The sequence below is a fragment of the Ptychodera flava genome, chromosome 17, assembly GCF_041260155.1.
Source record: "Ptychodera flava strain L36383 chromosome 17, AS_Pfla_20210202, whole genome shotgun sequence".
In the NCBI taxonomy this organism is placed as follows: domain Eukaryota; kingdom Metazoa; phylum Hemichordata; class Enteropneusta; family Ptychoderidae; genus Ptychodera; species Ptychodera flava.
In genome coordinates this window covers 15,835,367-15,896,314 of record NC_091944.1, presented here as the reverse complement: position 1 = coordinate 15,896,314, position 60,948 = coordinate 15,835,367, and the positions used below count along the sequence as shown (strand labels likewise).

General features: G+C 37.6%; 2 protein-coding genes and 1 pseudogene across 5 annotated transcripts; all 3 read left to right on the top strand.

Moving 5' to 3' along the window:
• Positions 1-951: 951 nt before the first annotated feature.
• Positions 952-19,563, top strand: LOC139115598 (MFS-type transporter SLC18B1-like). 4 transcript variants are annotated; one of them, XM_070677841.1, is made up of 14 exons: positions 952-1,104; positions 2,745-2,972; positions 5,594-5,689; positions 6,145-6,218; positions 7,074-7,221; positions 7,584-7,652; positions 8,091-8,181; positions 8,809-8,948; positions 9,769-9,867; positions 14,228-14,319; positions 14,926-15,021; positions 15,368-15,442; positions 16,533-16,676; positions 16,936-19,561. In XM_070677841.1, exons 2-14 carry the CDS (start codon positions 2,784-2,786, stop codon positions 17,024-17,026), a joined length of 1,404 nt encoding a protein of 467 aa, XP_070533942.1. In that variant the 5' UTR covers positions 952-1,104; positions 2,745-2,783; the 3' UTR covers positions 17,027-19,561. The 4 variants fall into 4 exon arrangements, with proteins under 4 accessions (XP_070533942.1, XP_070533945.1, XP_070533944.1 ...); XM_070677844.1 differs by lacking the exon at positions 5,594-5,689 and having other exon boundaries at positions 16,936-19,563; XM_070677843.1 differs by lacking the exon at positions 7,584-7,652 and having other exon boundaries at positions 16,936-19,563.
• A 4,083-nt stretch (positions 19,564-23,646) lies between these two features.
• LOC139116630 (MFS-type transporter SLC18B1-like) lies at positions 23,647-46,737 on the top strand (annotated as a pseudogene).
• Positions 46,738-50,022: 3,285 nt separating this feature from the next.
• LOC139115596 (MFS-type transporter SLC18B1-like) lies at positions 50,023-59,321 on the top strand. The gene is made up of 13 exons (XM_070677840.1): positions 50,023-50,755; positions 51,279-51,374; positions 51,695-51,768; positions 52,670-52,817; positions 53,266-53,334; positions 54,175-54,265; positions 54,664-54,800; positions 55,315-55,413; positions 56,012-56,103; positions 56,597-56,692; positions 57,156-57,230; positions 58,189-58,332; positions 58,750-59,321. The coding sequence occupies exons 1-13, from the start codon at positions 50,537-50,539 to the stop codon at positions 58,853-58,855; spliced, it is 1,446 nt and encodes a 481-aa protein (XP_070533941.1). The 5' UTR covers positions 50,023-50,536; the 3' UTR covers positions 58,856-59,321.
• Positions 59,322-60,948: the final 1,627 nt, after the last annotated feature.

The window sequence follows — 60,948 nt, the reverse complement described above, 5'->3', positions numbered from 1 at the left end:
CTCGGCAAGCCTAGCCAATTATATTATCAACGAGCCCCCCAAAACCGTCAAAATTTACGAACATTTCCCGTGCAAACGACAACGGGGCCCCAGAACCTGTCAGTGAGTAGGTGCGCGCGCTGCAAAAATTTTGCAAATCCGGAGATTTTATTTTTAAAAAAAGCGTCCAAACTTGGCCCACAAATGCTCCATTTTATTTTGTGGTTGATTATGATATTTGTACAATTCACAATTTTCGTTTAGCCGTAAAGTTACTATGTTTACGACACTATTCATATTCACGGGCATGAAAACAAACCATTACTGTGTATTTGTGGGCAGTCACGTGATTCAGCTCGACCAATTAAAACGCAATGGACAGAGCATGGTAATATAATATCGGTTAATTCACAATCAGCCCCACTGCCCACGGGGTTGACCTTTTGATAACCCGCATAACGACGCACGCTACCCCGCCAACAGATAGCAGAGATAGCTGTGTTTCCACAGCTATTTCTCTTCCTGTACGTATTTTCCGGTACCCACTGGCAAAAATTTCCGGCTGACTCGCAGCGTGTTTGCAAGGTTATATCTGATTGGTCGATTGTCACTATTCACGGCAACTTAGGGAGTTTATTTGTATTATTTCATTATAACGGTACGATTCTGCCAACCAATTGGATAACAGCTTCGAAATCGCTGCGAGTCGGCCCAAAATTTCCACCAATCCACTGGAAAAAATTGAAATTTCTTACCCGCCCATCGTAAATATCGACTTTTTCTCCCCGCACACTGATTACATTTTAAATTTGCCCGCCCGCTGAAAAACTGAGTACGGACACCGTTTTGCACGAACAGCTTCGTTGGCGCCCAGAGGGCTCGACCTGGTGTTGTCATGCAAACGCAACAATGAATCTCCAATGAGTTAGGAGGCTTTTTATATCAGGAGCCTATGTTTAAACACATCTCAGTCAGTGAGTTGTGCCACTCCTAGGCCCTGGGATTGATTGATACCTATACAGGCAATAGTGACACAGGCTGAACCAATGTGATTGTTCATCATTTGGGCGAACTCTCAACGTCTTTGAACACTCTGTATCTCTTCAAGATCTCCGACCGAAACAGGTAAACTTTGCTACTTCTCTCAGTTTGACATTCTCGATATGCGTTTGTAGGCTATGGGTCAAAAAAGTTTGCACATGAACTAGGGAAACTTATTTCTGCAATTGTTACCGCATTAATTTCCCATTCGACGTTATACAGCCTAGACAGTGGCACTCCTTTATGTATACATAATGCTGAAGCATTGTCCCCAACGCAAACAGTTTGCACAAAGCAAAACAAATCACCACACCAACGTTAACATACACAAAGCATTGTATATATTCTGTTTGCCTTGAACTATTAAATCACGGTCCAAAATTCACAAGCTAAACAGGACCTTGGTTATATCGAGCTGTCAAAGGTCGTTCTGGCAGTGGCCTTTATACTTGATAACTCATCAACCTGTTGCTTTAGATGACCCTTGGTCTATATTTGACCGATTGACTCATGAGACTTATTTATCAGCTTGTTTAAAAATGTGACGTCAACAACTGATTGCCTTGTTTTATGAACGCAAGTGAATGACAAAATATCTGAAAATAGGCAATTAGTATCACTGATGTCAATTGCAAGGCCAACAGCAACAGCTGGTGAACCAAAAGACCCACAAAACTTCGAAATACTTCACCGACTTTGCTTTGATTTGCAATTATATAGTCGTTAAAATCTAATATGTGCGTTCGGTTGCCAATGTTTGAAAATGCATTCTGTGGCCACACTTCAGTAAGCGCTATTTACGTAAGTTGCGTTTTGATTTCTAACCATCTTACAACTGTATTGCAAAATTCAAAAAGATACACCTGGTTGGGCTTTAACGCATACAAAATAGATATTGCAGAAAACAGAGACTAACAGAGAGTATCTGCAAACATTCTAAAAGTCATCTACCTCAGTGTGTTATTCCGTGTGCCACATGTGTTGTATCTTCAATTGATTCTGGAAAAATCAACCCAGCTTTTACTTCAGGGCCGTCGCTTTCGACATCATGAAAAATAACACCGTTAGATAGCTTTAATTGCGTAGAACACCGTGACTGGACCGTGATGAAATATGCGAAACTGTATACAACTTAGTGACAGACATTATAGAAGCGAGACATTTACTGTCTACGGTACAGTTCATCAGTTTTCTTCCTCCATAAGGAACTTCGTAGATACCATACAATCGATTTTGGGATGAGGAATGCCGTTTTGAGACATGGGAATATTGTACTCCGCACAAGAGCAAAGCAATGACGTCTCTCGCGTAACATTCATTAAAGATCGCCCCTCCTTATACCATCGCCCGATGCGCGCGGTTCGGTGAGATCGGCATAGCAGTATTGTCTCCCTGACAAACGAAGGGTCCCTACGTGAACAAACACCCTTGGCGAGCTGAGTTACACTTAGCCTCTTACAGCCACGGAATTGTCCCATGCGATTTATGCAAGTTTTGTACAACAAAACAAAAGTTACCATGGTGATGAAAACTATGTCGTTATCGGGAATTCAAGCTATAATTCTGCATTTGGCTGATTTTTATAAGCTTTTGTTGACGGTGACATTGCCTAACAAACTGAAAAGAACAAACAATTCAATCTAAATTTTACTATTATGAGTTATGAACAGACTGTAGATAAATTTGATTTCTATTACACCCTTGTTTTGTTGTTCAACTCCAAGGCGTAGTGGTGGGGTTGTAATAATCGCCTGAGATGCTCGATGGCAACAAGTAAGGTCGATCGAGAATTTGGAGGTAATGGTGGCATACACTATGGCGCGAAATCAGAGAACACAAGCGAAGACGGTATACTGACCAGAAGTCAGAAGATGATGATAGTGACTTTTTCACTGGCAAATCTTGCCAACTCAGCAAGCTTCAGCATTCTTGCTCCGTTCTTTCCAACCAAGGTAGGCTGTCGTATTTAGCATCGACTTTCCTTTCGTAAGAAATCGCTTACAAAATTGCTTTTGAAGAAAACGCACAATTTTCTTACAATCATTGCATTTGAAATATTCTCAGTTGCTGTCCACATTCCTCAACATTTAAACTTTTTGTGTCGCTGTATTCGATATATTTACTATACAGACTTACATATAAGGATTAATATGGTCATTATCATGTCATTCCCGCGTTTTAATCTACACAGACATATTTACTAAAATGCTGTCATACCCAGCCAACACAACGGGTTGAACTTGGAATTTCCTATATTATAAGATACAACGATATAACATTTACGAAAGTCATTTAGCTTTTTGAGATCAACTAATTACTAATTTGCATGTTTAACAAACTTTCCTTTTTATTGATACTTAGAGGTTATTTAAGCAATAATCTACCACCTCCCGGCCTATAATAGGCGAAAGCAAACTTTGCACGACATAATGTACGAGGCGAAGCCGAGTGCATTATGCCGTGCAAAGTTTGCTTGAGTCTATTATTGGCCCGGAGGGGTACATTATTCCTATTATTTTATAGGTTTGGCAATGCTAGTGAATTTGTAGACATATAGAAAGCATCTGGGGCCATAATGCCGGATAATCATATACATTATCAGTAATAATCTGAGGGTTTGACGTCACAACATTTACTGGTATTGACAAAGGTACAAATAATACCCAATGCCGCCTTTTCCTGTATCCTTATGATCAGCATGAGTGCCATTGTGCTGCGTCAGACATGAGACGAACGAAACGAGGTCGAGTGTCTGACGCAGCACAAATGGCACTCATGCTGATACGACACAAGGAACGACCGCGGGCCATCCGGGTACTTTCGGGTTCCTACTTCATTTTTTGCGTAACAGTGCGATAAAAACAATTCTAAACTTGGGATTTTTTCAACCACCAAACCAATATTCAAAGTTTCAATATACATATCATTCGCTCTTCAGTATCGTCTAATCTCTCATTCACCTCGCTCACGTGCATTTCACCTACTGATGTCACTCCGCGGTCAAGAATTGGGTAACTACCGATTTATCATATACCCATGCCAAGAATTCTAAACAGGAAAGGAAAATCCCTATAATTTTAGGCTTTACTTTTATTCCGCCACGCGCATAAATATAGAAATATTTGTTGTCAAGGTAAAGTGGCTTCATTTCCTCTGCTTTAAAATTCTTCGATCATCGTCGTACAGAGCGGAGAATGGCGGCCATTTTGTTTGATACACTGAGAGTTGCCATGTCAACAGGTGTCGCGCCCTGGAGATGGCGTTCACGCCATGCGGAGGTTGACCTTGCCGTGCCGTGCGAAAGATAGAATATTTGCTAGAACTTGCCTAAAAAATCACAAAAACTTTAACGGAATAAGCACAGGATAATATTACAAGATTCAATGTATTACTCCCGTTTTTAGCCCCCCGAAATATCCTAGTTCCTCAGATCCGTTTAAATTTTATTGTCGGTAACATCGCATCGCAGGCGGAGAGCAGCAGCCATCTTGTTTGTTTACTTATGTAGTTTAGGAACACTCTCAAACTGATGACGTTTATCGTGCATTTCTCGACGGTTACTGTAAAACATCACGGCTGATATTTTACGATAAACGTCAACAGGATGAGGCGATATGGGCATGTGCGTATGATAAATATCGTGATTGACTTGATCATAGTTGACGAAACGTTCATTGAAGATTCTATAACATTTTGAAATTTGTTTTCGCATTTTAGATAGTCTAGATAATAATTTGCATATTTAATGAACTTTCCTAATTAGAAATATAAATCTTGATTGATGTAATCAGAGAAGCTACTATGTAGGCTTGCAGTGAAGATATTTTGATATAATTTTAATGAAAGTCTCTGAGTATATTTCATCAGCTAGCTACTAATTTGCATCAGCGATTCTATTTAGTATGGAAGGACTTTACCAAAGTTTATGAAACTATTAATTGTGGACATTGGTGAGACAATATCATTGTCTCACCAATATCATCTAGTTGATAATTTGCAATTTTAATGAATATTCCAAATTAGGCACATAAACTGGAGGGACGACCATTGCTTTGTCATCTGATTGGTAGTTTGTATATTTCATGAACTTTTCAAAATTTTTGATAACTTGAGGACTTGACCAAAATGATGAAAGTGCTATGTAAACTCTTGATGACATTAAATAATAGTAGAGTTTGAAGGATTTGGACAACGGCAATTTAACTTGCTTTGTAAAGTGAGGATACAATGACAGCAGTCAAAGAAAGTTAGTTTTTTCATTTCAGCTCATTACATAATATTTGTAAATTTATTGATGTTTAGAATTAATCCATGGTGAATATTGTTCATGATGTTGATCGCAACAATTTATTCAATGAAGCTGACAACTTGTGGCAAAAGTTTCAATTTACAAACAGCTGCAATATCTACTGGCGCATTTTCAGTTCATATCATGCTGGTTATTCTTACGTAGAACCATTGCACATCAATAAAATTACGCTGCCGTACAATATCTATATGTCTGTGAGAACGATGCTTTTCTCTTTAGAGTTGATTTATATCTTCAACAATGTCTTTTGCTTCTTGACCACAGGCTAAGACGATGGGTGCTTCGGACACCGCTATCGGTCTGATTTTTGGTTGTTATTCGTTGGTCAGGTTTGTCGTCTCACCGATTTTTGGAAAATTTGTAAGTGAAAACATGTCACCAGGCATATAGCAACTTAAACATTATGCTTGAATTTACTCTACACATGATTCACTTTATGGAAATGAGGTCTGAGCGTATGGTAAAATTGTGAAAATGTATTTATCTGACTGTTTATTATTTATGTTACTCTGCATAATCTGCAAAATTTGCATGATGTAAAACGAAGGAACATTATCGTACATCGAGACAGTCTCTGGATCTGATGAATGATTCAATATATTCTTAGCCATTGGAGTCTAAGCAGATTTCTTGACATACACGTGCATAGAAATGCACATACTTATCCTGACAGCTCTTTTGTTTCAGCCTTAATCTGTGGATATACTTCAATTTCACCAATCTCTGTGTAGTCATGTGTTCCTTTTTAGCTGACCAATTAGATAAGTATTAAATCATTTGTGAATAGAATCATTGACATATCTCGCCAATTTCAGCTCCAACAAATAGGAGCCAGGTTCATGTTCTTGTCCGGATCTTTCGCTTGCGGTTATTGTGCAATAATCTATGGGTAAGTATTCATAGTTAAGTGTTCATAATTCTGTATTTTAATCAACACTTGACATTAACTATCCTTAAAACCAAAAAGAGGAAATTACATCGTCGACAGGATAGACAATGATTTGTTAACATGATTTGTTGAACATGATGGGAATTTCGAATCGAGATCTCGTGCCTGTGCAGCTACAAATAAGCTTACTTTAAATGGACAGTATCCTCCAACCTTCTGATCTTTGATCGGCTTAAAAGAATTTCAGAGCAGGACTCGACACGAAAACTTTAACTGTAGACGCACCCACTTTGAATGACACGATACTTTCATGTTTCACAGAGCTTTACAAATGTGGGGTATTACAAACAGGAGACGGTCAAATCTAAATTCTAACATCTATAGGTCGTGCAAGTACCGATTACATTAATGACCACGTGATATATAATAACTGATTAAATGCTGACTACAGTTTGAGAGTAACGGTTTGTATTACGATTCAAAGTTTTAAGATGTAACGCATTTCGTATCTCATCTGGAATGTACCTTACCAAACTCTCTGTCAGTGCGTGTTATGTAATAAAGACTGATTGATTTAGTAATATTTAAGGGTCAGTTGACCAAATGGCAAACTATATCTGTAAGACATTCAAAGGTTACAAGCATTAATGACCCATGTACTATGACATAATGGATCTTTTGCAAAATAATGTGTATTCGTGTGTTCACTGTCAATAAAAAAACATACTGTATATACAACATTAAAAGGAACGTCTTATTAGTTACAAAACAACAAAAATAATAACTTTGACGACAACGTATTTTTTTTTTCATTTCAGCGAAAATTTGAATGCCATCCTTTTCCTTTTGTCATAGGTTTCTAGACAAACTGAATTATGGGACTGAATTTATCGTGTTTTGTTTTGTGGTCCGATCCATTGCGGCTGTAGGAGCAGCAGCATCCACCACTTCAACATTTGCTATAATTGCTAACACATTTCCAGATTACCAGATTACAATTTTTGTAAGTTCCAGTGAGAGATGATTGAGGATGAGTTCCATGTATGTCGCTATTTAATTCTCTTTATGACGTCATTTCCTCAGCCAATGTGAGTGTCACTGAGTAAATGCGTGAGTGTATTTGTGAGTTGCTTGCTGTTTATTGTTATAATGCAGAAAGAATGTATTCAAAGTGGTAATATGCAGCTATTGCAGTTAACGTTTGTCTGCAATCAGTCATACTCAGTGCGATTTTCCGTTCTAAAGGCGTGGAAATCGTGGTCTGTTTACTGGGACTTGCACTATCTGCACTCTTCTTTTAAACATGCATTGTTTTTAAACATGGGATTATTAACGCCCTTTGTCAATGCATCGTTTTCTCAAAAGGGAATACTCGAAATCTTCAATGGCTTTGGTTTTGTGATTGGACCACCAATAGGTGGTTACTTATATGAGGTATGTGTCAGAGCTAGTCTCTCCCATCTTTCCGCGTTTCTCTTCATGTTTTCTTCCCCTTGCCTGTGCCCCTTTCAGTCTTCCTGTCTGTCTGTCTGTCTGTCTGTCTGTCTGTCTGTCTGTCTGTCTTATTTTTATCTCCGTCTACGCCTGCATACCCATCATATCTATCTTCCCGTATTTCTCTGGATCTTTCTTTCTGTGTGTTTACGTGTCTTTCTGTGTACCCATTTTTCTTCTCGGTATAAGTCGTTATGAAATTACTATAATCGGTTTTGACCATCAGTTTAATGCCAAGAAGTACTGGAAAACAGCAATATGCCGGGAGTGCATCTATATCTTCTACCACATTGAACAGGAATGAGAGAAATTACGCATTTAGCAACGACAAGTTCCAGCTTCTCTGTTCATATTTACGTCCAATCTTTCACTTTGCAGGCTGGTGGTTTTGCCCTACCGTTCATTATCCTGGGTGCTTTCACGCTACTGGTGTTTGCTCTCAACTTCTTCATCCTCCCGCACGAAAGTGGTACGTACATAAAAATATTTCATTTTAGTTTTGAAAGGCAGCTGTGATATCAATGTGCATAAATGGACTGATGAAAATTTGAAGAAAACGTATTTGGATAGGGAATAAAATAGTAAGAAAGATTAGCAGATTCTTCATGTTGTATGTTAAATTACGGTTCGAACATGAGAAATATCATTAATATAATTATTATGAAATAAGGTAGGCCTTCAGTGATGCAGCAGGACCAGGTGTACTTTGCCCACTAAATTGTGCGTTCTCTTTTGCTGAAGAGTGAGCTGGGAAACTACATTATATTGAAAGGAATTGTGTGTAAAAAGTCGACTTCTCACCACAACAAGAAATTAAGATAGTGATTTCATGGACACTTTAACACAAATGTAATCGCTGCCATGGCAAAAATCTCTGTTTGTTCGTGAAACTAGCTAAACTCGATCAAATTTCCATCCGTTTTGGCATTTCTGGCGCAAAATTTTACTTTTGCTTCTGTAATTTTATGTCTTGCATCTGTAGAAATCCTCCACATTGTAAATGTGGCCCATAGCTCTCAACTTTTATGACTCGCTTAGGTGGTAAAATCGTACTTAAGGTACCGAGAATTAAGTGTGAGTTTTACACATTTTACAGACAATAGCAAACCAGAATCAGGGTCCATATTACAGTTACTCTCGATACCATCAGTGTGGGTAACTAGTGGAAGCCTAGTGGCTACAAGTATGGGAATAAGTTTTATAGATCCAACATTAGCAATACATCTTAAGAAGGAGGTAAGTGTATTAAACCTGGATGGAATGATAGAGTTTACCAGTTTGCGGTGTCGTGACGTAATATCGGCCTCCTAGTCATCGCCTACTTACAACCCATAGGGTCCACATCAAAATAGAATTAGACGGAATGTCTCACAGAGGTTGGTGTCTCAATCTTGTGTATGACAGAAATGGAATTTGTACTTTTAGAAATTCAATGTTGAAAAAATACTGGTATCGATTGCACTTCATTAATTGATATAATCCCACGGAGAAAATATATTTCACCTTCATTCCCATCGTATTTGAAACATGTCACCGGCTGTTTCTCACAGTCGTACCTTTCAAAACTTAATATGTATTTTGGGATTTGTAAGTGTATGCAACCATGGTAAAATTGTACTTGTTTCAATTTCAATTCAAAAGCCCTCAACATCCGTTTCGTTCAGTTTGCAATCCGTCGTCTGCCCGCACAACCGTCTTGTCTTTACAGTTACGCGAACTCCTATTCCATAGTACACAAAGTCCAATTCGTCACTGACAACATCTGTGATACGCCTGTTTAATACGCAGGGTCTAGGGATGGCCAATAAGCATTCGTCCGACGATAACTCTGAAAAAAGTAAACCCCTATTGTCGTTCTTTGACATAAGGAATTGCGAGTGACTCAAGTTATATGTTCATGTGTGAACACGTCATTCTCTAGTATGCAAAAGAAATTCAATGAGTTACCAAAGCTGGCATGACACAAGGTTGAAATGTGTTGTATTGTGGACAATTAAGCATGGATGTGTTGCAATCACGGCTTTCATTGTAGAACATTAAAACTTCTACCTCACAGTTTGATTTAGATCCAGGCGCCATTGGCTTGATGTACATTTGTATTGATGCGGCCTACGCGTTGTCGGCTTTCCTCTGGGGCTACATAACTGACAAAATGGTGAGTGCAAATCATGTATAATTAAAACACCTGTATGACGAACGAAATTCACAGCCCTAAGAGAGAGATTAGCTGTAGGCCTGCTTCGATTCTCGTGCACAAATTATCATCAGCAGCATGGTGTGGCTGCGCTATGGATACCGTGTGCACATTCTGTTTTCAAAAGTTTGTCGGCAGTTTAAATCCAATAACCTATTTCAGCAGTCTATCGCGTCAGGGTATTTTTCAGGTCATGTAGTCTGATACTCTATCTGTATTTTGTTTGCCAAGCGCGATATTTTGTTATCCACGGCCCCCAGTTTATTACACGATTATCAGTGTCCCGTACCAAAGGAATGTCACCTTCACTGTGATATGAACCACAGGGACGTGTAATCTTTCGAATGTAGCCAAATGAGACGCTATGCACCATGCGTATTGACGAATGTTTGTACTACGAATACTCACTTACGAACACTATGACGCGATCTTTTATAACTGTCGTTTTCAACGTTTGTTTGTTCATAATAGAATATTAATTATTAATAAATATTTATATTTCCATCCGGTGGCAAAAATAGCATTTTCAAGATTAAGTGTATTGCCGCTGTTCTTATGTAAGACACCAAGGGTGGACATGAAACTGGAGACTACGCTTCCCTGTGATATGAACACATTCCAGCCTTCTGTTTCTTGATTCAATAGCTGTGCTCGTCGTTTAGTAATCTCCTTTAACATTGAACATTCAGTTAACTGGGACAAATTGGTGCGAGCGGTGTCGCATGGCTATAAAAATGAACAGTGGGTAGGAAAGTCTTATCGGATGTTAAAACTTTAAACAAAATGGCTATTTTACACTAGAAACATCTATATGTACCATTTAAATGCATTATTTAAATAATTTTACCCTTTTTTGAATTTGTTTTTCTCATCAAATCCGCAGTAAAACGAATGTCGCATTCAGTATACTCTTTACGTTCACTCTGTTCTCCGAAAATTTGCAGAGGTATCGAAATATTTCGTTCCTTTTTTCTTTGTAGTAATATGTCACGCATTCAGTAAAGCAAATTCTATGCTGAAGAATTACTGCCTTCATCGTTTCCTTCATGAATTTTCGTTGTCGTATAATCAAGGTAATTTACGTTATCATTTATGAAGCAATTTTGTCCATTGTTGATGTACGCAATTAATTCGGATATATTTCCTTATTCTGTTATAAAAAGAAATGGTACATGGACATGATTTGTTCTAGTTTTGTTTCAGTAGTAAGTAATCAATGTTTTCCCTACAACATGAAGTTGCTCATTTGCCATATTCGCCCATTCTACCCGTATAGATAATCATGTAATAAACGTTACCGGAAATTTTCTGATTGCTCAAGTAGATAAGTTTTAGCAATTCACATAATTTATTTTTGAACAAGGTCATCTTTCATATTAAACAGATATTTGTTTTCAATAGGCTGAATTTATGTAGAAATTGTGTAAAAAGGTTATAAAATGTAATGAACGTTACGTAAACTACGTTACTAGTAAAAAACGTTACCAGCGTATTACCCTAAAGGAGGCCACCGCACACTGACTTGGTGTTAACCCCAACACTATTCACAACGAGGCCGACACGCTGTCCGGTAGCTGACAACAGTAGACTTCTCAAATCGCCATTCAGACAGACCAAAATGTGAGGAAATGATTCTAAAAGACAGACCCTGTGAATATTTTGCTCATGTACGGTGTAGCCTCATCTTGACGCGTCCAGGATACAGTACCGATACGTGTCATTATATGATTTGTTATATTGCTGTCTTGCTGTTCGGGTAAATTACAACTTGAGAATCAACTTCATTTGGCAAAACTGTATATAAATCTGGATCATATGACTGACCATGTTTGCAGCTGGGCATTGTAACGTAAATTACTTTAGTTTTAAAAAGCAAACTGTATAGGGCGAAATATGATTTTCAGTAAAACGTTTGGTATTTTGAAATAATATCCAAATTAACGAAGCAAACTAATAATCAGCAGAGGCAAAGAAATATATATAATCATATATCTATTGAAAATATTAACAAATTTCAAAGTAGCGGTAACGTAAGTTACATTTGCGAAGAAGCAGTCGTTATAAAATCACATTTGATATTTTAAAGTTTGTAAAAGTACTAAGTAGTAAACAACAAAGTTGTGACTTCCTCAAAACGTCATATTCAAACATACTGTAATTTTCTAATAGATAATATTTAGTTGCAATAACCGTAACGTAGATTACAATTATATGTGACAACAATATGTTCTTGTTTTTTTTTAAACATCGTCATGGGCAATATGTCTACTATTTGCAGAATGAGGAAAGCTAGAGTAGAAATTCATAGAGCCTAAGGAGAATGAAAAGTGACTTAAAGAGGGGAAAGCTTTTCAGAGGAAGGATAGGGAGCGTGTCAAGAAGTACGTATACTACAACCCAGTAAAATAGTTAAAGTAAGAGGGCAGCACAGCAAAGACAAAAGAAAATTCCAAAGTCAATGCAGTTGTTGTCGGCGAAGACAGAAAGTCAAAAAGCACTCAGTAATATGTCAGTCACAGAATACGACACGGGAAAAATGCCCAGGTCAAGGCTCTCATTGAAAGATGTATTGTGCTGTATTGAACAAAAGTAAAAATATAAAAGTGGAAGAGTTCTGCATGTAAGCTCATTAACAGATGAACTCGCATGAGAAGAGGTTTTGCGATGGAAAAGGATGAGACAGTTCGTTAAAATACCATCTAAGTTTCCTTAAGTCCAACTGATCAATATTTTAAACAAGGGTGACTTCTTAATGTAATGAAACTGCTACGATACTGACATTGTTAAGAGAATGATATTTCTGAATTCTCAGACAATTTACTTACCGCATGTTGCGTTTCAAAATGTGTTCGGTAGCATTTGCCTTTCTTGTTAATATGATGGACTATAGTCCTTTACTCTATATCTATATAAAAATGACGATTAAACTTTGTATTCCTACATTTATTTCCCCAAGCGAAGTCGGTGACTTTTCAACTTTACATTTCTATGAGGCAACCGGCATTAATATGTAATTTACGTTATTATCATTCAAGATCGACTTTATCGTGAATATCAATGTGGCAGATAGCTGAAAACTGCTGCAGAGGACTACAAAGATGTTTGTTCATCCAATATTTATGAATGTCATTTGAAACGCAAAGTGTTTTACAGAAATGTTGTTATTTCGATGGATGAAACATTCCATTTGATCGATAAAACATTCTATAGGCCTAATTCCTCCTAAGAGAGATTAGATAACATACAGTTTTGAATCAAAGTGACTCAGTTGTTAACAGAAAGATTGTTATCGATAAAGTCAATTTGTTCCTTTGATATTAATTATGACAAAAGAAAATGTTTAAAAGATGACAAGAACCATGTAACTTGTAATAGTTTCTTTAATTTACGTTACCACCGACAATATTGACGTAATCTACGTTACAACTTTCTAGGACCATATAATGTTTTTATTAACAGCGTAGCGGAGTTGTTAATCTCAGTGTTCCTATTTCTCACTCAACACAAGTAAACAAACAAACAATTTAAAGCGAAACTATAGTCACTTTTATATATCATAAAAGATGATATCAGAGTTCATGAAAATTTTGTTAAGATTGATGGTATCACCAACTTGGCAGTATTTTTTGTCTATCAACATTGTGTTGTAAGTGTTAATTACCTATTTCATAGAGGCTACGGGTAACTTGCTCTTAAATGAAAACATTACTTTCCGAAATATCTGTGTCTACTTTAATGGGTATTTTAATTTCAAAAACATTCCATGGTAACGTAAATTACTTGTTAAATTTGCATACTTATAATTAAATAGCACAAAAAATAAAAACTAAGTTGATTTATGTGTTGAAAATTTGCACATTAGCGCAAAGTCATGTCCCTAATACTCAGGATATAAAACTATACTGATTAGCCGACATCAAATACAAAACCATTTTAGCCTCCACTTTGTCCACTTTAACTGAGAATCAGTGATATGAAGTGTGGGCAACATAATATTCCCTACCCCGAAAAATAATGACGAATCATTGCAAACACTTATCAATGCTATCGAAAATAAGATGACAAAATTAATATCCCTCGACATAGAGGTGACAGGGACCTCTCACTTTTGTGGGTTGTAAGTAATGGCTAATTTCCTCCAGAGGAGACACTTAGCCAGACAATGTTGAGTGTTGTGAACATAGACACATATCATGCATGAGAATATGGACTTTCTCTTATCAATGATATCTTTCACTTTAAATGGAAGGGGAAACATGGGCAACAGCGATAAAAGTGCATATTTCAGATTTTCATGAAGAACAACTTGTTATTTTTTCAGAATATTCCAAAATTATTGATGATATTTGGTAATATCGGTGCATGTGCGGCATATCTCTACATAGGACCGTCGCCTCTACTTGATTTGCAAAGGTATTGACGGAATACCACTCTATACAGCTATTGCTGAACAGTAAAGTTTTCGCTTTCTAGACGTAATGATTGGAAATCATTTTCTCAACATAAGGAAGTATGTAATATTCAGTGAGAATGTGTATCGTGCTGCAATAAATGACATTATACAGTTCAATCCCTGTGAGGTCGTTTTCTCTCCATTACTTTGAGGAATTACAAAAGTCAAATGACACGAGTGGGATTGTTGGCTAATATTGTAGTGCACATGAAGGCTAACTTGTCAAAAAGCTTGGTATTACGCGTCTAGATTTTTATTTACGTGACTTGTACTGAGAAAGAATTCCACCGCAATAGAGACTTTGGGACCGAACACACGAAGATGGGACATACCCACAATCCGTCTAAAATGTATTTCTAAAAATACATCTAATAGACGGTGTTTTGACAAAAATGAATACATACTGGTTAACTGCACAAGCAGTATCACATAATATTAATACTATTCTAGATCTGCTAATCATACATAACGACGGACGCCATCTTGACCATAAATCGTTTCCTGGCCAGACAACAATTCTCTTCACCCCATGAAATAACGCAACGCTTTACAATTTCTCCCTCCAGCAAATTGCTCATCGAAATATCTGCGTTGGTCTTGCTCGGATTATCTCTTGCCTGTGCCATCGTTCCGGCTTTCCAGGATATGGCTACAACTGCTAAGTAAGGCAGATCGACAATGTATCACCCCTTTATCCAGGGATGGGGTGATTTTCATTTGTACCAGATATCATGTTTTTCTGTTGTTGCACTTGTTAGTCTCCCCTTTCTGTGACATTGCTGTCAAAAACATATAAAATCCGGTCAAGTTTAGTGTCTGTTATTTGAAATCATGGTGATTGAAGAAGGTTTGATGTCGAAGAACTTTCAAGCAAAGGAACTTATTGATACTCGTGACTTCATGATACAGTTAAAATAAAACAATGAAATGTTCATTTATTAATTGCACAATATACCATTTTCGTACACGTACCTTTTTGTAATCTTGGAATTTGCCTTTTTTGGCCAGATGGCATGGAATGCCAGATAATCTTGCGACATACGGTGTCGTTTCCGGTGTTTTTAACGCTCTGTTGTCATTGGGGTAAGTATTCACGTTGTTGGTTTTCCTTAAATTCAATTTTCTGCTGTAGAACACAAAGAGAGATTCATGGCAAATATATGGCTAAACTTGATAAGATGTGCCAGTGTAATGTTTATATGAACCTTCGATGTCAAGGTATAGCAGGTGAAGTCTTTTAACAATCCAAAAACTTTCTACCAACCGTGCACCATACCGCGCCGCTATGCCTCTAAGTTCGTTTATCACTACCGAATCGACGACTAAACTTTCCATCGTTTCCCAATTCATTACATACTTACAAAAATGATGTAGTGATCTCGGAGGCTTCCAAGCTCTTTATTTACAGTTAAACCTATGAGTTACAAAAAAAGGCAGACACATCGTAGCCCGGTTTCCAATATTTAGGTCCGCATAGCTTTCTCTTAAAGTTCCAGCTCCTATTCGTGACCGTAGGCTGGTAATGAATACTAGCCAGTTCCCCATTGGCAAGGGTGTTACTCAATGCCGAACTCCAATATGCGCCCAACAGCATCGACAAGTTACTTGTTAAGTCCGACACAGTTTTGCGGCAGTTGCCGTTATGTACCATATTTGCAGCACCACATTTGGCATCTTGTAATTAATTTTTAAGCAATAAACCACGCCAAACGACAGTATACCACGAGATTTTGACCAGTTAACGACATATGTGCACGAGCGATGGCGAGTGCATATATGAAGTTATCTAATCAAAACCAGTATACCCGTTGCTGGTGGGATTTTTTGCTATCATAACAGTATATTGAAATTCTGGCGGGAAATGTCAAAAGAGAATTTTTTCTACAAGTGTGTGCTATATCGCGAATATTGTATAGCACAGTTATTTTCAAGTCTCGACCAATCAGATCACTTTATTTGCAGCATCAACATACTGGTATGATATAATCCCAAGGCTGTACTTGAGAGTTTCTTCTACTTTACAGAAAGAATATACGGATTATGACTTTAGATCATTTAACCATCTGCATGGCATTCTGCTCGTATGGGAATAGTTGTAAAAACAGGGCTATTTTATTTTAAAGTTTTATAGGCAAATCTTTAGTGAAAACTTATGTTTTCTTTGTATGTTCAGTAACTTTATTGGACCAACTGCAGGCGGCGCTCTGTCAGAAGCACTGAATTTCAGTTGGGCTGCTACCATATTTGCAGCAATCTTTCTCTTGGTGGCGCTGTTGCTTATCGTTTGTTGCCTCTGGGAATACCAATGCGGAAAGGGGTATGGATCATTCTTGTTTTCTTTGATATCTGAACCTGTGTTGAAGAACGATGATCACGGTATCTCATGCATTTGTTGTGATTTCAGCTATAGCCAGCTGAAGACGTCTTCCTCAAAAATGAAAATGCTTGAACCTGCAGACAAAAATTATCAATTTTATAGTTTCACACGGCAATTTAATGCTCAAAGTGAACTGCGAATAAAGCGTCATGTTGAATTCTTTTACGGAAGTGTTAACTTGTTTATTTTCTCCCACTAGGCGAAGAATACCAAAGAGAGTGAGTGGAAATGAGGATTTAGTTGCTGTAAATTATGAGAGTGAAGAGAGATCACCCCTTTTGTCAAAATAAACCATACTCTTGAACATCATCACGTAAACGCTGAACAAGTGACATAACTGAAACTGGACATATTCCCGCTTGGCAAGCTATGGGAACTTGATTAACAAGACTGCCGTCAGGAAATAATAGCTCGCCTGTCATTGGATGATGTGCGAAGTAGCAGTGTAACGCCCCCCTTTTCCCTTCCTTTTTCCTTTCCCAGGATTTCATACGTTTAAACTTGAAGTAATGAACTTGACCGATAGTAACCTCACAGTGACCTCCAAGAATACACTGAGTTTCTGTGCTTATTTCCTTGACGATTGTAGTTTCCTATCACTCACTAAGACTGTTTACGTTCCCAACATTGAAGTAACCGTCACTGTCTTGTGTTGAGTGATGTACTGTTTAGCAGATGCTAAACTCATTAGAAATGACCGGAAGTTGACGTTGACCAAAGCTTCGTGTTGAAAGAACACTTCATCCTGTTTTGACAATATTTCCTGTCCTTTAATATTTTCCCACGTGATCTGTATTTAATTACAGTTGTAGGATAAGTCATTCATTATAATATGTAGATTTGGAAACTATTTAAGTTGTACACTTTCTAGAAGTAGATCAGAACGGAGATGAGATAAGAGAACGGAGATGAGCTCGGAGCACGGAGTTGTACTGGTGAGACTTTGTCGTCTTCGCTGTTGTTTTGTAATAAAGATTGAAGTTGTGCTTACAACCGAGTTACTGAAAGCATTACGACCCCAGACCGGTACTACAACCCAGAAATAGTGAAAGTAGAGACGTGACAGCAGCACATCTGCTCCGCTCCCAGGAGACAGAACTAGCAATGATCGATCAACTACCTCAACATTATGAGTAAGGGACTCTAGTCACCGCGAAATGCAAATATTCATATTGGATGATGAAGTTACAAGTTTGGATTGGCATTTCATTATATATGATTTCATTTAACGCAGCTTGACAGAAAGATTACGAATTATAATTCCTCTGTAAAAGGCATTGTTTTCAAAAATCAGGTTAACTATAGCAATTTTTATTTAAATTGTCAATATTGTGGTGCCCAGTCAGTGAAGAAGCTTGCGGTTTGATTCAATATCCATGACTTTTACTGTCCAGTTCGTAAGGTTGTTTAAGTGAATTGAGAATGTGATGCGTACGCAATCGTCTGTAATGAATGTGTCACTGTATTGGAAATGGAAATGCTTGATGACATGTATACTGAACCGACAAAAAGTATAAAGAATGTCATCTCTCGTTCTCGAAGACTCATATTGACGATGTCAAAGTAGTTGACTGTATATACAGTTACCCATTGGGTAACCTTTCTGTTAAACATTATGTCATTATGTCACTGTTGGCGTTCCACAGGGTTCAATTTTAGGCTCACTTTTATTCATGATTTTTATTAATGACTTGTCTCTATTCGTTGACTCGTCTACTTTGCATCTGTATACAGTTGATCAGACGCTATTGGCAAAGGGTAAATGCATTAGAGATGTCATTGATGTAATGAGCAGAGATATTTCTCCAGTGTCGAATTGGATTACTGCAAATCATATGAGTATTAATGCTAAAAAATCTAAGTGTCTTTTGATAACAACCTATCAAAGACAGAGTCGATCGTCTGAATGAAACAAATGCCTCATTATCTGTAGAGATAGCTGGCACTCCGATCTCACAATTACAACCAGGTGGAATCTTAGGGGTTACACTTGATGAAATCTTATCATGGAATCTTCATATAGATAATTTATGTTAAAAACTGAGTCAACGCATTTGTTTACGCCGGAGATTGCGTTCCTATAATCCCTTCTGATCATCGTATTGTTTTGTAACATGGTCTTATTCAGAGTGTTTTAGATTATTGTTGTATTGTTTTGGGTAATACTAATACAACGTCCAGTAAGCTTGATACATTGTAAGGGATACACTCTTCAAAAGAGAACGTTACGTACGCTGTTTGAACTAGGAATTGAATTTGCTTCAGATGCTGTATTTTCTACCTTTGATGTAATGTCAATTAGACAGAGAATTTTTTATTTCATAGCAATGTTAAGTTTTAAATGTATGAATGGTTCTGGACCAGTTTTTATCTCATTCATTCACTCCACAATTGGGAATGTCCATGATTATTATACGCGCTCTACTTCTCGTCAGGATTGTCATGTACCTATATGTGTCTTAAATGTTGGAAAACGCAGTTTTGATTTCCATACCACTTAAGTATGGAATTCATTAACGACTGAAATCGAGGAACTATCCACCCTGAGTACATTCAAATGCGAATTGAAAGAATATGTCAAAAGCAAAGTGCCTTTGTGATTTACTTTTGTTTTTATTTAATCTTTTCCTTTTCTTGATGTATTTATGAGCCCGATGAAAATTATTTAAATTACCAGTAATTCGGCCGCTCTGTAAAAGTGTAATAAATAAATAAATAAATAAATAAATAAAACACGATTGGAACTAATTTGGGATAATTGGATGGTCAAGTAAGGTCATTTTAACCTGCAAATGTAAGCTCGTCTGCTTTTCTTTTTAAGTTACACACTTGTTTTAAAGAGGCACTCCCATTTGGTAACATTTTAAAATACATTTTAATGCCAACGGTCGATATTTGACGTGGCGACTGCTCGCGGATCGCGAGATATCGATAAAAACATGTCCTCAACAAAAGTAAAAGTTTGACTTCCGGTGGCCCACCTAAATTCAGCTTCCGAACATTGAACGTTCGGCACTGGGGCCATTGTCAACTAAGCTATGGAGTACGAGTCTACGCTGACGCTGCTGTACGCCACAGTACCGCTCGCATCGGTGATCGGTCATGCCCCGTCCGGAGAAAGCTGAGTCTTACTGACAAGGCAAAAAAACGAAAAATTTTTTTTGCTGATTCCACCAGAATTCCCATAGGTGATTAGCACAGTTACGTGCGGTTGATATAGCGGCCGCCTCGTGGTATGCACACCACGCGGCGAACCACACGACGGTAACTGTGTGGCAGACGACAAAATGTAGTCATCAGAAGCGGCTAATATTTTACATGTAAAAACTGATATTTATGTGGTATTTGTTAAAAATATAATACAACTGATTGAGAATAATAAAAACGACAAAAACTAAGGAGAAGTTATAAAAAAACTTACCTGAGGTAAAGGCATAATGCTGTATATAAAGTCTTCGCAGTGGGAGGTAAATTAATTGCGTCGTTCGAACTTATTATGGACTCCCTAGAATATCGTCAATCAGCACAACAACAAACCTTCGGGGGATTTCGGGTCATAATCTGAAACGATCGTAAAACTTCGGGATGTGAAAAATACGCTCGGGAAATGACATGTTTTTATCGATATCTCGCGATCCGCGCGCAGTCGCCACGTCAAATATCGACCGTTGGCATCAAACAAATGTGTTTTAAAAATGTTACCATGTGGGAGTGCCTCTTTAAGGTAGAACGCGCCTCGGGGACAGATAGTCGGACTCTGAAATTTCTACGGCGATTCAAAATGGCGACACGACAGTGCGGCGACAGGCTCTCTTTGTTTTTCTTCATCAAAACATGTACAAAATAGGCCTAACGCGTCACTTTTTGGAGGATTCGTTTGCTCTGAATATGCACGGGAACATGAGTCGATTGCATCATTTGTCTCGTGCTCCAAGGAAATGATAGTTCTGTCAAAGGTCGACGTCCAACACAGCTACACTCAGACTGATAGTTTTCGGAAAGGGTACTGAATTTCGCCCAACCAAAGCCGTTTCATAAATGACGAGCACTACGAATTCTTATTACCATACCTTTTTTGTTTATCGTCAAAATTTCTGACCCCGTGTTGACTGCGTAGTAATCGGACTGCTATGATTGCAGTAATCGGACGTCGTATTTGGAAAGCGAGTAGGGGCTAAATGTTGATAAATTGAAACTTCAAAACCTCAATTTTCATTTCCGATGTGTTTGAAAAACTGAATGTAAATATTTCGTGATAATTAGTTACGTTTAATAGACGACATAACCATATTTCGACGTGTTTGGCGCTTATCTACCGGACATACGGGCTGTCTCAGTATATTGCTTTCGGCACCTTTTATCGTATGGTCTAGATAACTTCGCCAAATTTGTATAGCCCGAAATAGCTTCTACTAAACAAACTGTCCAAAACGGGACAGCAGTATCACTTCACTTAATATGAGGTCGCACAACTTGTTAAACGCTATCATTACGGAGCGAAGTGAGTCCGACGAACAGCATGTGATTGAATGTCCAAAAACTGAGGTCGTCTGAAAACTGCACACTGAGTGTACTGTACTGCAGCTACAACATGCAATGCATTGAATCGAAATACTAAGGCGCGGGATTGCTCCACTTTTTATAAAATAAATTCAACCGTGAAAAGTTCAAACTGAGACTGATACTCTCTTATTTCATACAAAGAAATGAAACGTAGCATCGCCGTACTTTCAAATCTGTCCCGAGCATTCCATTACTTTCAATGCACTCGCGCTTTGTCCTTCAGAGTCAGAGTCACGCTACTTCCCCTAAAAAATCACTTTCTGAATTCTGGTCAACCATAGACCCTCGAGGGTCCTCGCTGGAAGCAACTGCAGCTGGACCGCCGGTGTGGCTTCCTTGCCAGTGTTTACTGGGCATCTGTGAGCACTGTTTATATAGCTGACTTTGTTTGTGGTCTAATTTATGCAAGGACCGCTGAATACACTTTCGTGACAATAGAATGGAACAAATGACGTCAATTTTACCTGTTGGCCAATATGCAAATACAGCTACCTGGTTCGGGTGCGAAGAGGCCCCCTGATAACCAGGCATGAAAAAGGAGTCAAATTTCGCTCTTCGTGCACATCTTTCCGAACGGACACAATATGCAATCCATAGACAGGTCCCCTAGCTGAGTTTTTGGAGGGAAAAAATAAAAACTTTGGAAATCATGTCAGAGGCCCTTTAATGAGTAATTTGTTATCAGCTTGTGGCACCTAACACTTTTGAGAAATTTGAAAAATATGAAGATCCAATTATCCCAAATTAGTTCCAATCGTGTTATAAAATAAATAAATAAATAAAAGCCATGGCCGTAGGAATGAGCTGAACGATTGGTCACTGAAATTCAGGATTTGCAAGTTCACAACATCGCGTATTGGTCGAGCTCTTCCATGGCATGAATCAAATGTGTCATGGGATCTGTAACAGCGATCGCGGTTTGGCTACTCGGTTGCTTGGCAGGTACCTTTAAAAACTCACGAGTTCTCTCGGCAATGCTTTTTACGAAACGTTTATAAACTTAGACTTAAATTCATGACAAATCGGAAGCATCTTCTCCATCGAGGAATAAAATCGGCGTTCGTCGAAATGTTAAGTTAGTATGCGCCTCGAAAGTGAAAAGTTTAAAGTTTTGCTCAAACTTTACTCAAGGAATCTTTCAACCACTCTCTTTCAAAATCAAGAATAAAAATCGGGGGTCACCCTTCAAATTTTGGTACCACAGAAAAAAATAACCCAACATTTACCGATATTTAAAATTGAAAATGGCCGCTATCCCTGTATTAACTTTACGGAGAAAAATAAAATTTTCGAATTTCGAAAAACTAAGCCCGTAAAGTGTTTCCTTACACCAAGATCTTGAAATGAGCCCCCACAAGTGGTAGATCAGAAAAGAACTGTCAAAGTTTGAGAGTCTTAATATTTGTCCCGTGGCGCATTCTACCTAACTTAAGATGTAACCTGACTTCATGAGCCATCCTCCGACACAAGTTTGTCTTTAACAGATAGGGTGAAACTTGTCTAATAGTCCTATGTATATCCCCTACTTTGAAATGACAGAGGAAAAGTTTCAACATTGTAACAGATAGGGTGAAACTTGTCTAATAGTCCTATGTATATCCCCTACTTTGAAATGAGAGAGGAAAAGTTTCAACTGTTCAACTGTCTTTCAAACTTATCCTTGTTATCAATACAAAAAAGTTCCAATGTTATACTACTTTGCATAGACTGCAGTTCTATTTAAGCCCTCTAATACATGGCACAAACCATTGTGCCTTTTGCACAGCCATGCACAATATGTAAGATGAAAACCACTGCACTACACGTTCGACCATAGTTTTTATAGGGAAGTGTAAAAACGTTGCTTTCCTCAACGCAGTACAACAATGTTGGTGTTTTTAGTTGTTGTCGATGTCAATATTATAAACTAACTGGACCCTTCCCGCAGTTTTGTGAAACTGATACTATACTGAGTACCTGCCTTTCGCGAGAATACATTGTACATGTACTATTTTCCAATGGTCTCGCCATATACAATACTAGCTCACGTCCGACAAAGGTTAATTTTCATGGTGTAACTACACCATATACTCTGGGAAATAAAGGTGTACGACTACACTTAGAAGCGTATGTAAAAATTTGCGGATACCTGTATGTTCTAAGTGTTTATTAACTTATGTTCATCGTATGTCTTGCAGCTTTGCTTGAGACTCTTTTAGCAGGTGCCGCCAATTGGTAAATTTTGTCAAAATTACAAAATCATCACAAAGCATGTTTGAAGGCTGATACACTGATTTTGCATATTTTTGACCTTCACCTAAATATTTGGAGGGGAAAGTAGAGCTGTTCGTAACTACCCTCCCACTGGCATATGCTAAAAATATACCCTCACTGAATTATGGTGCCCTCTGCCCTCCAGCATCTAAGTCTGCCCGCTCCCCACTCCCCACAACAGTTCAAGCAGTTTAGGTCAATTTTCTCGGAGGGCTCGACCTGTTGTTGTAATGCAAACGCAATTATGAATATCCGATAAGTTAGGAGGCTTTTTATATCGGGAACCGATAATTTAAACACACCTCAGTCAGTGAGCTGTGCCACTCTATAGACACACAGTCTGAACCAACGTGATTGTTCATCATTTGGGCGAACTCTCAACGTTTTTGAACACTTTGCTATCTCTTCAAGATCTCCAACCAAAACAGGTAAAGTTTGCGACTTCACTCAGTTGGACATTCACGGTATGCGTTTGTAGGCTGTTGGTCAAAACACTTTGCACATGAACCAGGGGAACGTATTTCAGCAAGTTTACCACATAATATTTCTCATTCGACGTTATTCACAGCCTAGACAGTGACGCTCCTTTATCGATGTTCTCGCATGGTCCAAAAACACAAAACTGTTGCACAAAGCAAACCAAAATCACCGTACAGTTCATTGTTTATTTTCGGTTGACCTTGAATGGTTAAATCACGGTCCTTTTACAAACTAAACAGGGGCTTGGTCAAATCGACCTTTCAAAAGGTCGTTCTTGCAGTAGCCTTACACTTGATCGACCTGTTGCTTTAGATGACCGTTGGCCTATTTGACTGATTGACTTATTTATTGACTGTTTAAAACATGTGGCGTCAACATTTGGTTGACTTGCTTTATGAACGCAAGTGAAAAACAGACAAAATAGCTGTAAATATGCAATTGATATCACTGATGTAAATTACAACACCAACAGCAACAGTTGGTGAACCAGAAGACCCACAATACTTCGGATAAGTTTACCGGCTTTTGCCTTAAGTTGGAACTCGAAAACTATTTGAGTTGTTAAAATCAAAGATGTACGATCGTTGCCTATGTTTAAAAAGCACTGTGTGGCCACACTTCGGTAAGCACTATTTACATAAGTTGCATGATTTCAAACAATCTTATTGCAAAATTCAAAAACGATACACCTGGATAGGCTTCTAACGAATACAAAATAGATCGCAGAAAACAGAGACCAACAGAGAGTATCTCCAAACACTCTAAAATCATGCTACCTCAATGTGTTATTCATGTGTCACATGTGTTGTATCTTCCATTAATTCTGGGGAAAAAAACAACTTTTAGTTCAGAGCCGTCGCTTGCGACAGCAAGAAAAAATGACACCGTTAGATAGCTTTAATTGCGTAGAATACCGTGCCTGGACTGTGATGAAATATGCGAGACTGTGTACAATCTCAGCCGAGACTTTTTCTGTCTATGGTTAAATTCAAACACAGTTAGAATAGTTTGTGGGTCATGGGCAAGTTTTCTTCCTGCATAAGGAACATCGTAGATACCATACAATGTAGTCGCGCCAATGGAATAAGGAATGCGGTTTTGAGGCATGGGAAGATTGTACATGTAGTCTGCACCAAAAAAGAAGCATTAAGGTTTCCCATGCACCCATTCATTAAATATCGCCCCTCCTAATACCATCGCCCAATGCGCAGCAGTATTGTCTCCCTGACCAAGGAAGGGTCCCTGCCGGAACAAACACCCTTGGCGCGCGAGCGGAGTGTTAGCCTCTTAGGCTACAGCGACGGGATTCTTCCATGCGATTTATGAAGGTTTTGTACAAAAAAGCTACCATGGCGATTATAACTATACCGTTATCCAGAATTCCAGCTACAAATCTGCATTTGGCTGATAAAAAAATGAAAAGAACAAACTGATTTAATCTAAATTTTACCATTATGAGTTATGAACAGACTGTAGATAAATTTGTTTTTTATTGCAGCCTTATTTAGTTGAACTCCAAGGCGTAGTGGTGGTGTTGTCATAATCGCCCGAGAAGCTCCATGGCACAAAGCCAGGTCGATCGAGAATTTGAGGGTATTGGTGACATACACTATTATGGTGCGAAATCAGAGAACGAAAGCGAAGTCGGTATATTGACCAGAAGTCAGAAGATGATGATAGTGACTTTTTCACTGGCAAATCTTGCCAGCTCTACAAGCCTCAGCATTCTTGCTCCGTTCTTTCCAAGTAAGGTAGGCTGTCCTATTATACATCTGGGTCCTGTCGTGAGAAATCGCTTACAAAATCGCTGTTGATAAAAACACACAATTTTCTTATAATTATCGCATTCGAAATATTCACAGTTGCTGTCCACATTCCTAAACATTTGAACTTTTTGTGTCGCTGTGTTCGATATACTTACTGTATAGACTAAGAAAGAAGGATTAATACGGTCATTATCAGGTCATTTTTCGCGTTTTAATCTACACAGACAAATTCAAAATGTTGTCGTACCCAGACAACACAATTGGTTAAACCCAGAATTTGTTATATCATAAGACACAACGATATAACAATTTCGAAAGTCTTTTTGACATCAACTAGGCCTAATTACTTAATTTTCATATTTGACGAACTTTTCTGTTTGGGGATACTTAGAGGTTATATAAGCAATAATGTACCCCTTCCGGTCTATAATGGGCGAAAGCAAACTTTGCACGACATAATGCACGAAGCGAAGCCGAGTGTAAAGTTTGCTTGAGTCTTATACGGGCGGAACGGGCTACATTATTGCTATTTTTTTATAGTTTTGGCAATGCTAGTGAATTTGTAGAAATAGAAATCATCTGGGGCCACAATGCTGGATAATCGGATACATTATCAGTAATAATCTGAGGGTTTACGTCAAAAAACTCACAGGTATTGACAAAGGTATAATATAATACCCCATATCGTCTGTTCGTGTATCCTATCTGCATTAGTGCCATAGTGCAGCGTCAGACACGAGACGAAGTCAAGTGTCTGGCAGCACAAATGACACGAATGCTGATACGACGCAAGGAACGACCGCGGGCAATTCGGGCAGTTGCGCGTTCCTACGTAATTTTTTCGTCACAGTGCGATGAAAACAACTTTGAAGTTCGGATTTTTCAACCACCGAACCACTATTCAAAGTTGCAACATACTTAAATGACATAACTTTTAGTTCTGGTTTTTTCACACAATTTCAGCATCATTCGCTCTTGAGTATCGTCCGATCTCTCATTCACCTCGCTCACGTGCGTTTCACCTAATGACGTCACTTCGCAGTCAAGAATTGGGTAATAACCGATTTATCATATACCCATGCCAAGAATTCTAAAAGGGAAAGGATATGGGAATGGGTGTATGATAAATATCGTTATTGACTTGATCATAGTTGACGAAACTCGCCATGTACATTGAAGATACTATGATATAACATTTTTGAATTTTTTTTAGCATTTTTAGATAAACTTATTACTAATTTGCATATTTAATGAATTTTCCTAATTAGAAATATTAATCTTTATTGACTTGATGAAAGTTGACAAAACCTACTACGTAGGCCTACATTAAAGATATTTTGATAAAATTTTAATGAAAGTCTTTCAGTATATTTACATCAGCTAGGTACTAATTTGCATATGCATAGTTTATGAAACTTACTGTGGACATTGGTGAGAAAATGATATTGTCTCACCAATGTCATCTAGTTGATAAGTTGCAATTTTAACGAATATTCCAAATTAGGCACATAAACTGGCAGGACGACCATTGCTTTTTCAGCTGGTTGGTAATTTGTATAATTAGTGAACTTTTCAAAATTTGTGATAGCTTGAGGACTTGACCAAAGTTGATGAAAGTACTATGGAAATTAATAATAGATTACACAATAGTAAAGTTTCAAGGATTTGGCCTGAGGCAATTAAACTTGTTATGCAAAGTGGTGAAGTATGACAGCAGTCAAAGAAATTTAGTATTTTTATTTCAGCTCATTACATATTTCTAAATTTATTGATGTTTAGAATTAATCCAGGTGAATATTGTTCATGATGTTGATCACAACAATTAATTCAACGAAGCTGAAAACTTGTGGCAAGTTTCAATTTACAAACAACTGCAATATCTACTAAAACACTGACGCAATTTCAGTTCATATCTGGTTATTCTTACGTACGTAGAACCATTGCACACCAATAAAATTACGCTGCCTTACAATATCTATATGTCTGTGAGAACGACGCTTTCCTTATTTAGAGTTGATTTATATCGTCAACAATTTCTTTTGCTTCTTGACCACAGGCTAAGACGATGGGTGCCTCGGACACCGTTATCGGTCTGATTTTTGGTTGTTATTCGTTGGTCAGGTTTGTCGTCTCACCGATTTTTGGAAAATTTGTAAGTGAAAATATGTCACAAGGCATACAGCAACTTAAACATTTTGCTTGAATTTACTCTACACGTGATTCAGTTTGTGGAAATAGAGACTGAGTGTATGGTGAAACAGTGAAAATGAATTTATCTGATTTTATATTATTATTGTTACTCTGCAGAATTTGCATGATGTAATGCGAAGTAACATTATTGTACATCGAGACAGTCTCTTGATCTGATGAATGATTCGATGTATTCCTAGCCATTGGAGTCTAAGCAGATTTCTTGACATACTCGTGCATTGAAATACACATACTTATCTGACAGCTATTTGGTTTGAACCTTTGTGGATATACTTCAAATTCAATAATCTCTGTGTAGTCATCTGCTCCTTTTTAGCTGACCAATTAGATTTGTGAATAGAGTCATTTACATTTTCTCGCAAAATTTCAGCTCCAACAAATAGGAGCCAGGTTCATGTTTTTGTCCGGTTCTTTCGCCTGCGCTTATTGTGCAATAATCTATGGGTAAGTATTCATATTAAGTGTTCATAATTCTGTATTTTAATCAACACTTGACATTAACTATCCTTTAGAAACCTGGAGGAGACAATTACATTGTCGACAGGATACATCGAAGACAATGATTTGTGAACCTGATATGTTGAACATGATAGGAATTTCGAATCGAGATCTCAACCTATGCAGCAACAAATACTTTAGATTGATAGTATCCATCATTTGTCTGATCAGTGACTGGCTTAAAAAAATTCAGAGCAGGACTATAGGCATGGAGAATTTAGTTGTAGAGGCACCCCCACACTTTGAATGACACGATGCTTTCATGTTTCACAGAGCTTTACAAATGTAAGGTATTACAAACAGGAGACGATCAAATTTGAATTCTTACATCTATAGGTCATGCAAGTACCGATGATATTAAAGGGACAAAGTCGGCCATTTTTCATGAATTTTGTTTGGTACAAGATACTACTTATATTGTTTGATATGTTGAAAGATACTGAATGAATGGGTGACCATACAAATATTCGACCATACATGGTTCTAGACAAATTAACTGAAACCATCGCGAAAATGAATTAATGGTCATGACCATTAATTCATTTTTGCGATGGGTTGATGTATCGTGTCTAAAACCGGAGTCGAATATATGCATGGTCATTCATTCATTCAGTATATTTCAACATGTCAAGCAATATAAGTAGTGTCCTGCCTCAAACAAAATCCATCAAAAGTGGCCGACTTTGACCCTTTAATGAATACCTGATATATTATAACTGATTAAATGCTGACTACAGTTAGAGAGTAACGGTCTGTATTACGATTGAAAGTTTTAAGATGTAACGCATTTCGTATCTCATCTGGAATGTTCCTTACCGCCCTATCTGTCAGTGCATGTTGTGTGCTAAAGATTGATTGATTGAGTAATATCCAAGGGTCAGTCGATCAAAAATGGCACACTTTATCATATCAGTAAGAAATGGAAAGGTTACAAGCATTCATGACCCATGTACTGTGATACAATGGATCTTATGCAAAATAATGTGTATCAAAGTTTGTGTGTTCATTGTCAATAAAAATCATACTGTATGTAAAATATTATAAGGAACTTTTATTAGTTACAAAACAAAACTGATAACAGTAACAACGACGACGACAACAACAACAACAACAACAACAACAGTAATTATTGTATATCTTTATTTCAGTGAAAGTTAGAACGCCGTCCTTTTCCTTTTTACATAGGTTTCTAGACAGACTGAATTATGGGACTGAATTTATTGTGTTTTGTTTTGTGGTCCGATCCATTGCGGCTGTAGGAGCAGCAGCATCCACCACTTCAACATTTGCTATAATTGCTAACACATTTCCAGATTACCAGATTACAATTTTTGTAAGTTCCAGTGAGAGACGATTGAGGATGAGTTCCATGTATGTCGCTATTTAATTCTCTTTATGACGTCATTTCTTCAGCCAATGTTAGGAAATGTGTTAGTGTGTGGGTTATGCACTGTTTGTTGTTATAATGCAGAAATAATGCATTGAAAGTAGTAAAATGCAGCTACTACAGTTCACTTTAGTCTGCAAATCAGTCATACTCAGCGAGATTTTCTTTCTAAAGGCTTGGAAATCGTGCTCTGTTTACTGGGCCGAGCTCTATCTGCGCTCTTCTTTAAAATGCATCGTTTTTCAACATGGAATTATTACATATAACGTCTGAAGTCAATGTATCGTTTTCTCAAAAGGGAATACTTGAAATTTTCAATGGTTTGGGTTTTGTGATTGGACCACCAATAGGTGCATGGTTACTTATATGAGGTAAGTGTCAGACCTTATCTCTCCAATTTTTGCGTGTTTCTCTTTTTGCTTTCGTCCGCCTGTCTGCACCCCTGTCTGCCTAACTGTCTATCTGTTTGTCTGTCTTGTCTTTACCTCCGCCTACACCTGCGTACCCATATCTCTATCTCCGTGTTACTCTCTGTATCTCTTCCTTTCTATGTTTACGTGTCTTTCTGTATGCCCATGTGTCCGCTCGGTTTAAGTCGTTATGAAATAACTATAATCGTCTTTGACCATCAGTTTGATCCCAAGAATTTCTGGCAAACAACAATATGCCGAAAGTGCATAAGATTCTATATCTTCTACCACATTGAACAGAAATGAGAGAAAATCCGAATTTACGCCATTTTGCAACGGGAAGTTTCAGCATCTCCTCTGTCCATGTTTACGTTCAATCTTTCACTTTGCAGGCTGGTGGTTTTGCCCTACCGTTCATAATCCTGGGTGTTTTCACGCTACTGGTGTTTGCTCTCAACTTCTTCATCCTCCCGTACGAAAGTGGTAAGTAAATAAGAATATTTCATTGTAGTGTTGAAAGGCAGCTGTAATTTCAATATGCATAAAGATTTTGATAGAGAATAAAATAGAGAGAAAGATTAGCAGATTTTTCATGTTGTATATTAAATTACGGGTTCGTACATGAGAAATATCCCTCATGTACGATGAAATGTCTAAGGTAGGCCTTCAGATATGCTCAAGCACCAGATGCACTTCGCCGCTTAAAAAGCGCGTATACAAAGCTTGCTATCTTGAATAGCTTTTGTCTTGTGCTGGGGGATGGGGTGGAGACACAACATGATAATGAAATGCATTGTGGGTAAAAGTCGACTTCTAGAGGTTGAGACAGTGATTTCATAGATACCTTAACACAAATACAATCGCTGTCCCAGCTAAAAGCTCTGTTTTTCGTGAAATTAGCTATTAGTAATCTCATTTATCTATTCGCCTTTTTAGGCATTTCTGGCATTAAATTCCTGTACAACGTAAAACTTTACTTTCGCTTCTTTAATCTTATGTTCTTTAATCTTATTATGTGTCTTACCTGTAGAAATCCTCCATATTGAAAATATGGCCGACCGCCCTCTGACTTTTATGACTCGCTTAGGTGGTAAAATCGTACTTAAGGTACCGAGAATTAAGTGTGATTTTTACACATTTTACAGACAATAGCAAACCAGAATCAGGGTCTATAGTTCAGTTGCTCTCGATACCATCAGTGTGGGTAACTAGTGGAAGCCTAGTGGCTACGTGCATGGGGATTAGTTTTATAGATCCAACATTAGCAATACATCTTCAGAAGATGGTAAGTGTATTAAACCTGGATGTAATAATGTAGTTTACCAGCTTGTGGTGTCATGACGTAATATCTGCTTTCTTGTCATGGTCTGCTTACAACCAATAGGGTCCACATCAAAATAGAATTAGACGGAATGTCTCATATAGTTTTGTGCCTCTAGCTTCTGTGTGACAGAAATGGAATTGCGGGTGGCTATTTTTCTCACATGTCTTTAGTACTTGTAGAAATTTACTGTAGTAAAATTACCGGTATCGATTGCACTTCATTAATTGATATAATCCCACGGAGAAAACATATTTCACCTTCATTCCCACCGTATGTGAAACATGTCACCGGCTGTTTCTCACAGTCTTACCTTTCGAAACTAAATAAGTATTTTGGGATTTGTAAGTGTAAGTAACCATGGTAACATTATACCTGCGTCAATTTCAATTAAGTTTCGCCATCTATTCATAAATTGGCAAAGCTCTCAACATTCGTTTTGTTCAATCCGTCGTCTGCCCGCACCACCGTCTCGCCTTTACAGTTACGCGAACTCCTATTCCGAAGTACACAAAGTGTAATGCGTCACTTTATACAATGTCTGTGTGATACGCATGTATAATGCGCAGGATGACCTATAGGGATCTATAGCGATGGCCAATAAGCATTAGTCACACGATACTTCTGACTGTGAGAAAACACTTAGCCCCTATTGTCGTTGTTTGACATGAGGAAACGAGAGTAAGTCGAGTTGAATGTAAATGTGTGAACATGTCATTCTCTATGCACAAGAAATTCAATTTGTTACCAAAACTATGCATGACACAAGGTTTAAATGTGTATTACTGTGGATAATTGAGCGCAGATGTTGCAATCATGGCTTTCATTGTAGAACACTATCACTTCTTCGATAAATATCATAGAGTTCATTCCATCCAACAGTTTGATTTAGATCCGGGCGCCATTGGCTTGATGTACCTATGTATTGATGCGGCCTACGCGTTGTCGGCTTTTCTCTGGGGCTACATAACTGACAAAATGGTGAGTGCATCATTAAAACACGTACAGGACGAACGAAATTCACAGTGTTCAGAGAGGTTTAGCTCTAGGCCTATTTCGATGCTCGTGCACAAATTCTCATTAGGAGCTTTAAATAAAATTATTTGTTTGCCGTCCGCGTGCTGGTAGGTTTTCAGAGAAAATTAAGAAAACAAACACAATGTTAACATTATTACAAATAAAAATTGAGCTTATGTTAATACACTTGTGCTTTTTGTCTTTGTTTGTTTTTTTCCCCTGGCTGGCTGGTAGGTTTTTCAAAATCCAAGGACGGCAAACAAAGAATTTTCTTTAAATGGCCTTACCTGTATGGTGTGGCTTCGCTATGGATATAGTGTGCACGGGTGATACTGGATCATTGTTCAGATTCTTTTTTCAAAAGTTTTTCTGCAGTTTCAAAGCCCCAATAGCTGCCAATTTTATGCATTATTTTCATAATTTTATTTTCAAACCAAAGTTGGTTCATGTAGATGTGCTAACTGAAGGACGTGTATAGAAGTATCACTGCTCGTTGATTTGGACCATGCCTGCATGTTTTTAACATGCTGAATAATGAATGGGTACCGCACTCATAAAATGGCATCCCAAAGGAAAAGTAGAAAAACACAGTATTTCCTGCACATACACATCGTGATCATACCAGAAACAAGCATGATGCTATATACTTGAATGCACAACACACGATGGCCAACATTTTGTTGTTGTAATCTTTATTTCTTCTGTCATATGATTAGTTTTTTGAAAATGGCGGGAAATCTAAAATGTTGTTAAAAGCGTTTGAATTTACTTGCCACTTTCGACACTTATGACAGTGTTATACACTTTTTCAGTCCTTAATGGGTCTTATTCAAAGAAAACTCTTGGAAAACTGAGGATATTTTTAGATCGGTTTATTACACATTCGCAGCTATTGGGGCTTTAGTGTCTCAATAACCTATTTCAGTGTGAGCAGTCTATCACGTAAGAGTACGTACTGTTCAGGTCATGTAGTCTGATACTCTATCTGTATTTTGTTTGCTAAACGCGAGATTTTGTTATCCACGGTCCCTCAGTTTATTACACGATATCAATGTCCCCCTGCCGAATGTCACCTTCACTGTGATATGAACCACAGGGACGTGTAATCTCTCGAATGTAGCCTTACACGACGCGATGTGGTATACGTGGATGACGAATGTTGGTACTACGAATACTCACTTTCGAACACCATGACTCGATCTTTTACAACAGTCGTTTTCAACGTTTGCTTGTTCATAATAGCATATTAATTATTAATAAATATTTATATTTCCATCCGGTGGCAAAAAATGGCATTTTCAAGATAATTGCCGCATTTCTTATATAAACACCAAAGGGAGGACACGAAACTGAGGACTACGCTTCCCTTTAAAACACGACCCAGTGCTCTGTTTCTTGATTCGATATATGTGCTCACCGTTCAGTACTCTCCTAACATTGAACGTGAATGTAATGTGGGCTACGTAATTTGCCCTTCCTCGAAAAAATAATGACCAATCATTGCAAACACTCAAATAGCTATCGCAAAACACGACAAAATTAATAACCTTTTACCTCTCACAAGGACCTCTAACTTTAGTGGGCCTCTTCCAGAGGAAATTAGCCAAACAAAATTAAGTGTTATGAGAAGGTGCTTATAAATTGAACATGGACACATATAATGTAAGGGAATGTTTACTTTCTCTCATCAATGGCATCTTTCACTTTAAATGGAAGGGGAAACATGAGCAACAGCGATAAAAGTGCATATTTCAGATTTTCATGAAGAACTACTTGTTATTTTTTTCAGAATATTCCAAAATTATTGATGATATTCATTCAATTCAATTCAATTCAATAGAACTTTATTTATCCCAAACACGGGCAATTAAAAGCGTGGCTCAAATACAACATCAAAAATATATAATAAAAATTTACAAAATGGTAGGAGACGCAGGACTATATAAAAAAACAGTTTAGGAATCATTTAAAAGCCGCACAGCGGTTGGAATGAATGACAACTTGCGCCGGTTTGACCTGCAAGCCGGGTATCTAAAACGCCGACCAGAGGGAAGTGTGTCGAACTCTGCTGATAAAATATGATCACTAGACAAAAGAATTGAGCGGGCTTTCCTGAGTACTTGCTGATTATAAAACGTAGAAAGACTTCTCTGGGGTATACCAATTAGTTTTGAGCTAAGTGAAACAATTCTATCAAGTGAAGTTTTGTTTTTAACAGACAGATTTTGATACCAACAAATGAATGAAAATGAGATAACGCTTTCAATGTAAGATATGTAAGATTTATAAAAAAGAGATAAAATTTGTCTATCAACCATGAATGAACGCAGTTTCCTTAAAAGTACAATCTTTGCTGCCCCTTCTTCAGTATAGCATCGGTGTTATGATCCCATTTCAATTGCTGTCAAATATTGAACCAAGGTATGTATACTTCGAAACAATCTCGACTTCTTGATCGTGAACAATGGACGTAGGAGGGTTGCGTTCTTGCCTCCTAAAATCAATTATCATTTCCTTAGTTTTCTTAACATTTAAGTTTAAGATACGAATTATCACACCACTCACAAACTCACTAAGAGCGGGACCATGATGACATTCTGATCCCTGTAGAAGTGTAAGCAGAGCACTATCGTCAGCAAACTTAACAAGATGGCTACCTTCATGTGTACTTCTACAATCGTCAGTATAAAGGATGTACAACAGAGGAGACAGAACGCAACCCTGAGGAGAACCTGTATTTGTTTGAATGATACTTGACAAAATACCATTGACAAACACCCTTTGTGATCTATTTGTAAGAAAGTCAATAATCCAAAGTACAAGTTGATTGCTAAAATTAAATTTTAAGAGTTTTTCTGCAAGGATGTGGGGTTGGATTGTGTTGAAAGCACTGGAGAAATCTGCGAAAAGGATTCTTGCATGAGCACCTGTTTTTTCTAAGTGTTTGTACAGTGTATTGAGAATGAAAAGCTTAGCATCTTCAACACCTTTTCCCGGTCGATATGCAAATTGTAGGGGGTCTAGTTTGTTGCCAACCTTTGTCAGAATAATGGACTTAATTATTTTCTCAATGTTTTCATTACCAGGGAAGTAAGAGCAACAGGTCGAAAATCATTGGGTTCTCTAGGGCTAGCTTTCTTTGGGACTGGTACTACTATAGAATTTTTCCATATGGCAGGAATACTAACTGTATCAAGAGAAACTTGGAAAAGGTGTTGTAAGACTACACTAAGCTGATCAGCACAGAACTTCAGGGTGCGACCACAAATACAATCAGGACCTGGACTTTTGTTCACATTTAATGATTTTAAAGTTTTAGCTACTTTCTCTGTCTCAATAGACATCCCTAACTCAGGAGACAATGACTGTTTTAGATTTGAGATTTGAGATGAAAAATCCTCTGTTTCAAAACGAGTGAAGAATGTGTTCAGGACCTTTGGCAGCGCCGCTGAGTCTAAGTTATTTAGTGTAACTTTTGATTCTGAAGGAGTAACCTTATTTACTGCTGCCATATGCTTGATACCTTGCCAAGTAGATCGAAAGTTACCAGAAAGAACTTTGATTGAATTTTATTTTTATAATCTAACTTTGCCTGCCTAATCGCTCTCTTGACTTCTTTGTTTATCAACTGCTTCTCGCCTGATGTACCCTGAAAAAAGATTCTCTTCTTCTGGTTGAGAATAGACTTTAATTTTTTGGTCACCCATTGCTTGTTATTGGGGAAAATTTTAACATTTTTCGTAGGAATAACAGAATCCGCACAAAATGAATATAGGAAGAAATGACATCGGCAAGTTGATTAAAATCGATACAAGAATGATAAAACATCTCCCAGTCAGTACATTCGAAACACGCCTGTAAGCTAGAAATACTGTCTACTGACCAGTTCTTCACAGTTTTTGTTACTCTACGAATCCGCTTAATGACTGGTTTATAGATAGGGGCAAGCATTACAACATTGTGATCTGAAGATCCAAGAGAGGGCAACGCAAAAGATTTGTATGCGTCAGGAACTGTACCATAACACCTATCAAGTATTTATCAAAACGAGTAGGACACGAAACATATTGGTGGATATTTTTGCACTCTTGCTAAAGTCACAATGATTGAAGTCACCAAGTACAAACTTCGGAGCATCCGGGGCAAGTGATTCCAATTTCTGTAAATTATTTGATATGTGTTCAGCTGCTGTAGAAACATTCGCTCGTGGGTGTACGTAGACTAAAGTGAAAAACAATTGAGAAAATTCTCTGGGAATGTAGAACGGACGAAGAGAAATAGACAATAGCTCAATATCAGGTGTGCACATTCCATCACGGACAGTCACGGTTTTACACCATCGCTCATTTACATAAAAACACACTCCGCCGCCATGATCTTTTCCTGTCTTCTCTTTGTCTCTATCCAAACGGATTGGTGTACCGAAACCATCAACAAATAAATCTTGATCACCAACCTGTTCATCCACCAAGTTTCCGTGAAAGCAAACAGACATGAATTTTTATATTCATTCATGTAGTTTACATTAGCTTGCAGTTCATCGACCTTTGCACGTAAAGAACGAACTTTGGTAATATCGGGTGCATGTGCGGCATATCTCTACATAGGACCGTCGCCTCTACTTGATTTGCAAAGGTATTGACGGAATACCAATCTATATAGCTATTGCTGCACAGTCAAGTTTTCGCTTTCTAGACGTAATGATTGGAAATCATTTTCTCAACATTAAGGAGTAGATGTAATATTCAGTGAGAATGTGTATCATGCTGCAATAAATTACACTATACAGTTCAATCTCTGTGAAAACACTTGAGCCCCATTCATTGGAGTAATAGAAGTCAAGTGACACGTGGGATCACATGAAGGCTAATTTGTCAAATTTTTAATTTGTCAAAAAGCTTGGTATCACGTGTCTAGATTTTTATTTACGTGACATTTTTCTGCTGACAAAGAATTCGAGAGCAAAAGAGACTTGGCGACTGAACACGCGGACACTGGACATACCTGCAATGCGTCTAAAGACGTATATCTAAATTAAAATACATGACGGCTGGTGTTTTGACAAAAATGAACTAGTACTGTTTAACTGCTCAGACAGTACCATCCAGTCAATACTATTCTGCTAACTGTACATAACGACGGACGCCATCTTGACCATTAAAGGGCCAGTAATGGTAAGTTTTGATAATATTTTCACCATATTTATTTGAATGTGAACCTTAATTCCCCTTTCTACTCCCTAAAGCATGTTGATATACACAGTATTCAGCTTGTCAACTCAGCCCTTACTGCATTGTTATTGTTGAAAAGTGAATTCTGGTCCGGACTAGAATTCAAATATAAACGATAACAATACATTTTACACATATAAACGCTAAGTTGACAAGCTAAATAGAGGGTGTTTCAACATTCTTTGGGGAGTAGAATAAGAAGTTGCAATTGATGTATAATGAAAAAAAATCATGAAAAGTTAGCATTACTCGACCATTAATCGTTTCCTGGCCAGATAACGATTCTCCTCACCCCATGAAATAATGCAACGCTTTACAACTTCCCCCTCCAGCAAATTCCTCATCGAAATATCTGCGTTGGTCTTGCTCGGATTATCTCTTGCCTGTGCCATCGTTCCGGCTTTCCAGGATATGGCTACAACTGCTAAGTAAGGCAGGTCGACAATGCATCCAGGGATGGGGTGATTTTCATTTGTACTCGATATCATCTCATTCTGTTGTTGTCCTTGTTAGTCTCCCCTGCCTGTGACATTGCTGTCAAAGCATATAAGGTCCGATCAAGTTCAGTGTCGGTTATTTGAAATCAGGGTTATTGAAGGTTGGATGTCGATTAACTTTGAAGCAGAGGAACTTATTACAGGCCCAATAGCTGAATCTTTTAGCGTTATTTTTGTGATTTTACTTCCAACCTGAAACAAGTTCGTGGTAATGTACTCATTGAGGGGTGTTTATACAAGTATAATAAACTGTCCACTGCACTGGGACTGCATGTGCAATTTTCAGCAAGATAAATAATAAACGTTTGCCCAAACATAAAATGGCGCCCTCATTCAAATAAAGCTAAAGCACTGTACGTCGTGCATTGGAATATGCATTGGAATCTTCACAGAAACAACAGAGTAGTCCAATATAATGCATAGTGCTGAATGTTTTCCACTGGGATATCATATGCTTTGTTTTCTTTGTAATATTAACAGTTTTTAAAAATGACGGGAAATCTTTAAAATAACGCTTAAAATTTTAATTTGCTTGTGCAATTTTTCAGTATTAAAAAACTATATCCTTTAAATTTGTAGAATTTAAAGAAAACCAGAGAAAATAAAAAGCCTTTTTCAGGTCAATAAATTTCAAGAGTTACAGCTACAGGGGCTTTAATACGCATGTCTTCGTGATACAAATAAAATAAAATAAAATAAAATAATGAAATGCTCATGTTTAATAATGGAACGTCGTTACACCATTTTTTAAATTTTGAATTTGCCTTTTTTGGCCAGGTGGCATGGAATGCCAGACAATATTGGGACATACGGTGTTGTTTCCGGTGTTTTTAACGCTCTGATGTCATTGGGGTAAGTATTCATGTTGTTGGTTTTCCTTAAGTTCAATTACCAGAGAACACAAAGATAGGTTGATAGCAAATATGTATCTAAACTCGATAAGATGTGCCAATACGCGAACCTTCGATGTCAAGGTAACAGATGAAGTTTTTAAACCATCCAAAAATTTTCTACCAACCGTGCACCATACCGCGCCGCTATAATACCTTTGTTTTACACCATCATATCAACGACTAAGCTTCGTATCATTTCCCACTTTATCATAAATGATGTAGTGATCTTGGGGACGTCAAAGCTCTTAAATTCACAGTTGAACCTATGACTTACAAAAAGCAGACACATCGTAGCCCAGTTTCCAATACATAGGTCCGCGTCGATTTATCGCAAAGTTCTAGCTCCTTTCCGTGAACGTAGGCCGGTAAGGAAATTTAGCCAGTTCCCCGTCGGCAAGGGTTATATATCACGTTTGCAGCACCACATCTGGCATTCTGTAGCTAATTTTGAAGCAATAAGCCACACCGCGCGACGATATACCACGAGGTGTTGACCTGCTCATAATATATGTGTATGGGCGATAGCGACTGTATATACGGAGTTGACTGGTCAAAACCGAAAGGTATATCCGTTGTTGGAATGGTTTATTGCAATTGTATAGTGAGTATATTGAAATTCTAGCGTGAAAGGTCAAAAAAGGAATTTTCTCAAAGTGAGAGAGAGCGCGTGTAATACAATCGTGCTATATCGCGAATATAGCATAGCACGGTTATTTTCACGTCCTGACCAATCAGATCACTTTATTTGCGCTATCTTGTATAGTATTATCTCACGGCTGTACTTAAAATCTTCTTCTACTTTAGAGAAAGAATATCACGAATTATGACTTTAGATCATATAACTATCAGCGTGGTATTCTGCTCGTATGGGAATGGTTGTAAAACAGGGCTATTTTATTTGAGAGTTTCATAGGCAAGTTTTTCGTGAAAACTAATCTTTCCTTTGTACATTCAGTAACTTTATCGGACCAACTGCAGGCGGCGCTCTGTCAGAAGCACTGGGTTTCAGCTGGGCTGCTACCATATTTGCAGCAATCTTTCTCTTGATGGCGCTGTTGCTTATCTTTTGCTGCCTCTGGGAATACCAATGTGGAAAAGGGTGAGGATCATTCTTGTTTTCTTTGATATTTGAACCTGTGGTGAAGTAAGACGATCACGGCATCTCATGAATTGTGTCGTGATTTCAGCTACAGCCACCTGGAGTTATCTTTCTCAATAATGAAAATGCTTGAAATCGTAGACAAAGGTTATCAATCTTACAGTTTTCATATTTGTTACATTTATTCGGTACTGTAATTAAATATATGTATACATATATATATATATATATATATATATATATATATATATATATATATATATATATATATATATATATATATATATATATATATTTACGAAGTATGCTGTTCGACTTGTCCGATACAAAGTACTCAATACAAAAGTAGAGCGAGATAATAGGGGTTGCTGGAGAATTGATTTTACAATGTCATCTCTACAACGTTGTTTCATGAGTCGCGAGACTAACTCGTCAGGAGACTAGACTGGAGTGAATCTACGTGGGGTACACATCGTTGGGTACGCAGATGGTTGAATTTTGGTTGAGATTGAGTTGTTGCATAACAATATATTGCTGCTACTATGAATATTCATGTCTAAGAATAGAACTGATGTACTTCGTTGGAAGTATATATAAGAGAATAAATTTCACAATCCCTATAAATTCATCAAAGCATGAAAAAGACAAAAACATTAGTTCAAGTATGGTATTTCAGTTTTTACAAAACGTTCATAGTTTGTTGTTCTTATTTGCTATGTAATATTCACATTGGTAAACTCTCTTAACCAGAGACTGAACATCTCTGAATTTAATTCTGGTTTTACTCAATGCGTGTACGTAGCGTCCAACCAATTTATTGAAAATCGAAAATTGAAATCACCTTCAAAATGCAATTTTCATTTGAATGAAATAACAACCAATTTTTGATATTCGTTTTTGCAGACAAAATTTTTATTTTACCGATTTTTTGGTACGGTTTTCGCGGCCAATCAATTCCCAAAAATATTAAAAAGCCTTTTGGCATAGAAAGCAACATTTGAAATGTTTCAAATCGAAAATTATTTTTCATTTTTATCTTCGTAAAAAAAAAACGATTGACGGCCGTTTTAAATAAAGCTTCTGCTATTTCATTATTAATGAAACATAATTCTGTTTCGTCTTCTTTATATTTTGAATCCGAAAAGCAATTTTCAGTAAACACAAATTAAGCTTTAATCAATTAATTGTGTTTCATTCATAAGATTTGAAGACACAAGTTCGGGTTTACTTTTATTGAACGTTCCTTGTTTCATATTTTGATTTTAATTCGTTTTTTAAAAATAATGTTGCCATTCTCAACAAAGCATAAAAATAACTTCAAATCTTCAACTTTATTCTATCTTAACATAACAAAAATGGTATTTCTTCCGATTTTTGTAAAATATAAAATATAGGATAATTTTGACATTTGAAGGAGAACAAAAATGATGAGAATCGAAACTTGTTAATACTAAATCATGTACAACTAATTTAAAATGAATTCGCTGTTCATTTTGTTACTTGCGAAAATTGAAAATTGAAAATGGTAAGTTTCAACCATTTTCATTTTTTTGAAAATGGTCGAAAAACGACTTACATGTTATTTCAATTTCTTTGCTGTTCCTGGCCCTCTACCGGCCAGTGGGCGAGCAGCGATGCGTGCGAGATTTTCGGCTTCCGTCAACGCAAGAACTGCGGTAAATTAAAATGGAGTTGTCTTCCTTAGTCTCTGAAGAGTTTATGCGGCAAATGGTTGTTTTTGAAGGTAAAACACACCGCGAGATAGCATGTACTTTGAAAGACTTGTTTCCTGATCATAATCTGTCAGGATTAAGCGAGAGATCAGTGCGCAGATTTTGTGAAATACATGAAATTAAGCGACGCCACACGCCGAACAATGACCAATGATTAGTACAACATATACTGTTAACTTAACGAGCACTAGCAACGCTCAAAATATGCCCTTAAACAAAAATCCTTATAAGCGTCTAGAAACTCCGGTCAATGCTGGGTCATGTTAATTATAATATGACAGTCAGTCAATACAGTGGCTAACTCTCTGAACTCTCTCAATAACGAATCTGGCTTCTCCTCCTCGAGGACGAAGATGACTTCATCACACAACCAAGCGGAGGGGATACAAAAGAAGAGAGCGACTGATGAAGGAACCCCATTTTTGGTTCCGAAACACCGTTAAGACGAATTGCTCAATCAACAAACCGGTTTACCGGGAACCCAGATTACATGACTAGGGTCTAATTCACGTGCCGCGTGCCAGGGACTCGTGAGAAATTTTAGGGAGGGAGGGCCTAATTAAAAAGAGTATACGGAATCTAGGAATTGCGTTAGTTTATACATGCCCGTAGTATATTCAGGCAACACCACAATACCCATCTCAACACTACCTTTGTTGCGCCAAACTAACATAAGTCGAAGATTGAAATTGATTAGATGGAATAAAGTCTTTAGAGTTTGACCAATTTCGACATCTCTACATGCAGAGTCTCTAGTAAGCGTCACAGTGATTAACTGGAAATACATTTGTTTACGCATGGAGGTATAAAGTGAGAGTCGTCTTTTGCCCGTGATTAGGACACCAAGACTGGCCAAGACTGTATCGTGTTTCGAAAATCAATGTTGACCTGGCCTGACACGAGTATGCCTATCGCGTTCATGTTAGGCCTGCCCGCAGCCTATGTGTTGTGGTGGGACTGTGGTTTACTTGCACGCGTGCGAAATACAGCGTTTTGATAACATTTTGATTGATACAAGTTGGCAGGATGGTGGACTTGTCCACAAAATAAACCTGTTTGCAACGTTTTTATTGATACCTGTCAATAGGCTTACGCCCATACCAGTCACAGTTCGATAGACACCATAGGACCTAGATATTTGCAATATAGCAACCTTAACATATGGTCTTCAAAATCAATGTACGGAATTTTGATTGATCAATTTTTATGTTCAAATTTACGTGCAGTGTGATTTTGAAAAATACTGGCCTCCCTCCCTATAATTTCTCTTGAGTCCCTTTCTGCATATGCACGCTGGTCATTCGCTGGTCCCCAGTTCATGCATTTAGAAGGCGGCGTTGAAGCCCGAATGTTGATTTGTTCATGAAAATGAATCAATGAATTAAATTGGAGTGAAAATTCACCTACTTCTGGCTCGCGGCACGTGGCACGTGAATTAGGCTTACCCCGATTCACCCGGTGTCTCGCCATATATTCCACACAAAATAAATGCAATGATCCTTTTATTCACCACATAATACTAAACAATCTTGGTAGAGCCGATGTGTGGAGTAGTCCTACGAGTATGGCGACAGTGTCCGGCTTTGGCTACGCCGTGGGGGCGGCGTAGCCAAAGCCGGACACTCTCGCCATACTCGTAGGGCCAATGTTTAGAGTTGCCCTCAATTTCCTTTATATCGTCTTCGGTGGCTAGTCTTCCGCAGCACATGCAGTGAGCGCGGGAACAAGTGTGCGTTGCGGAAACTGGAAGTCTCGTACGCATTGATGCTGCTCACCCACTGGCCGCGAGAGGGCCGGGAACAGCAATTCAAATGAGTCGTCTTTCGACCATTTTCATAAAATGAAAAGGTTGAAACTTACAATTTTCAATTTTCAATTTCTAATTTTCGCACGCACCAAAGTAAATTGCAAATTTCTCTTAATCGGTAAGACATGAATTTTATTTCAAAGAGTTTCCTTTCTCTTCATTTCGTTTTTCATCAAATACGTACAATGTCCCGTAATAAATTTACGAATCTTGAAAATAGTACTATTTTTTTATTTAAGATTAGGTAATATTTTGATACTGGTAATGATTTTTTTTGTTTTGTTGAAAATGAAAACATCATTTTAGGATACAAATTATAATATGAAAACAGAAACTGTCCTTAAAAATAATCCAGAACACGTGCGATTTTGAAATTTAAGAAATAAAATAGAATTAATAGATTAAATTTCATTTTGTTTTAACTGATAATTGCATTTCGGATTCAAAATATGAACAAGGCGAAACAGAGTTATGTTTCACTAATAACCAAATAACAGAAGCTTTATTAAAATTGGTCTGTCAATTGGTATTTTCAATTAAGATGAATATGGAAAATAAAATTATATTTCAATCATTAAAATAACGCTTTTTGTGCTAAAATGCATTTTAATATTTTTGAGAATTGATTGGCCGCGAAAACCGTACCAAAAAATCGGTAAAATAAAAATTTTGTCAGAAAAAACGAATATTAAAAATTGGTTGTTATTTCATTCAAATGAAAATTGCATTTTGAAGGTGATTTCAATTTTCAATTTTCAATAAATTGGTTGGACGCTGCGTACACGCATTCAATTCATCTAGATCTGATAAAATCATACATATTCTACTTGGCATTGAGTTCAAATTGAGTGGCTTTCCCCATTCAATATATATCTGTCTCCAAAGTGAAATAATAGTTTGACACTTGCAGAAGAGGTGCTCAAGAGTTTCTGGAAAATCATGACAAAAGTGCACGTTTCATCTGGGAATTTTAGGGGATTCATCCTGTGAAGTTTTTGATTTTGTATATAAAATATTATGTACAAACTTAAAATTGAAATTATCTTATTTTACTGTCAATAGAAATTTTAATTATTAACTCATAAAGTTTTTCCCATCGTCAATTACCTATATCAAGAATATCTTCGATATTTTCTTTTTACTTTTCTTTTCACTTACAGGTGCAGTAAATACTCTATTGACCACTTTCCAATCTTACAGTTTCACAAGGTAATTTAATGCTAAATGCGAAAGGTGATTAAAACGCCATGTTGATTTTTCTTACGATAGCGTTACCTTGTTTATTTTCTCCCACTAGGCGAAGAATACCAACGAGGAGACGGGGGATTGAGGATTTGGTTGCTATCAATTATGATGGGGAAGAGAGATCACCCCTTTTGTCAAAATAAGCCATACTCTTGAACATCATCACGTTAGCGTTGAACAAGTGATACAACTGGAACTGACATATTCCCGCTTGGCAAGCTAGGGGAACTTGATAACAGGACTGCCGTTAGGGAATAGCTCGCCTGTCATTGGATGTTGTGCGAAGTGGCGGCACAGATGCTCCGCCTAAGAGACAGAACTAGCAATGATCGGTCAACTAACTCAACATTATCAATGAGAGACTCTGGTCACCGGGAAATGTAAATATTCACATTGGATGATACAATTACGAGCTTGTCTTTGTATGTCATTAGATATGATTTTATTTTACGCAGTTAAACAAATCATCTTATCTTCATTATACTCAACTCACACTAGCAAAAAGTGTGGTATGGTACATTCCAAGATTGGACAAAGTACAAAAATGAACACTCTCAAGAGGACAAAACAAAGTATCCAAGTTGTAAAATAAACAAAATGTTTAACAGTGGGAAGGCTACTGGAAGGTTAGCATAAATCAGTGTTCTTCAAGGATATAGCAAGATCTAGAAAATTATACTCCATAACCCTTTTAAGGGCCGTTTCCTTTTGTGTAACACTGGAAAATTGGAGTAATCTATTCAACTTTCCTGGAACAATAAAACTCGTTCAAGTGATAAACTTTTTACGTGAGAATAATAAATGAAACTAATCATGTATTTCGTTGCTATCACATCTGAGACAAAGTCTATCTTTCAAAGGTAATTTTGGCTTAATTTTCCTACCAAATTCAATACTTAAACTATGATCACTCAATCCTAATTTCGATGAAGCTCTACGAAGAGTAAAATTTGAAACATCATTTTGGTATTTTTCAAAATAAAATCCAGTCTTGAAAGTTAAGTTTGTACGCAATTTGTTACTACCTCCATTTTTTCTTGTATCATTTGGTATATTCTCTCTCAAAGTATTCAAATACTCGCTTGATATCTTCCTTTTTAATTTTTGATGTCACTCTTAAGGAGTTGAAAACGTATATTATAAAGAATAAAATTTGCCCAAGGAGAATTTATATCTATGTTTTCTTGCAGCGCGTTTTTCAGAATATGCTCTCCTGGCAAACTATTTAACTATTTAACCTACACCAATATTTAATGACAGACATGTAAAGGGTGATCTTTAATGGGAATCTGCCCAATTCTGCTCTTATCCCTTCAAGTGGGGTAGATTTACTTACTCCCAAGATAAATCTCTAATAAGACATACACAGACCTTCAAGATAATTATCAGTACTTGTAATTTTTGTTGCCCAGATTTCGCTTAAAATTGACTTTTTTATACTGAATAAAACTTTCATTGCTTTATTTTTAAGAGTAAACTGATTCTGCTTGAATTTTCCATTTGGTGTAAAAACTACACCTACATATGTATACTGATTAACAGCTTCAATTACATTTTTCATAATAAAATGTCTTTTTTTTTAAACGGTTACTTTTATTGAAAACCATTGTTTTAGTTTTTTTTGGTGTTTACGAATTATATTTCCTCTGTAAGAGGCATTGGTTTTCAAAAAGCAGGCTGTGCAATTTATGTAAATATTATCAATACTGTGGTGGCCAGTCAGTGAAGCTTACGGCTTGATGCTTTGTCCATATGACTTTTACTGTCCAGTTCGTAAGGTTGTTTTAAGTAAATTGAGAACATGACCCAGAGGTAGACGCAAACGTCTTTAATGTGTCACTGTGTTGGTAAATGGAAATGCTTGATAAATTGTATATTGAACCGACAAAAAGTATAAAGAATGTCATTTGTCGTTCTCGAGTTACTCATATCGATGATGACGGTTAACTCAAGAAAAACAAAACAAAACAGCCTCTCTTTGGTTGAGAGAAATTCTGAGACATTTTACCTTAGGTTGCATTCACAAACACCTCTGGAAGGGGGGATTCCCAAAAAAGCTCTCAGGTGTTTTCGAACATTAGTACTCTCAACAAACTCGAATGTCTTCAAGTCCTCCCTCTTGACTTGCTATAATTTTGAAGTCCCCCTCCCCCCAAAATGTGGCTGATATAGTGCTTCGTCCAAAAATGTCGAATCATAATACATGGAGTCTATGGGCAAACTGTTAACATTTGTCCGATAAAAGCAAGCTTTATCTCTACATTTAAATGTTTGCGGTAATTCATGTAAATGTACTTTGCTTGAAGTTGCGGGTAAAAAGTGCATGTATATACAAAAAAAAATGATTTTGGATTTGGTCAATATGTTGATTCACTATACATTGTAGTCTACAAGAAAACTATAAACGCGTATTTTCAAATATAAAACTAGCAATATCTGTACATCTATAGACGTTTGATTATTGACATGAATGTAACTGATTAGCATGGGGTCTTTACATGTGTATGTGTGTACAAGAAATTTGATTTTGGAATTTCGCAGAAAATGTTGATCCACTATACATTGTAGTCTATGAGGAAACTATGAATAATATTTTTACAGTACAAAACTAGGTAAATCTGTGTATTTACGTACGCTTGATTATCGGTATTAATATACTTGATCAGACTAGGATGGTTACAAGTCCATGTGTGTGTAAGAAATTTGATTTTGGAATTTCACCGAAATGTTGACCCACTATACATTGTAGTCTATGAATAAACTATGAATAATTTTATTACAATACAAAGCTCGGTAAATCTGTGTGTTTATATTAGTGTACTTAATCAGACTTAAGAGGTTACAAGTGCATGTGTGTGCAAGAAATTTGATTTTGGAATTTCACTGAAAGTGCTGATTCACTATACACTGTATGCTATGACTGCGGAAACTACGAATGGCACATATGTTCCCAAATTGTTATTCAAAGGTTGTTTGACCTGAAGCTTCAAGTTGTCATTGACAACACTATGCACTATTCTTAAAAGTTTGTATTCTGTCAAAGTCCTCAAAAATAACAAAAAATGTACATACGGCGACATGAATGTTTGACACTGACCTATAGACACCATGTATTGTCAATTGGAGAATGTTATCAAATAAGTTATCTCCCAAATTGTTATTCAAAGGTTAAGTTGTCATTATAAGTCATTATGGAGGCCCTTTTGCACAACGGGGGAGGGTGGGTTAAGTAGAAATCATGACAACCGAAATCTTTTGCCTTAAAGTGGCTGCTTAGATCAATAAATTGTTTAATATACCCTAAAACATGCGCCCGAAGGGCGCGCTGAAAATGGAAATGGCAGGAAATGAAACTACCAGAAGGTATTTGAAAAGGAATTTGATATTCAATAAATCTTCAAGTCTCCCCTTTGCAATGTCAAATTTTTTCAGATCCCCACGGGCATGTTGTAAATTTGTAAATCCCCCCCCCCCGAGGTATTTGTGAATGCAGCCTTATGGAAAGAACTTTTTACTGTCTAGAAAGAATTGTAACATGCCATGTCCAAACTCTCTGTCGTTATTCGTTGATTTACGGTCACGTGTAGGTATCATTTTGACGCTGATACATGCAAAGAGAAAGGTACCAGTCGACTATTTCCGAAATTGTTAACCGGTTAACATGCGGAAAAAATTATTGATGAGGGAAGTTTGAAAGTGCCGTTTACGCATGCGTACATTCCAGAACACGAAAAGAAGATGGCGGTGTGGTCTGCGACCGAGACGAGTCTGACAAATGAAGCAGCATACGTTTGTTTTCTCGTGGGCTTGAGAGCCGCCCAAAACAGTTTGTTTCCCTCGGCATACGGCCTCGTGAAACAAACTGTTTTGGTTTGACTTTTAGGCTCTCGAGCAACTGTTACCCTCATAGCCAGTCAATTTGTATATACTCTGTGCATAAATAGTAGCCGGTTTTCAGTCCACCTCTCAGAGGCGCATACTTTTCCTCCGTTTCTCAACTAGTTCTATCGCGATTTCATGAATTACATTTGACAAAAAAGTCATAAAAGTTTGTTAAAGGCGTCCATAAAACAATGATTTTGATGCATGCAATGTCAGTTTGGCATCACGCAAATGAAAGTTAGAAATGCTGGACCGATTCCCCGACTACTATGTACATGAATTGAAGCTATTTCAGCAAAAAGAGTGTTCGCAGGCGAGGTGGGCGGGCAGGCAATATTTATAAGCTCAGTGTCAGCTGACAGAAGACTGATGGGCGGACGGACAATGGTCGGGAAAAGGAGTGCCAATACTATTTAAATCAACATACGCGATGAGGTCATGGCTAACTAACATTCGAAAATGAATATTCTAAATAGTAATATTGCATTAATCATATTGCTTAATCAGCTTTGATTTCTCGTGAAATCTCGTGAAATCTCACTAGCGGGCGGGGAAAATTCTACTCTCACCTTCGCGGCAATTTAAAAATGACATTTTGGCGGCTAGAGAGTATGATTCGATAGCTCTCTTGTCGTTGTCGATGGGGACGGCAAAACCAGGAGGGAGTGGTCGGTAGTTTTTAGAAGAATAATAGTCGTCTTACATCTTTCCTTCCAAATATGCAAATATTATTGGGATGTATATTCAGTTTTTCACATTTAAGTATTTGGATCGGTGGATGTTTTTCCTTGAAACCCTAAAGTTACGTTCGCGCAAAAGATTTTTGTAAAACATCGAGAGTATGCAGAGTGTACAGGTCTTTGTGAACCGAAAGCCTGTTGTCACAGCTTAGCCTGAAGGTTAGAGGCGTGTTGTTATATTCAGTGCCTGTCAGAAGTTGGCGTGTGAGTGCCACATGGGTACTGAACGTGACAAGAGTCAACATCCCGTGATTAGGCCAATACAGCGACCTTCACTCTCAGCACTCTCCGCACTCGTACGCCAAGCGTCATGGCTGTTCCGACATTCACAACACCTTTCAAGACTTTGCAAGAGAACTAACGACTTAAAAGGTCTTCAAGCAAACTTCCAAGCAGTATTGCACATTTGTCTCCTGAAAATTCTGGAAGCCAAGGCTACTCAATGATATCGGAACCTCAACTCGACGAGCTGTCATCGAGAATCCAAAGTTCATAATGACATAATGGAACGCTCTAGGACCGGGAGGTGTTTTCGTTCGAGTAAGATATTCACTGATAAGGAAAAAAATACATATAGCTTTCGAGTCTGTACGACGTTGTCGGAAGAAATTCTGGGAAGGTGTATGAAGAGTAGAAAGCGAATTTGCGTGAGTTCCGTGACACGCTGAACACTCAGCACTTGTTAAGGAATTGGTTACTGTCACAAGGAGTCAAATGCTGCTTAGCCGTGTGCACGGATTTGGAAAAACCTTCAACACAATCAAACGATGGCGGACACTTCAAGAACAGTGTCTCACTATGGAACGCTTGAACGCAAATTCAGCCAAAGTTTGGAGAGAGACCCGCTGTCAAATCCCTCTTCAAAACATGAGACTTCATCGACAAAGTACACAAGGGAGCAGAAGTTAATTCTCTTCAGCATATCGTTGGCTAATTTCTGTAGTTTTGCGAGTTTTTCGATTTTGGCACCTTTTTTCCCTGGCGAGGTGAGTCTGACGGAGTAATATGTTTTTGGTTTGATTCAATTTGGTTGAATGATCATAAAATTGCGTGTATTCGGCCACATATGAACCTAGACACATTACCAGTGCAGCTGTGTGTCTTGACCAAATGTGATTGCATAACAGACTCGGAGTTCACAAGAATACAATAACGCCAGGCCGTCGATATTGCTCGCAAATAGACGCCTTTTGACATGTAAGCCGATTATTCATTGCGAATTCAAGGACAAGATAGAAACTTACTACTATATATCAACGAGAAGGTAAATGAATTGAAATTTTGTACATCCATGATTTAAGGTACGTTGGCAAGTGATGAACGTTAAAAATCGCTTGTAAATGTACATAGTAAAGTTTAAATGTTGCGGCTTTGTTGACGTGATGTTTGTATGCATGACAGTCGCACATGCGCAGTTTCGACGACCCCTTTAATTTTGGTATAGATAGCCAGTGGAACCCATAAACTCAATGCATCTATTGAATTTAATCATAATTCGCTCATTTTCAGGCCAGCGATATGGGTGCATCAGACACAATGATTGGTTTTATTTTTGGATGGTTTGCACTGGTCATGTTTGTATCGTCACCGATATTTGGAAAATTCGTAAGTGCAGCCATATTTCTACACACACCACCGAATCGTTTTCCATGTTTCAGGCGCTCGGAGAATTGAAAGATCAGCAATCTTCACTCTCCGGTACGTTTTAACGATGAGCAAAGACGCCCCACCATATCCCCATGACATTCAAATGTACGAATTTCATGTCTGCCATTGCACTCACTTCATCTTGCCCGTACACTGGTCTCGCATTGGTAGTTTTCCTCGTTGGTACCAATGAGAATGCACTACAAAATATATGCGTCTAATAAGACGAATATTGTATGCTTTTACGTGTAACTTATTTGCGCTTCTGTATTGTCCAGCTTCCGCACATTGGTGCAAAGTTCGTTTACGTCGCGGGAGAAGGAGTGTGTGGGGCGTGTTCTATAATATTTGGGTAAGTTCGTATTTCAGTTATTGTTAGTAAAGTATGAAATATCGCCGTAGAACCGGTGGCGGGCTATCATATATATAATCGCCTTAAGTTTCAGTTTACTGTTAACATTTTGATAGTATCGATAGCAGAATTCATCAGTACATCCTTCCTTTTATATATAAATATATATATATATATAATATATATATATATATATATATATATATATATATATATATATATATATGACGAATAAATATATATATATATATATATATATATATATATATATATATTATACAAAATAAATATATTTGTTGTGATGATGACACTTTGGGACCAACTGACCGTTGTTTAAGAGCATATATATATATATATATATATATATATATATATATATATATATATATATATATATATATATATATATATATATATATATATATATATATATATATATATATATATATATATATATATATATATAATATGTGCGTGCGTGTGTGTGGATAATAAATTGGACGTAAGGTGTTGATCCTTAGTAGAGACTGCGATGACATAAGTAAAGAACTTGATTGGAGAACACTACCACACCTGGTTGTTTTTGTCCGTACGTATTTTAATTGAACGTGCAAAAGTGTTGCACGAGGTAATCTCTATACCTCTACGGTGATTCAATTGCATGTGACACATCATCTGTGTCCATGTGAAGTTTACAATAACCGTCAAGAAAATATCATAACGATGACAGGGGCAATTGAATAGAGCGATGGAAATAGAGAGTAACAGGAACATTGTGTCACGTGATGTTACAGAAGGACATGAAATGTTCACTTTGAATATCAAGGATTTCATTAGTTGTTCACAAGAATGACTATATCAGTATCTAATGGTATAATAATAATATTATATTTTACTCCAGTTTTCTTAACAAGTTGGACAAAGGAACCGAATTCGTGGTTTACTGTTTCCTTGTACGGGGTGTTCAGGCACTCGGAGCGGCGGCTTCAGCTACTGCATCCTACGCGATAATCGCTAAATTCTTCCCTGATAATGTTTCTACAGTGTTTGTGAGTATCTACCGAATATACTATGAAGTACTATCCTTAGGGTCCGAATGGTACGCTGAAATTTTCAAGGCCTTCTCCTTGAACACCTAGTTATTTTCTCTTCCGCCCCCTACCGTTAATTTTGCTCGTTCCTTAAGTAATATGTAATTGGAAGCTCTAAAGAATATATCGTGTCATTCATTGATCTATTTCATGCAACGATTTTCTTCCTACCAAAATGGTGTTATGCATGATGTATTAGGTGTACTGCACCGAATGGTACTGTTCTCAACCGAAGCGCCTTGCACAGTGAGTTTCTAGGTTTGATCTCCTATACTATTATTCTCCGCGGAACCACAAAATAACCGTCTAAATTTTTGACTTTGCTGTACTCTTCTTTCCTAAGTTTAGTTCACTGGACACAAAACTGTTCCTCCTTTGACACAATTTTGTCATTATCAATTAATAGGGCTTATCGGAAATATTCACTGGTCTTGGTTACATGATCGGCCCTCCATTAGGTGGCGTCCTTTATCAGGTAAGGCACATCTCTAGACGGTGGTGGCGCTCTCCTATAGGGCTGTTATCTGCCACAGATGACTTCACACGTCCATAGACAGTATAGGTCTTTTGCTCCATTGGCTATGCCATAGTCGTGAGATTATTCCGCGCAATATCACAATGAGATGCCTTCACGTTAAAGAAATTAGGTCCAAAATCATTTACCAAATTTTAACGTAAATCAAGCTGAAAGTACTTTTCAGCATTATTCTTTGACTTTAGATACCGGCACAACTATCTGATCCTGCATGTTATAGTATAGATCAGTATCGTCCTTCCTGGCTGTCCCAAGAAGTGGTCATCAATCACCCTTTTTGACAGCGATGTAGTACTTAGTACAATATCAGCACTGCTAGGAGTATGATTAAAGTCTCGTAATATATAATTCTGGAAGTTTTACGTTAAACGATGAAACTTATGAAAATTATAATATTAGACACACAAAAAGAATGAGGAACCATATCAAAAAGTGATAAACTAGACAGAAATTTAACAAATAAAACAAGATTTTATTCGCCAACGCAGACTGGGTAGAAAAAAGGGCTAATTTAACAAGAGAATTTGCCGAGAATCGGTCTGCAATCACGCATAGTACATTGCTCAAATATGACAGAAAATGGTATCTTGCTGAATGTACAAGTGTTATGCAAATAAGATATGACCTTCGATTCAGGTCAATGCGGTCATGGTGTTGAATGACGTCATCGTTTCGCGTCATTAGCTCTTTATTTTAAAGATAAAATTCCGTTGAAACAAACTCTAAAATCTTTGAATGCGAATGTTTGACTTGCATTTCTTCATATTTTCTTCAATTTAGACGGGAGGATACACGTTGCCATTTGTTCTGCTTGGAGGAATAACGCTACTGGCGTGTTTTTGCATCGCCTGCACTTTACCACATGAAACAGGCAAGCGTCTTTTAATTTTCGTCGACCTGGAACATTTTTCGAGTTATTTAGCATTGATGACGAGAAATTAATAGATTTAGCGTTTTGAACATGTTTATTGGTCGTACGATTATATAATCAGCTTCCCCAGGTAAAATATTATAAATAGTGTTTGCATAAGCTCTTGCCTCAATCTGTAACAATCCATACAATGTTAAGTACGACTGAAATTTAAAAACTAAAAAAGTAGTCTTTAGCACACAGGCACGTTATATGAACAATTTCGTCATGATTGATAATCAATTTAAAGTTTTGATCGCTGAAGTGCATTCAGTAGTTCAGAAATTAGACATGAAACGAAGAATTCGATTTTTCTCGGGATATAATTTTCTGAGAAATGTAGTTTATATTTCTTCCAGGAAACTCGAGCCAAGAGTCTGGTTCAATACTTCGGTTGCTCTTGATGCCGGCAACTTGGCTGACCTTACTGTGTGTTCTTACCCAGTCAATAGCGTTCAGCTTTCTGGATCCAACCTTAGCCAATCACCTTGAACAGGTAACAACATCACTTGCATCGTTTTACATTTAATGCGTCGCAATAGTTTCCATATAAGACATTGTAAGAAATTAAAGCACAAAGAATTTCTCTTGTTCTCACTGGCGCGATAGTCGTAGTATATCATGCTTGGGAGACTCTGAGTGTACTGTAATCGCCACCAATGGTAATAGCTAATTCAAATGACGTCACGCTTCTTCGCGTTGTCATAATATCTCTGTAACGTTGCTTATCAGACTTAAAAATAACACAATCAAGAGTGATGAAAATAATAAGTTTTGATAAAAATCATCAATATGTCGACAGCTCTAAACCACAAACTGCATCAAATTATGTTGCCATAACAACACTGGCCCATACTAACCCGGAAGCAGAGAACGCTCTGTCTCCCGTGGTGACGAAGGTGACAATCTCCTCTGTTGAAGTTATCTCTACATTCTTACTGTTCACCTCGTCGCTTTTTAATGTGTGTTGTAATATCGTTAAGCAGTGTTATAATGTTTTTTCCTTGCAGTTTAATCTAAATACCACAGAAGTCGGATTCATGTTTCTGATATATTCTGCCACTTACACGCTGTCTGCCTACTTCTGGGGTTGGTTAGCGGATAAAAAGGTAGATGTATTTGCCATTTTCTCTGATTCAAATATGCTTTGATCATATTATTTCTAGAGTCTGTTTTCTTGACTGTAATCCAAATAATCAGAGCATGAGAGTACATAAAAAATGTTAAAATATTGGCCTTTTAAAGAATTTGGCAAACCACATATTCCTGCCGAGTTTATACTATGATATCGCCATGATGGTGCATTGAATTTTCTGGATGTGTTTGACAACCAAGCTTAATCATCAGCGAAATAAAAGTGACATATACGCTGTATTGTCTAGCAATATGAATCCGTGACTTGACGGACTCGGTTTGCAGTGAGCATGCGTTGTTGTACTTTCATTCATTGTTTTATATGTCTATCGCCCTCTATCTGCTGATAGTGCACGTTGAGCTACATGATGCACTTACGTGTCTTCGGCGACGTCACTTATGTGCAAATACTTGTCTGATTCAAGCTGATACCCGCTTTTGGTTAAATTTCGTATAAAACAAAACTGAACAATATTGTAAGAACAAAATGTCTTAAAACTTTCCACTTCGTAGCGGTCACATAACTCTAAATCATGAGTTTACAGGTTTTTGATCTTTTATTGCTTTTTCCAGGATATTTGTAAGTTACTGATGATAATTGGTAACATTGGCTGCGGGGCTGCATTCCTGTACATAGGACCTTGTCCACTATTCAACATCGAGCAGTAAGCGTACATTTTCATACCTTGCTCAATCTGCAGATCTGAAGTGAAACGTTTAAGTCTTTTCCAGTACTTTTGTTCTGTACCCAAAACAAAGGGTTTTTTTTTGTGATTCTTGAATCAAAATTTAATTTCGAAATGCCCAGTGTTGAAATTAAAAACAGGTTTCTGTGTAATTGTTGTTAACCGGTGATTTTTTGTCCGGAGTAAATTTATTTCAAAGTGCAAATTAAAGCTTTTGTACCTTATAAATTATTAGTTGAAACTTAATGTTAATTACATCTGATCGGGACACAGTGTTGGAAAACAAAATTTGCCCTTTGACCACCAATGGACGATAGAGGGAGATGAACTGTCACATGGGTTATTTCACCAAGCGCTAATCAAATTTCACTTAAAATCAAATTCAACCAAAGTATTTGAAGGGTTTTCAGATGGCCAATGTGATTGGTTCATCGTGTTTGGCAGATATTATTTGTTACATCGTCTCTTTCAGAAATCTTCCCGTTGTTGTGTTTTCCTTAGCGTTCTTTGGCCTGTCGTGTGGATGCGCCTTTATTCCAAGTTTCCAGGATCTCATTTCGACCGCAATGTGAGGATTTAAAAAATAACAATTAACTCCAATTAATACTCAAAATAGAGCACTTTGTGACTTGAAAGATTTTTATCATTGCTGAGCTGTAAGAATACAAACATTTTAAACATACTGTGAAGGTTCAACTTCAACTTTTTTCTATAGTTTTCTTTAAAAGAAGTTGTGGCAGAAATTTGAACGGTTCAGACCATATTGTCAGAAACCAATGGACTAAAGAAGAAGCTAAAGGCTGACAGTAACAATTGAACTTTCTTATACTTTTAAGTTTGAGTCAATATGCAGAGATATGCACTGAAATGTGCATCACCAAAAGAGATTGGGGTGGCAAAAACTCACACTCTGTAAAACCATAGTTTCACTTCGAATAGAAGCGATACCCTCTCAGCATTATTTCAATATCTTAAAACTAATTGACGAATATACGGCTTCAGTCATTTGATACATAATGTTGTCTCAACAGATGGTATGGGATGCCAGACGATCTGATGACGTATGGCGTAGTGTCCGGAGTTTACAGTGGTCTCTTCTCGTTAGGGTAGGTTAACAATCTCTAAATGTAGTTAGATGGTTAAACCAAGTTTAGAACAGTGCAGCTTAATGATAATATTGTTTGCCGGTTGATGGCCAAGTACAACACTTCCGTATGACGATCTCGTTTTTACTCGTCGCACATTATGCAGCAATGGTTATGTCCTCTTGAGTTTGAACGATTTTTCTTCCTGCTTGGTAGACGCAAAGTGCAGGATATTGTGTCCATTTTGAGAGACAATAGGCAGGTAGACTCACTCAGGGCCCCAGGTGAAAACGTTCGCTTCGCAGCTTTTAAACACATTGACATGCCCTATCAGATTCAGCCTCCAGGGTCTATGGTGCCCTCAACGGTTTGGCTAAGCCACTCTGACCCAGATGCGTAGCTCAGAGGAGGGCTACACTGCATAACCAAAGGGGTGCCGTGAAAGAGTCATTTTAAGCAGTCAGCGCAAGCCCCGAGGGACTACCTCGGGTAATACGGGACAAATGTGGAAGATGAGACGGATTTGCCGTGAAAAACTGAGTCAGAATGGCTGGGGCGATCACATCAATTAGTGTCCCGAGTCTGTTCAGTTCCACGGACTGGAAATTTAGGAGATTGCTTGTTTGGGGTCGGGATTTTCTTGATGCTCCTGACCCAGGATCCAGGAGAGCGGTTATCGATTGAATGGTTTCAGCAATCTTGTTCTACAACGAAGTTTATTTCAATCGCAACGACAGAAAAATGTACTTGATTGAATCAATCAATCATGAAATGAAATTGTTGATGCACTCTAGTCAACTGTTTTCATAAGCTTCATCACAGGTAATATTCATTCATGAGTGGATGAAAAAGCTAATTTTATTTGATATTGAAATCAAAATTAAATTTAATATCATTGATTGCATGTAATTTTGATTCAAAGTCTTCTTGATTATGAATACATTTTAGTTACGAATGACATATTCTTTTAATTCCTTAGAAGTTTCATAGGTCCAACGGCCGGTGCAGCCTTAGTAGAGAAACATGGCTTTGACTGGACAACGTCCGTATTTTCATCTATGTACTTTGGCCTGGCTTTTCTCTTTGTGGTTGCGTGTCTATTTGAGTACCGCTGTGGCAGGGGGTGAGTATTTAGTCAGTGCAGCAATTTGCTAGAACGCGACTCAATCGGCGGCAGTAAAATTTTCGAGTGTTGAGCGTTTTCAAGCGATGTATGGGTGATAATGCTGCACACAGGGATTGCACGAATACACGGGAATGTTTACAAGAGTACTAGTAGTGCTGGGGCCATTTTAGCCACCATTTTATATCGTTCCAAGCACCGCTATGAAGATTGGGACAAGATGGCTGCTTCTCATCTTGTGTGAAGTCATGGCAACAAATGTTTTGATATCAACAACCCTTTGAGATTTGGGTAACTCGCATTCAAGGGGCGTGAATCTCAATACGTTTTATACATGCTCACAATAGGTTCGATCATGTCGAACGTAATACCGAGCTACATCATTTGATTGTAACAATGGTCTAAATTCCTTTTTAGGAGAGCACAGTCCATTCAAACGCCCAAAGAAGACGAAAATATCAACGTCTTTGAAGAGGACAGAGAAGCAATAGAGAGCATTTTCAAAGCAGACAGAGTCATATAACCATGAAAATTTTCACGTTCTACACAAGAAACTCTTTCCTTGGGATTCCAGTGCATTCGCATTGCAGATTTTTAAGGCCAAACAAATGTAATAACTAACGAAGTCATGTAAGATTTCTCAAAATTTTCTTTGATTTAAATGGGTCTCAATAATACGTATAAATATTTTCCATTGAAAACCCCGTGCTGCAAAGAACTGATCTTTCCTATCAGATCATTGTCTCAGCAGAGTACCTCCCATTCCAGTATAGTCAACAAATTCTACCGACATTCATATTGCAGTAAATTATATTTTTAATGCCGAGTTGACCAGTCTTATGAGAGAAACGGGCGAAAGTGTAACTAGACCGTGGTCACTGATTTGTGTTGAACTACAAAAGTTGACAAGAAGTGGGCGATTTCTTGCGCCCTGTAATAATATGTCGTTGGAACTCCTTTCTTTAAACGTCAGTTTGCTTTAGAAGTTTAATAAAGAAATTAAAAAAATATAAAAGAATCGAATTTCGCACAAGCAGATTATTATTTTCATTGTTTCATGAGCTCTTCTATATCCTTCCCTGCACAAACAGTTTAGTCAGTTATTGCAGACAGTTTGCGATCACGTGTGTCTGTCCGTTGCAAACGCGAGTGAAAAAAAATCAGACAAGAAAATTGCGAAAGTTGTCGAATTCTCGTCCGGTTTTTTATCTGAAGCACAATTACCACTAGTTTACCAGAAGACATGCCCACGGTGCAAAACACTCATAACGAGTCGCTGAGTTCCTACTCAATTACACCTTTGTTATCAGTATCTCAGATTTCTTTAGCTAACATTAGTTGAACTCTCGAGGGTTGTCTGACCTTGGTTACTGTAAACGCTTTGCGGTGTTTTATCTGAAGCACAATTACCACTAGTTTACCAGCAATCATGCCAAAGGCGCAAAACACTTATCACGAGTAAGAGTTCCTACTCAACTCAGATTTATTTAGCCAACACAAGTTGAACTCTCTGGGGTTGTCTGACATTGATTACAGGTGTAAACGCTTTGCACGGACAGGTGCGGCTTTCATCGAACGATACATTATCTGTCACAGGTATTTCTCTCACACCGGTCAGGTTGTTACCATTTCCGCGTTGCTATGGATTTTCGTTTGTAGTATCAATACATGCAAACACTATTCAAGGAGCCCAGCCCCACCTCCGCCCAAACTGAAACTTTGATTGCCATAATTGTCCGGTATAAATTTATGGAAATGAAATTTCGAAAGGGATCTGTTCAAATCTTCCAGGATCTGTCATACACGCTCCAAAAGTCCGAGTAGGCATTAATGGAAAAGATGTTCGGAGCCAATAGACTTTGACACCAGACACCAGTTCCAATTCGCCATATAATGCTCTTGATAGCCATAGACGCTAGACGGTCTTTCGCTAAGATATATGATATAGCTTTGCAGATTTTAATAAACCCGCGAAATCCTCTGATACTTTGGATTGAAATTGATATATTGAAGTTTTCGAGACAACGAAGAGGCCTTGACAACAGTGTGATCAACAGGGTGACCGTTCAATCGAGAAGGCAGACCGAATAGAGATTTTTCAGCCAGGTACCTTGAACAAGTTTGCACGAGAGAAGGGCAGTTCCCAAGTTGACATCATTGCTGTAAATATTTCGATATTATAAATTTTTCGGACGTCCCTTGATTTTTTGCTTTGTGTATGCAATTTTGGGTTTCCCAGACGTTTCACAATACGGGGATTGCCCATTTGCGTACCGCAGAGAGTCATATTTCATGCTGTAACATTATCACGGGGAGTCCAGGTGATAAAAAACTATTTGAAGAAAAGAGTGTCGGAATCATTTTCACGCGGAGCTGAGTTGGCATGCGACCCGAACACAAAGGCAATTCAATTTCTCAATATTGCCAATAGTGATTGTAATCCCTTGAAACGTTTCAATAATAGCTTTGTGATTGCTTTGTTTATGTGTCAACGGGCATTCGCCCTTACTAAGGGACACAACGTACCCAGCCAACCAGACGGGAAAAGGGATTCAGATCAGACTCTCGACAGGTGACAATTCGGTACGCAAAGAAGCGACGTGCAGTACGTGCCGG

Excerpts from the sequence above, each read along its gene's own strand:
- LOC139115598 (XM_070677841.1), top strand. The coding sequence starts at position 2,784 with ATGGCAACAAGTAAGGTCGATCGAGAATTTGGAGGTAATGGTGGCATA. Across the intron at positions 5,690-6,144 it reads CACCGATTTTTGGAAAATTT|CTCCAACAAATAGGAGCCAG; the intron begins GTAAGTGAAAAC and ends CGCCAATTTCAG. Across the intron at positions 16,677-16,935 it reads GAATACCAATGCGGAAAGGG|GCGAAGAATACCAAAGAGAG; the intron begins GTATGGATCATT and ends TTCTCCCACTAG.
- LOC139115596 (XM_070677840.1), top strand. The coding sequence starts at position 50,537 with ATGGCGGACACTTCAAGAACAGTGTCTCACTATGGAACGCTTGAACGC. Across the intron at positions 56,693-57,155 it reads GATCTCATTTCGACCGCAAT|ATGGTATGGGATGCCAGACG; the intron begins GTGAGGATTTAA and ends TTGTCTCAACAG. Across the intron at positions 57,231-58,188 it reads AGTGGTCTCTTCTCGTTAGG|AAGTTTCATAGGTCCAACGG; the intron begins GTAGGTTAACAA and ends TTAATTCCTTAG.